The sequence below is a fragment of the Prunus persica genome, chromosome G2, assembly GCF_000346465.2.
Source record: "Prunus persica cultivar Lovell chromosome G2, Prunus_persica_NCBIv2, whole genome shotgun sequence".
Lineage (NCBI taxonomy): Eukaryota > Viridiplantae > Streptophyta > Magnoliopsida > Rosales > Rosaceae > Prunus > Prunus persica.
Genome location: NC_034010.1, coordinates 14058427 through 14119374, shown reverse-complemented (window position 1 = coordinate 14119374; position 60948 = coordinate 14058427). Strand labels below are relative to the sequence as shown.

Sequence of the window (60948 nt, the reverse complement as noted above, 5' to 3'; positions counted from 1 at the left end):
AAAACCAACAAAAGTTGAGAGGATGTTGCTTACCAACCTCTTGGAGCAATGAGCAAACTTCGTTTAAAATTTATATAAAATTTAAAATTTAAAGAAGTTTGGTTGCCCTGTCTACATACAAATTAATTATCTCAAGCTTTTATCTTTTCAGCATCCTTTAGTACTAACCACAAAACCTTTATGATTGCAGCAATTACTTTAAACAGCAGTGGAGCATAAATACATAAAAGGTATACAAAATATGATAGTATGGTATTATAAAATAAGATAAAAAAGAAAATCTTAATAAGCAAATAATACAAACAACCCTCTAAAAAATGTTCATGAAAATTTTAGCAATGCCCCTTGAACCATAGACCTTGTTCCATTTGGTTTGAGCCCCTCTAATATTTCAAAACGTGTCAACGTGCCCCCTTTCGTCAAATTTGTTAACTCCTCCGTCAAATTCAGGGGTATTCATGTCCATTTAGGTTAGGGTTTGGATTGACCCACTTCAACCATAATTTACTCAACTCATTCCTCCCTTCAAAACCTACTTTTAATGGACAGAAAAATGGTTAAGAATTTATTTATTCAAAGTTGAAACTTATGAGAGCCCTTCCACCCATTGTGTCATGGCAAAAGGGCAAGTAAGGGCAGACACTATTCATGTGAATAGTGACTGCCCTAGACTTTTAATTTTGCTTTCCTACCCATTGCCATGGAAAGTAAAGACAAACACTATTCATATGAGATATGAGAAGAGGAATTTGTATGAAGTTTTTGTGTGGGAAGTGAAGAATATGGCTAGATATTTATAAAAAAGAAAATTATGAGTTTGAGTATTTGTCTTTTTTTTTCTTCTTCTTCTTCCTGTATTTAAATTGATCGCCGATGTCACGCTAACATCAGCGCCCCTAGGCAGCAGCCCATGCAAGTCTTGCCTTTAGGCTAGCCTGGGTAAGTGGGCCCATTCTTGCCCACGCAAACCTTTGTTGTTGTGGGCCTTCTTCCAAGCCTAGGCTCCCTTTTACCCTCACAAAATAGCACCGGTGGAAGTGCTCTTAGTATATCAAAGTATGCCCCAAAAATATGGGGCCCCTTTGAATGAAATTTATCAACTTGTTTGGGACACTGCCACTCTTGGAAGCGACTACTATGTTGGTAGTAGTAAGACACAACAGGGGTTAAAGCTATGGCTATTTAACTTGTCTAAAATTATTACTAACTAATAAGATTTTCTTTTGTAAGTTGGAATCTTAAAAACTTAAAGAAAAATCCTGAAGAATAATTAGGAAGGTATTTCTCATGCAAATTGCAATTCATCGTACTTCCTAAAACCTATCAAAATAGATACGGGTATTTTTGGTAGTTCACCCTACTTTTTCTCCCACATCCTTATTTTTGTCACACTCTCCTATATCCTATAACTTCTAGAGGTTCTCTAAGGTTGTTCATGATCTCATACCCCATAAAGTTGAGAAAGAGTTTAGAGGTGGCATCCACATTGGCTAAATCTACCTCGTGCTTTTATTTCACAATTCTAATCACTTTGTTTCAAGGACAGCTCTTATTTCCCCAATATGGGCCACCTTATTATTTTTTGACAAACTAAATAAGTTGTTTCAGACTGTATTTGAACGTTTCTTTTGGACAATTGGATAAAATAGTTAGGAAAACAGATTTATTTTTCAGTTAAGGACCTCTGAGACTTCCAATTTTTCATGGAAGGACTTTTTATGTGAGTATATAAGAACCCAGTTTGGCATAATTTTCTGCCATAACCAATCAAATATTACCTAAGTATTTGCTCCTGTTTCTTTGTTTTCTTTGAATCCTACATACATTGCTTGAGTTTTAGGAGGCAAAAATGGCTATCTCCATTGAGCAGCCAGAGCTTGTGTCACAAGTTGAGGACTAGAAGCTTTCTTCTGAGACCAATGAAGAAGTTGTAGCATCAAGCGACGCATTCATTGCCCCTGAGATCAATTCGTATGGGAAATCATTTAGAGACTACAATGTAGAAAACGAAAGACAGCGAAGCGTGGAAGAATTCTACCGGCTGAACCACATAAATCAAATTTACGATTTCGTGAAGAGGATGAGGGAGGAGTACAAAAAATTGAACAGAGTTGAAATGAGCATATGGGAATGTTGTGAGCTCCTCAATGAGGTTGTGGATGATAGTGACCCTAAATTGGATGAGCCCCAAATTGAGCACTTGTTGCAAACAGCTGAAGCCATAAGAAAAGACTACCCTAATGAAGATTGGCTGCACTTGACTGCTCTTATTCATGACCTTGGAAAAGTGCTTATGCTTCCTAGCTTTGGAGGGCTTCCCCAATGGGTTGTGGTTGGAGACACACACCCTTTAGGGTGTGGTTTTGATGAATATATTGTGCACCACAAGTACTTCAAAGAAAATCTTGACTATAACAACCCTTCCTACAACACCAAATATGGAATTTACTCACAGGGATGTGGACTGGAAAATGTGGTCATGTCATGGGGTCATCATGAGTACATGTACTTAGTGGCCAAGGAAAATGGAACAACCTTGCCTCAGGCTGCCTTGTTCATCATCCGGTACCATTCATTTTACCCTCTGCACAAGGCAGGGGCATATGAACACCTCATGAACAAGGAGGATCAAGAGAATCTCAAGTGGCTTAAGATAATCAACAAGTATGACCTTTACAGCAAAAGCAAAGTTCGAGTTGATGTTGAAAAGGTCAAGACCTATTATTTGTCCCTCATTGACAAGTATTTCCCAACAAAGCTCAGATGGTGATCAGTCTTCCTTCAATAATGTACATTTACTATTGATTGTATTGAGGAGTTGTATATTCTATGTTTGAGGAATAATATCCAAATTGACAAACAAATAAAACTGTATTCAGTAATTCCATTTGTTCCTAAAGTTTTTGTTTTCTTGGTCATGAAGAAAAGCTTCATTAAACAAGCGGACAATGACATCAAAAAGTGTTAGGTTCATATTTAAATGGATATTCTTATATTACTGGCATGAATAAGCAAAAGTTGATTTATATTGGATTTGGATTCTCTATGTACATTACCCTTATTTAGTGTACATAAATAAAATACTTCAAATATATATAGCTTTCTTTTATTGTTGATTTTAATGTGAAAAAGAGTAACATGAAGAAGAGGAAACTGATGACGATGAGGATGAAAACAATGACCATACACATGGTAATAGTAAAATAATAATATTGTACAATCCAATAAAATAAAACAATAAAGATTTAGGAGTAAGTTTATTTTTCAGGAAAAAAAATAGTCACGAAACATACACACTTAAGACTATATTTTTAGTATGCGGATCCGCTGTTCCCAAATTGGTGTCCCCTCCATGTCCCCTCTCTAATTTGTTGACACGTATCAACTAACGTAAATGGGACTTAACTCTGTTAACTTTTTTATTTGACAATTTTAAAAGTTAAAAAAATTAAAAACTACCCAAATATCCCAGCAGCCAGCTAACTTCGTCTTCTCAGTGAGAGCTCTTCTCCAATTGCAGCATCAATTCCTTCCTTGCAAAACCTAGACATACCCACCATCCTCCCTCATAATCTCTGCATCTTCTCCACCATCAACTCTCAAAAGCTTGCAAAACCCAGTTCTCCTCCCTACTAATCTCTATTTGGAACTTTCAGCAGCCATTAAACTAATCGATTACACCTTTTGTTGAAGCCCCGTGGATGGAGGTGAGCAAACCCCTGTGTATTGGAAACTTATATAATATACACTAAATCAAAGTATTATTTGTTCAATTTTCTTTGTTAGGTTTTACCTTCATGATATGTTTGATTTCATATTCATAGTAATCAACCTTTTGAACAATCCCAGCCATAGGAATCAATACATATCTCGATTAAATTAATTGTTATAGTAATCAATCCCAACCATAGGAATCAAACCCCGCCATAGTAATCAATCCATGTCTCAATTAAATTAATTATTATTTTATGATTATTGTTTTATATATAGAAATTTAAATCTTATAAATTACGTGTTGCCAATTTTCTCAAGGACATGAACGGGGAACATAATTACAGAGATGATGATGGTGTTAGACAAAGCTTATCTGCATGTTCAAATTCAAAATCTGTAACAGGTGTGGAGAAGGAGTCCTAGTCTGCGTAGACTCCTTTAGTTGTAATCTGATATGGTTTTCTGTTTGTATTTCAAATGTATAGGTTTTGCTCCCACTTATATAGGGATATGATGTAATATTTGTAACTGATACTGTTGTTTTGCTAATATAAATTGTTGTTCCATCGTGTTCATGGATACAAGCTCATCAAACAATTCCTGAGCTCTCTATTGTTTTACATGGTATCAAGAGCCTTCAATCTCACAACTTGAATTTTTTTTTTCTCTCCACACTTATTTCACATTCATGTCCACCAACAATTCCCAAACCAGCAATGTTGTACCTCCTACCCTCCATTGTCAACATCAAACTGGATCATTCTAACTATCCAATATGGCTAACTCAGATCATTCCTCTTTTGAAAAGTCGGGATCTTTTGTCATTTGTTGATGGCACTAGTGAATGTCTTCTTAGACTGTTGCTGGGAGTACTATTGTGAATCCTGCCTACACCACATGGGTTCAACAAGATCAACTGATCCTTAGTTGGATCAATAGCTCTTTGACTCCATCTGTTCTCTCTACTATGTCGAGAAATCAGACTTCTCACACAACTTGGCAGGCTTTGGAGCACAGATATGCCTCTACCTTTCAGAACAAAATCTTGCACTTACGTAATGAGTTGCTTCGAACCATGAAAGGTGATTTGTCTGTGAGTGACTACCTTGATTGCATGAATGCTATTCATGACAACCTGAATGCTATTCATGACAACCTGGCTCTTTCTGGAAAGCTAGTGGATGATGATGAACTTGTCCAAATTATTATGAACAATCTCGGACTAGCCTATGAAATGATCGTGAGTGTTGTGAAACCTAGTGACACTCCAATCACACGTGACACCCTTGAAGCTCTTCTTCTGATTGCTGAGAGACAATTGACAGAGCAAACTGTTCCTATGCCAGAGAATGGACCTATGGCTTTTGTTGCTGCTCCTGGACGTGGTAGTGCTCGAGGACGAGGGAGTGGTGCTGTACGGCCCACTCATGGAGGTTTTCCCAATCAAAGAGGTGGTGTCTCCAGTGGTACTTCCTCTGCTCAACGTACCGCAGCCAATTTTGGGGAGTCCTTTGCATCAGCTACTCCAAGAATTGTCTGTCAGATATGTGGCAAAGCTGGCCACCCAGCTTTTGATTGTTTCTAGTGAATGAACATGGCATATGAAGGTAGAAGTCCAGCCAAACGTCTTACTGCCATGACCACATCTCCGACCACTCTCACTCGTCAATCCAATGGCAGCTGGCTATTTGATACTGGTGCAAATGCACATGTCACTCCAGACTTGCAAAATCTTGTGTATCCAAAGGAATATACGAGAATGATCAGGTTGAAGGTGTAGGTAATGCTTCTGAGTTACATATTTCTCACTTTAGCTTAAATACTGTTAACATTGATTCTTGCAAATTTCATCTCAATGACATATTACACTGTCCTTCCACCTCCACAAACTTAATTTCTGTTCATCTCTTTACCTTTTTATAACCATTGTTATATTCTCATGTTTCCTGATCGTTTTGTTGTGAATGACCTCAAGACTCGGAAGACGCTTTTCCAAGGGAGATGTGATAATGGATTATATCCATTATATGATGGCCGTGGACTATCCAATAAATCTTTTTCAGCATTCGTAGGCACAAGGGTAACCGTAAAGCAGTGGCATTTTTGGCTTGGTCATCCAGCTAGTGCAGTCGTTAGGTTTTTAATTTCAAATAAATAAGTGCCAGTTAATGGCACCTCTGCTGTAAGTTTCTGTCATACTTGTCCATTAGGCAAGAGTACTAAGTTGTCGTTTAGTCAGTCAAGTTCAGTTTCAAATTTTCCCTTAAAGCTTGTACACTATGATGTTTAGAGTTCTCCAATTATTTCAGTCCAAGGTTATCGTTATTACTTGCTATTCGTAGATGATTTTTCCAGATATTCTTGGATCTTCCCCCACGAAATATAAGCATGAAGTCTTTGATCTTTTCATTTGGTTTAAGAAATATGTTGAAAACATGTTAAATACCACCATTAAATCCTTAAAATGTGATGAAGGAGGAGAGTATACCAAGCAAACATTTCAAAAATACCTTGCTGATCATGGCATAGTCCAACGTTTCTCATGTCCTAAACATCCTGAGCAAAATGGGTTAGCAGAAAGAAAACATAGGCATCTTGTTGAAATTGGTATAGTCCTTCTCTCTCATCTGTATATCCCCACTTCCTATTGGTTTGATGCGTTCTGCCACATATATCATAAATCAATTGCCTACTGGGATGTTGTCTAATAAGTCTCCTTTCCAAACACTATTTCTTAAAACTCCTACTTATGATGTGTTTAAGGTCTTTGGCTGTACCTGTTTCCCATGGTTGACTCCGTATACTACAAATAAACTTCAAAATAAATCCAAATCATGTGTCTTTCTAGGATATTCATTGAATCATCAAGGTTATAAGTGCTTGGATTTTTCCACAAGACGAATTTATGTGTCTCGCCATGTGCTATTCAATGAGGACTCATTTCCATTCAAGGATCTCACATCTTCTAAAGGGGGCAGCTTCTCTTCAAGTAACTATAATCCTGATGCTTTATTTGTTTTCCATGAGTCTACTAATGAGGTTGTTGTTCCACGAGTGTGTCAACCATCTCCACCACTAAATATTTCACCCACCACCCAAATTTCACAAGACACCCAACCCCTTGCCTCTCCTCTTCCTCAGGTTTCTCCACCAAATCCCACTATCCATGTTCTAGTGCAAGAATCTGTCCCGCAAAATCCAAGTGAACCAGTGCCTGAAGGAGGTGTTTCTTCTATAGCTGATACGACATCATTACAGCATACATCCCCTATGCAGTCACATATGGTGACTCGGTCTCAGCTTGGTGTTTGCAAGCCTAATCCCAAGTATGCCCTAAATGCAACAATTGATGTTACATACCATGAGTCAAGAATTTAGCACCTTACAACGAAATGGAACCTAGTCTCTTGTGCCATATCAATCTCACGTGAACCTGTTGCCAAATAAATGGGTATTTATGATTAAAAGAAAATCGGATGGCTCGATTAAGAGGTACAAATGCCATAGTTGCAAATGGCTTTCATCAGAAGGAAGGAATTGATTATAATGAGACCTTTAGTCCAGTTGTGAAACATAGTACTATTCGTCTGGTTCTGAGTTTGGCAGTCTCAAATAAATGGCCGATATGACAACTAGACGTGCAGAATGCATTCTTGCATGGTTTCCCCACAAAAGATGTGCATATGCGACAACCTGCTGGTTTTATTGATTCACAGCTTCCTCAACATGTGTGCAAGCTGCAACACAGTCTCTTTGGGTTGAAACAAAAGCCCAGAGTTTGGTTTCAACGGTTTTCTGACTATTTACTTGAGCTTGGTTTCCAAGAATCAAAGTGTGATTATTCCTTATTGTCTACAAAAAACCGTTGTAGCATCACCTGTCACAAAAAACCATTGTAGCATCACCTTGAACATGATTAATACTCTTTAAAATCCTCCTTATCCAAATTGCTTGGCAAGTACACGAAGCTGCTAAGACGAATTCAGCTTTAGGGGTAGACAAAGTAACTATTGGTTGTTTCTTCGAAGACCAAGAAACAGCTTCTGAACTCAACAAAAAAACATAACTTGACGTACTCTTTCTGTCATATACATGTCCAGCATAGTCACTGTCTGTATAGGCAAGCAGCTCCTCTTTTCCTCTCATAATATAAAATATTCTAAAAATTGAAGTTCCTTTCAAATACCTTAACATTATTTCAGCTGCTTGCAGATGAAGCTCTGTGGGTCATTCCATATACCTGCTAAGAAGACCAACTACAAACATAATATCGGGTCGAGTAGTAGTCAGATACATTAGACTGCCAATTACTTGTTTGTAACGACTATTGTCCCCTTACTCCATGCTCATTTTTCATTAGTTTGCAACCTGGAACAATTGGATTATGAACAAGATTGCATTTATTCATATCAAATCTTTCCAACACTGTGTGTGTATAGTTCTTTTAACATAGAAAAATACCTTCAGTTTTTGGCATCACTTCTATACCAAGGAAATATCTCATTTTTCCAAGGTTTTTCATGTCAAACTCTTGCATCATTTAATTCTTAAATGCAACAAACATGTTCTCATCATTGCCCGTAAAGATCAAATCATCAACGCAGAGACAAACAATGAGAATTTTACCTCCTTCTCCTGCTTTGGTGAACAACGTATGCTCATGATGACACCGCTCGAAACCTTCCTTGGCAAAACAGGATTCTATCTGACTATAACAAGCTTGTGGAGCTTGTTTTAGTCTGTACAGTGCCTTCTTGAGCTTGTATACTTTATGTTCCTCACCCTTCTTCTGATAACCAAGAGGTTGCTCGACGAAGGCCTCTTCCTTGAGTTCTCCATGGAGGAAGGCTGACTTTACATCTAGTTGAAAGATCACCCATTTTTGCATAAACCCCAAGAGTTTCGTAAAAGAAAGAGGGACGAGTGACAAGGGACTTGAGTGACTCGCCCTAATAAAAAAGCGGGAGAGGGGTGAAGAAACTCGATCAGCTACTATAGAGATGGGCAAGGGCTAGGGACGCGCTCGACGATTGCTGAGTTGCAAGAGAAACCACCAGACGAACCGTCTCCGATCGTGCTACAGCTGCAAAAACTTCAGTGTATTCCACACCATGTTTTTGGGTGTACCCCTTTGCAACCAACCGAGCTTTGTACTTCTCCACCTCACCATTTTTATTGAGTTTTGTCTTATACACCCATTTCACGCCAACCTTCTTTGCTCCAATAAGCAAGTCTACTAATTCCCAAGTATCATTTTTCTTTATAGCTTCAATCACCACATCCATCGTTGTTCTTCACTTTGCATCTTTTACTGTCTCTTCGAATAGAACTGGATATCATTGGCTGCAAACATGGCCAAATATGCCATGTCTTTTTCCTCGGATAATCTTTCTCCACTTACATAATCCTCCATCTAGCTCAGTTGCTTTTTCTGCCTTTGCTCAAGAGATCTAAGTGAAGGAACTTCGCCTGAGTCACCTAAGTTAGACATATTTCCTTCATCTGTCCCATTTCAGCATCATCTCCATTTCGAGCATTTGCATATGGTTCTTTGTTATTGTTAGTCCAATCCAAATCAACCAAAATAACTTCCTCGTGACTTTTATCCCAGTCACATCTTACACTCTTGTCATCAAGCTTTGTCTTCTTGCAATCAAAAACATGAACATGAGATACATACCCAAACACCTTGAAATGATCCACTGTTGGTTTGAATACACTCCAAGCTTCTTCTGGAGTTTTGTTCTTCACTGCAAGAGTTGGGCTTCTGTTGAGGACATGAACTATCCAATTCACAGCTTTAGGCCAAAAAGTTTTGGGAATCTTCTTTCCTGAAAGCATACTTCGAACCATATTCATAATAGCTCGATTGTTCCTTTACGCAACTCCGTTTTATTGAGGAGTGTATGCGGCTGTTAATAGTCTTCAAATACCATTCTCACTGCAAAAATTAGTGAATTCAAGTGACATGAACTCACCCCCATGATCAATACGAAGACATTTTATAGTCGAACCCAACTCATTTTCAACACGACTCTTATATTTCTTGAAGGTAAGAAATGCTTCAGGCTTTTCAGCCAAAAAATAAACCCAAATTTTTTTACTATAGTCATCAATAAAACTTATCATATACCTTCTGTTGCTGTTGGACATAGGGCTAATTGGTCCACATGTATTAGCATGCACCAGATCAAGAATTTGAGAAGCTCTCCATGTGCTTTCTCTGGAAAATGGATCTCTCCGTTGCTTTCCCACCAAGCAATCCTCACATACCTTCGACGAGGTATCAAGACAAGGCAGTCCTCTCACCATCTCCTTTTGTTATAGAATTTTCGGACCACTAAAGCTTAGATGATCATATCTACAGTGCCAAAGTCGGGCTGGATCTTCCATGAAAGAATGAAAACAAGCTTCCTCCTTTGGTTGTGTAGGAGCAGACAGTTTGAACATTCAATTCGAGGACATTGTAACCTCCATTATTAAACCCTTCTCAAAATGATAAATTTTGCATGATCCTCTTTGTATGAGAATTTTAAGTCCCTTCTCAGCCAGCTGCCCAATGCTTATCAAACTATTTTGCAAACCAAGAACATAACATACGCCTATAATAATATGTACAAAACCATTCACCAGCATACACACATTACCTTTACCCATCACGTCCATGCTTGAATTATCTCCTAATTTCATTTTCTCTCTGAAATCTCCATCAAAATCTGAGAAAAACTCCCTCTTGCCACACATGTGATTGCTGTATCCAGGTTCTGGAAACCACAGTTCTTCTTTGATTGCTTCCTTTTCTCCCACGTACACCATCAACAATATTTCTTGATTACCTTCTGCATAGTTTGCTTTTGCTTCTATCTCCTTCTTTGGACATTCATATTGAAAATGTCCAAGTTGATGGCAGTTATAGCATTCGATGATGGATTTGTCAAAGTTACACCTGCCTCTTCCTCTTCCTCGTCCTAAAAAACAACCACGACCTCGTCCTCTTTCTCCAAAAGACTCTCCAAAAGTGACTTTCAAAGCGCATTCTTCCACAACATGAGCTTTCAAACATTGCTCATGTACTAGAAGGCTACTTTGTAACTCACCAATGGTAAGAGCATCCGAATCGTTTGACTCCTCAATAGAGCACACCACATAATCGTACTTGGCTATCATGGATCTCAGAATCTTCTCGATGACTGCAACATCATCCATCTTTCCCTTATTAATCCTCAGCTTGTTGACCACTGAAAGAGTACGAGCAAAATACTCATTCACAGACTCTCCTATCTTCATGTTCAGCATCTCAAACTCCTTTTGGAAGGCTTGTCGTTGGCTCTCTGCACTCGTGTTGTCCCTTGATATTTCTGTTAGTATGAAAATTGTGTTGGCATTTCCTAGACTCTAGCATAGGTTAGGAATTAGTGTGTGAATATCTTTTATTGGAAGTTTTAGCGTAGCACATTCATTCCTGGATTTTTGAAGTATGACTTGATCGATATGAGGAACTTGATTTCAGGTAAATCATGACATAATCATGCATTCATTATAGGATTCCTAGTTTGAGTTATTTTCACTCAAGCACTTTTTTGTAGTCCTATTTTTAATAGGATTAGATTTTATCTCTTGAGATTACTCTCCTAGCTGGACTCTATTTTGATTTAAGTTAAAATATTATCTTTTCCTATTATGACTTGCACGTTGAAATCATCTCCTACTTGATTGGTCTAATTAATTTGTTTAGGTAGATATTGTTTCTCCCTTAAAAGATTGGCCGTAGTGGAAGTCATTAGGTTTCCTCACATCTTGCATTAGTTGGCGTTATCACATAGCATCTAAGGTGAATCAAAACTAATGTTCATAATTGGATAGTATATTGGTCTCATGTTTTGACTTTTTTTCACTAGAGTCCATATTGGGTTTAATTTGATAGTCATAATTGATTTAGGCTTTTGAACTTCCGTCTAACTAGGGAGAGGCAGTTTTGAATAAAAGTAGAGTGCCTATCTTTTGAGAGGTACGGCGTTTAACATTTGTGTTGAGCATATAGAGTTCTTAAGAAAAAGCTGTTGTGCATATCTTCGAGACAGGTCATCAAGTGTTCTTGTTTTTACTTGGTGATCTATCAAATCTTTTCATTATTCATATTGCATTCATATGTGAAAGGACCCGCCCCGAAATTTCCAAAATCCGAGGCGAATCCTGTGGAAATTCCCAACATCACCCCGATGTCGGGCCCACTTCTAAAGTTATACCCTTTTTCCCAAAATGGAATAAGAGTACAAGACTTTCTGCCGAAATTTCGGCAGAGTCTCCCCTGTAAATTAAATATTTCCCAAAATTACAACCTGCATAAAAACACATTTAATATCCACAACTGGCAGCCTGCACAATATAATTTCATGCAATTCACATAAACGGCCTTTGGCCTTCCAATAATTCTCAACTACCAAGCATGCTAGAACATCAATTCATGCCTTAAATAAGGCAAACGATAAATTCAAATATAAATTATGACTACTAAATTTCAACACACATCATCTAACTTTTCCATTTTCAACATACGAGGTTTTAACCTCCTAACACAATCACATCTATGTCCGCGGTTGCACCTAATAACCTTAGGCTGCCTACGTACCCTCCCTAAGGGATCAAGCCACACGTAGTTCTTTCCTAAAACCCAATTCCACACATAGGCAATACCTTATTTCATTTCTTTGTATTTCACATAATCTCCCCATACGCCGGTACTACCAAAGCCACGTATGGGGCCTGTCAACACGCCGGATAACCTACGCCACGTGCGACCATACCATACTATCACAATATCTCCCTATACGCCGGTACAACCAACGCCACGTATGGGGCCTGTCTCAACGCCGGATAACCTACGCCACGCGAGACCTGCATATCATATCACAATATCTCCCTATACGCAGGTACAACCAACGCCACGTATGGAGTCTGTCGACACGCCGGATAACCTACGCCACGAGCGACCTCAACATATTATCACATATCTCCCCATACGCCGGTACAACTAACGCCAAGTATGGGGTCTGTCTCAACACGCGAGACCTCGACATCATATCACAAGATCTCCCCATACGCCGGTACAACCAACGCCACGTATGGAGCCTGCTCGCACGCCGGATAACCTACGCCACATGGGACCTAACTTTCACAGGGTGGTACGTGTAGTGTAACCAAAATCCGAGGATGTGCCTAAGGTAGTGCGTATAGCACTTCAAACTGACATTTTAGACTCTCTTTTATACCTTGACAAACATAAATAAATATACAGTTTACTTCTAATATTGTGTAAACCTCAACAATAGTTTAGCACCCGATAATCCCCCTAGGAAGGTGAGATTACTCCGGGAGACTCACGGTCAACCAAGGGTCAAACTACCCTATCCCTGGTCAAACGGGCCTACTGGGCCACGACCTCCAAATTCCGATCCGAAAGTTCCTATGGGTTCTACAAGGTATAGGACACTCGTCCTGTAAGTTTGGTTTAGATTGGACGGTCAGATTGCTCATGATCGCCAGATCTGACGGTTAATATAAAACACAAACTTTAAATTATTAAATCGAAACATCCGGGGCTCCAATTCACAATCCGTGAATTTCTACAAGATCCTAGAAATACCTAGATTAACATATATTAAATTTGAGACCATCCAACGGTCCCAACCTATCGAACCCGGATAACCCGCAATAGGCGATATCCGTTCGATAGTCAAACGACGTCCGAATTGAGATCTGTGAAATCCTACGCACTCGTGACAACCTAAGGATCTCATCAAGACAAAGTGCAACTTTTTATACAGTGCCCACGCGCCGCCGCACGTGCTGGCAGCGCGTGGGTGCCCAAAGCGATTACGCATCGCTGGAAAATCTCAAAACCAGGGCTCCAAACTCCTACCCTAGGTATAACACCATATTTGGAGCCACTTTTGTTCTTGGACCTACCCCAAAAACTGACCGGAAATGCCCGAAATGGCAATCCCAAAATCGGCCGAAATCTAATTCGAAAATCGAGTTACCTACGTTCAAAATCGATGTAATCCTACCCAACTATCAGCTATAGCATGGAAAATAGGTAGAAATCCATACCTTACTCGTCTGAATCGGTGGCCGGAGGAGAGAGATCGAGCTCCTTGAATTTTGGGTTAAAACCGATCGAATTTTTGCATTTTTCGGTGAGCACAGGTGGTTCCAGTGGTTGAGATTGGTTGGGATGGGAAGAGGAAGATGGCACAGTTCTTTTGGGACCGGTGCCACCCCAAGCAGTGGCCGGATGTGACGGTGGTGGCCCAAAAACCACCGCAGCGAACAGTAACAGGGGACTGTTCTGCGCGCAGGGAGAGAGAGAGAGAGGGAGAATCTGATTTTTATAAAAAATCTCATTTCAAAATATTTACGGTTTTACCACTGAACTTGTCTTGCTAGTAACTTCTTCGTTTCAACTCCGAATCGAGCCCACTACGTGTCTACGGACTCATGTCAGTACGACCTTCCCAAAACTACTAGTCACTGCCCCAAACTCCTTTTGGGTAAGAAAATGACCAAAATACCCCTACCCCAAGGGTAAATTTGTAATTTCACATAAATAATTTAAATAAGGGATTAAATTTGGAGTCGGAGTGTTACAATATGCATGTCGGTGACTCATACAGTTGAGGGCACCAAGATCGTTGTGGCGGTTTTCCTCCGGTGAGCTTGAAGCAATCGTGACTAGTATTGCATTCAACATAAGGAGTGTCGAAGATCATCCCGTGATAGAAGTTGAGTTACGAAGAAGTCGGTAAACACTATGTAGAATGTGTCTAGGATAAGTATGTGAATACTTCTTGTAATCATCGTTCTATAGTGGATTTGTGTTAGACTAAGGAGTCCCGTAGATTTTTCCTAGAGACGGGGTTTTACCACGTAAAATAATTCTCTGCGTGTTCATTTATTTTATGTTCAGCACGTTTCAGGATTGATAAGCCATATCAATCCTGCTACCGAAGTTTATTTTTTGTTTATTGATTATAATCTTAAATTGACCTATTCACCCCCTCTAGGCTTTTTTAGTCATCCTACAGGTAATTTCAATTTCTGCTTCAAGGAATCCCAAATACATTTGGCTGTATCCTTGTTCAAGATTGTCTCCAAAATCGATAGATCTATTGCTTGGAAGAGATAATTCTTCGTCTTCATATCCTTCAACTTTGCATCATCAATGACCTTCTTCTGTGCTTCAGTGAGTTGAACTCCTTCTACTTCTGCAAGAATTCCATCTTCCACCAGACTCCAATATTCTTTCGAACGCAAGAAATTCTCCATGAGAATACACCAATGATCATAATGCCCATCAAATTTCGGAATCGCTGGTTGCACAAATCCACTCTTAGTCGCCATAATCTTGTCATAAAGAACATAGAAGACTGCTGCTCTGAAAACCAATTAGGCCCCTGTGAAGGAGCTCTGATACCAATTGTTAGAAACTCTTTGTGTATGTTTAGGAAACATAAACAAACTTGGAGAATATCGTCTTATTCAACTAAACAACTTGGTTGGCTATATAGCCTTACAAAATAACAGAAAGAGATAAAATTGTAGCCCACGTTTTACAAACTTATTAACGTGGTAGGAGACTAAGTTAGTTGCTTAGTGGTTTGCACAATACTTCTGAGGTCAATTAATTGTGCTAATTAAATCTCATTTAATTAGGCACTTATCGTTAATTTAAGACAGAAATATCTCCCCAACTCAAGGATCCAATTTCCAGCAAATGCCCTTGATCTATCCTATCACCTATTTTTGGGTTAGAATAATCCTAATTAAATAGAGATTATTCTTCAAACCCTAGCCAAACAAGGGGGTTATAACTAGATGGCATCTCGTCACACTTGAGGTAATTCTAAAACCTTAGAGAACTCTCTCTTTCTCCCTCTCTCTCCCTCACGCCACTCTCTCTCTCTCTCTCTCTCTCTCTCTCTCTCTCTCTCTCTCTCTCTCTCTCTCCCCCACATGGCTTCGGCCACCCAGCTCTCCCCGTGAGAGAAAACTCAGTCTATTCAGTTTTTGCTGCATCTTCCGAAACCCCTTTTATTGACTTAGGCATCGGAGAGTTGTTGGCAAACACGGGTGTGCTCCATTGACCCGATTTATTAAGTGTCCGAGTTTATATGGAATATGAAAACCCCTTAGTACCTCATAAATGCATAACCAATTTAATTCATCTCAATATTAAAGACATGAGTTTCTTCGACTTGATTAAGTTACAATACGATGTCAATTCATAATTTTTTATTTATGGTGGAACGTACTAATTGTACAACACTAATAAAGTCCAATATGGTTTACATGTTAGGTTAGAAAGTTTGTTGTTATCAACAATGTTTTTGTACAATAATAGGAAACACTATTTAATTAAGTAGTTGTTGTATGTTTTTGTATTCTTAAACAGTATTCTATATTTCTAAAGATTTTATTTTAGAAAAAAAAAGAAAAGAAATCAATAAGTTATGAATTCTAACATATATGTCCCACAATTTTATAAGTTATGACAACAACATACAACTAATTGAATCAATAAGCATCATACTTGCCGAGCTAGTCATCGACTTGCAGGGGAAGTAAAGGGGGTCACTCTCTCGATAACGAGGAAAGCCGAGCGAAAAAATTAGGGTTGGGTTTCCTTCCACGTTGAGTCGATGTATTCTCTCATTGTTTTGATTCCAGGGTGCTGGCGGCGTTTCTATCTCACTCAGATTCTGGGCGTTTGTTTCCTCGAGTATCGTCTTTTTCCTTTTGGCTTCGCGCTGTTGCTCGTTCGCTTCAGCGATATGGGGTCCATGGTTAGGGTTTTGTTGCCCTACCATCCTCACTATTGTTGTTTTTTGCTGCTCCCTCTCCACCTTTTTGGCTACACTTGGTATGTTGATTTGGGTTATTGATGTCGTTCGCTTTCTTCCCCTTTTTGATATTCTGGGTAGGTTTCTCCTCTGTACGACAACTCTTCATGGTGGTTGTCTTTGATGTGGTAACCTTGACGGCTCTTTTTTGCCTTCGCGTCGGTAGGTTCCTCGTCCTTGGCGGTTACGACATCTGTTTTTTTATATTGGTAGTTTGAGAAGCCCCTCTACCACCGTCATGTTTGTGTTAAGATGGAAAGTATAGGGGTTTGACAACCTTCGTAAGTTCCGTAATCTCAAGAATCTTTTTCAGGAGATGAAGCCAGATATTACTTTTCTTGCTTAGACTCTAATGATTGTTGTCCAAATGGGAGGTTTGATTAGGAGACTTGGCATGGGTGGTGTGCTGTGTATTCCTCGTGAGGGTTTATCTAGTGATTTATGTAGAGTGGTGAGCCATTGATATGCATCCTTGGACAGTATTTTAAGTTCTTCCATGGCCCTTGTAAAGTGGGGGATAGTGGTTGCATATGATGCTTCCCAAAACTTGTCTCTCAAGCCTTTTGCTTCGAACTTCATGGAGTAGTTGGTAAAAAAGTGTCTTACACAGAAGCTGTGGTCACAATTAGGGACCACTTGTTCAAAAGCAGGCAGTAAACCTTTTTGTTTGTCAGATATAAAGGTGAAGCCAAATTGATTAACAATCTCACAATCCTTAACCAAAAGCTCCAGAAACCAAATCCAAGAATCCTGGCACTCTGATTCCACAACTGCATATGCAATCACCCAGATTTCATTGTTGGCATCTATACCCACTGCAATTAACAGTTGCCCTGCATAAACACTCTTCAAAAAGCACCCATCTAAACCTATAATGGGCCTGCATCCAGCTTTGAAGCCTTCTTTAGCAGCTCCTAAATAAACATATAACCTTTGAAACTCTGGTTGCCCCCAACTGTTCTTGGGAATCACACTTAACCATTGCTATGGTTCTTGGATTAGTGTTCCTTAATTCTTCACAATAATCCCAAATTCTTGAATATTGTTCATTGAAAGTGCCCTCAATAAGCTTTAGTTGACAGGACCCGCCCCGGAATTTCCCAAAGACCGAGGCGGACCCCGTCTTGATCCCGACATCCTCCCGATGCCGGGCCCACCTACTTAATAACCGAGACTTTCTACCAAAATTTTGGCAGAGTCTCCCCTGCAATTTAAGCAATCCCAACAAAATTCATTCAACCTGCAACACACAGTACTACTAATCCCAACCAGCAGCATGCTTTCAAACACACACAAGTCATACTAGAGTGGCCTCCGGCCTCACAAGTAAAAATCTACCGTGGCATACAGAGCATCTACTGAATTTAGATTACAAGAACAGTTGAGTATAAGAATTTACACAGTTCTTAATTATAAAGATGCACTGACTCCGCTGCAGACACCACTTGTACTTCCAGGAGCAACTACTGGCTGGGGGGCGCAAAATAGAAAACATGTGAGTGGACAAAAACAGGTTTGCAGTTAAAACAACATAGTAACCCCACCATGTAAAAATAATGCACAAGTCATGCAGTTTCACAATCCAATAATTAATCTACTCAAAACATGTTTCATTAAAACTCTTCTAAAACATCAGTCAACTCTTTCCAAAAAGAACCCCATTCCCTCAAACTCACCACTCCTGTCAACTAATAAACAACACCAAATCATTTCACACACTACTATACATATTCAATAAATGTACATATAAATACATATATAAATAACTATAAATATATACTATACGATATACTCATCACACCACCTAGGTACCGGGGAAAACAATCCAACTGGGGGATCGTTTGACTAGTCCGCAGGATTTCCAGGTACTATCCTGCGTCTAGGGATGAGCAGTCCAACCGGGGGACGAAACTCCAAAGCTCACACACCGGAACATCCAACGCCATGTGTAGCTCTCAAACTATGTCCTACGCGCGCAGACTGGATCATCACACACCGGAACATCCAACGCCATGGTGATGACCCTAAACTCTATACACAGTCTTTCCGTACGCCGGAACATCCAACGCCGCATACGGAAAGTGTCTCACCCGCCGGAACATCCAACGCCGCGAGTGAGACTAGTAACTGGGGAAGGTACTTACGTAGTGTAATCCCACAACTCCTCTCTAATCACATACTTCCATATCACTCTCCAACAACCCAAATATCTCCTCTAAAAGAATATATATCAAAATGTACTTCCCCACAATCTATACATGAAATACCCTCTCAAAACCCAAAAGGCCAAACTCATAATATATTGCCCATTGCTATACACCCATCAAAATTAATTCATGCATATAATACATAAAATCCAGGAGCCATTTAAAACATTATGCAAAATCTTTCATTAATTAAAACCAGGCATATGATTAAAACAAAGTCCACTCACAAGTATTCCCTCGCTGCCTGACCACGTGAAGGTCCTGCTTGCTGCGTGCGTGCAGTCGAGATACCTATTCCGAGATACGAACCGTTAATTAATATAAAAACCACGTCTAAGCGGAAATTACAAATTAAATGCTTAACTCCCCAAATTTCCCATACGTGCACGTCGAAGATGGTATCCTAAGGTCCCATTACAGGTTTAGGAAGCGTTCACGATTTTACGGTTATCGCTAACCCGCAAACTTTGCATTTTTGAATCGGAACATCCGGGGCTCCGATTCAGAATTCATGAAGTCCCATACGGTCCTAGGAATACCTAGAACAACACATTTTAAATTGGGAAAGATCTAACGGTCGGAACCTATCGAACCCGGATAACGCATAATATGCGAAAATCCGTTCGATAGCCAAACGACATCCGAATCGAGATCCGCGAATTCCTATGCGCTCGTGACAACCTAAGGATCTCATCGGGTCAATTTACATCCTCACCAGACTCGCCCACGCGCCGCCACACGGGCCGGCAGCGCGTGGGTGTGCAGAGTAATTCCGGTGACGGAAAAACTCCACACCCGAGCTCACCCTTCCTACCCTAGCTTCTACTCGAGGTCAGGATCACTTCATTCAACTACGAGAAGCTCCAATTCGGCCGGCAACTGGCCGGAATTTCATTTTGAAATTCGGCCCAAAACCTAGATTTCTAATCGGTTTTCTAGACTCAAAATCAATGAATACCTATACCATCATCAGCTAGAACTCGAAAATTGAATGAGAAACCATACCTCACCCGTCTGAAATAGTGCTCGGAGGAGAGAGAACGATCGACTGGAAGCTCAGACAAGGATCGGCCTGAAATCTGTATTTTCCGGCCACGAGGCGGCGGCTGACGGCTGGAGATGGATCGGGGGACGTCGGCGAGGTCTGGCCGGTCGTTTTGGGTCCGGTCTCGGGGCTGGCCGTGGTCTGTGGCGGCGGCTCCGCGTCTGCAAATCGGAGAAGGAGGAAGAGGGACGCGGGAGAGAGAGAGAGAATCGGGAGGAAGAGAGAGAAAGTGAGGTAAAACTGGAAAAATCTGATTTTTACCCTAACCCTTTTCGAAATATTTACAAGTTTGCCACTGACACTATTTTGCCCGTAACTTTCTCGTTACAACCCCGATTCAAGCCTACCGCATGTCTACGAAATCGTCTCGGTACCAACTACCCAAAAATACCACTCGTGGTCCAAAAATCCTTCCGAAGAAGAAAGTGACCATTTTACCCCTAACTCAAGGGTAAATTCGTAATTTTATTTAAATCGTTTAAAATAAATATTTAAATTGGAGTCGGGGTGTTACATTAGTGCCTTATCTTTTGCCCTATACACTTATTGTCTTGACACCCCTGTATTATAATCCTTCTCAACAGTCTTCTTGAATGAGCTGACTGGCCAATGAGGATTGGTCTTCAATGTCTCAATATATTTCTTGCTTATCCAAGTTGACTTGACAGTAGGGTTCTCCCATAACTATGTACATGTGTGCTCACCTACATATGTCTTCACTTGCAATGTGTTCTCATGTTACATTTTTGAATCATATATCATCCACTCACAATTTAGGTCCCCACAAACTACCTTCAAATTCAAAGCCTTATTCCTAATAAACACAACATCCCGTTTCTGCAAGATGGAGTGTTCTCTGACAGCTGCCCTAAAGACCTTATAATCAGTAAACAACATGCCAATCTCAAATTTTGGATCTGCCATGTCAGTTATAGCATTGAACTCTGTCCAATTCTTATCACCTTCATCGTCAGAATTACACTTGGCATAATCCTTGCACTCAGAATATTTAGAATCCAATTCAACATCTATAGGCCAATCAGGAGTAGCCCATTCCCAGTTTCTTTAACCCCTGTCCATCTAGTTTGGTCATCCACCCATTTTTTTTGTCAAAAAAAACATCATCTTCATCGTCACCAAAGTTCTTGGACTTCACATAATCTGAGTCCTCACTATTAGCAGAATCATCATCAAAATCTTCGAAGTCTGTAGCATTTGCATATCTTCTTCCAGTTCTCAACTTCATGGAATGACTTTTGGACTCGGTCCTAATGCCCTTAACAGCTCATTCCATAGCTTCTTTGTCTTTCTGTTGAACATTATTTTTCCTCCTCAAACCCCTACGTCTTTTTTTACCAAAAGCACGCTTGACCCTATGTGACATGTCATCTGTCACTTTATGTTTGCCTTTGCCTTTGTCAAAATAACCCTCATTATTCACAGTGGTATTGATGATAGCCTTTTCTTTGCCTTGTTTAGAAGCTTGATCAGTCAACCCTTCTTAATTCAACCCTTCTTCATTCAACTCTTTGCCTTGTCCACCTACTTGTTCATTAAACCCTTCTTGATTCAACTCTTCTATTACAACACTTGTTTTTTTACCTCTCCCACCTGGGATACTCCCCCACCAATTGGAACAATGGCACCATAATTGTCATCAAGCTCTTCAATCACTACCCCAGTGTTGGTCCCAAAATCATCATCCAAATTTATAAATATGTTTGAAGCCACTTGACTGCAAAACTGCTCTTGACTGCATGCTAACACATGTTCTAAGAATATATTTATCAACCTAGTGTCTGGCACAAATATTAGCATGTCTAAGACATATGCATCCTCACTCAGCTTACTTAGGCCACCATCAAAATAACCACCTGGAATACTGTACCAATAGTTAATGATATCTTTGTATCCTAACTCCTTTACCATGCCATCTATCTCAATCATTGACATTGTATTCTTATCACAATAATCAAACCAATCAACAGACCCATTCATATAATAGTTACCTCTTAGTTCACCATTGTGGTACATTTCAATAGAAAATCCATCCTCATCCCCTGTATGTCAAAAGCCACACATAACTTTTACCAAACAATACGTTCAAGGCTGTTTACAAATACAAAAAGACACAAATCATTTTCCAAATATATAAGACATAAATCATTTTACTAAACAAAAAGACACAAAAGCCAAACTTTCCATGCCAGTACACACATAATAGTAAGAAACACCTAACTCAAAACTCACAATCAACATCCATTATAAAATCCTTTTTTCCAACATGCAATACACAATTACTCAAGACTCACTGTTTGCAAGTTTCACTAAAAACACAAACTACCAAGAATCTTAGCACAGTAACCTATAAGTACCATAGAAAGGTTGTCCATTTCCTTTGGGACGAAGTGCCCAACTCATGTTCTTCAGATATTTCCGAAACCTCCGTTTGCAGTTTGATTTTTGCACTGGATGAAGATTATTTCAAGATTTCGAAGAAACCCTCTCTCAGTCTTTCTCAAAAACTCAGAAACAACCTATTTTTTCCTTTGTTTTGTTCGATTTCATTGTCCAAGCCTTGGATATTGGAATGATAGCCTTGGAAGGTGTGCCTAGTGTCACGGGATGACTTTTTCGGAGTCTTCCTTCCGTGCGGCCTTAGACTTGATCGCCTCTCGAACAAGCTAAGTCAGCCTCCTTCCTACAATACAAGATCGAAACAAGCAAAGAACAATCGCAAGAGCAAGAACACAATAAGAACGCTTAAGAACGTTTGGGAGAATATATGCTTGTATTGCTACTCAATGCTTTACAAGTTGTGAGGTGAGGATTCACAATGTGACATCCTCCTTATATACATTCCCTATCCCACCTACCATCATGGTAGGTGGCCAAGATACAATGTCACCTACCGGCATCTACCAACTACAGCCACCAACCGTAGTCTACCTACTACTGTACAACGAATCTGGACATGTGGGCCAAGAGGTCTAGCATGATCAATCCAACGGGTTGGGCCTTGAACATGCGGGCCGTGACATTCTCCCCCACCTAATCCGGTAACGTCCTCGTTGCCGTGGTAGATCCGTCTCGTTCGAATGCTTCGATGATGTCCTTATACTTCCACAAGGACTCTTCTTTCTCCCAATTGCCTTCGGACTCTGGCAGGCCCTTCCATTTGACAAAGTACTCAAAGTAACTCGGTATACCCTTGCGTCGTACCTCTCGCTTGGCCATGACGCACTCAACCTCCTTGTCAAATGAAGTCACCATCAAAGGTGGAGCTCGTTGAGACTCTCCACGACTTGGCTCCTCGGGGTCGGCATGGTAGGGCTTGAGATTGCTCACGTGGAACACCGGATGAATCTTCAATCGAGGTGGTAGTTCCACACGGTAAGCAGCTCTTCCCACTGATCGGATGATAGGAAATGGACCCTCATATCTTCTCAACAAAGCCTTGTGCAATCTTCTAGTGGACTTGTGTTGAGAAGGGTTGAGCTTCACAAAGACCAGATCACCTGGTTGGAACACAACGTCCCGCCGATGCTTGTCCGCCCATTTCTTCATCTTCCGAGTTGCCTTCTCCAATTGAACCCGAGCCAGCTCATTAGTCACCTGCCACTCCTTGGCTGTCTTGTATGCAGCAGGGCTACTCCCCGTGTAGCCTGACACCACTGTGTTCGGTGTTATAGGTTGTTGTCCTGTTGCCAACTCAAAAGGACTTGACCCTGTCGACTCCGACCGCTGCAAGTTGTATGAGAACTGAGCAATATCCAACAACTTTGCCCAATCTCGCTGGTTGGCACTCACATAGTGCCTCAAGTATAGCTCCAATAGTGCATTCACCCTCTCCGTCTGACCATCTGTCTGCGGGTGAAAGCTGGTAGAGAAGTTCAACTGTGAGCCAAGTAGCCTGAAGAGCTCCGTCCAAAGTTTACCAGTGAAGCGAGTGTCACGATCACTGATAATACTCTTGGGGATCCCCCAAAACTTCACCACATGCTTCAGAAACAAGCGTGCAGCTTCCTCCGCATTGCAATCTGTCGGTGCGGGGATGAAGGTAGCATACTTGGTGAACCTGTCGACCACCACCAAAATTGAGCCACACCCTTCCGACTTGGGTAGACTCACAATGAAGTCCATGGACAAACTCTCCCATGGTCTGGTTGGAACAAGAAGTGGCTCTAGCAACCCACCCGGCTGCTTCTGCAATGTCTTGTCTTGTTGACATACAAGACAAGTCCGCACGAACGAGTCTACATCTTCCCGCATCTGTGGCCAATAGTAAGCTTCACTCATCAAGGCTAATGTCCGATGAGTGCCCGGATGTCCTGCCCACTTCGAGTCATGACACTCCTTCAGTAGCTCTCGCCTCAGATTGTCCCACCTTGGAACATAGATCCTCTTCCCTGTTGCATAGAGAACCCCATCATCGGGCCAAAATCTTCTTGTCTTCCCATCTTTGACAAGCTCCAATAGACTTTTGGCTTGGGGATCATGCAACAAGCCCTCTCGTATCCTCTGCATGAGAGAACTCTGGGGTTGAGTGACAGCTGCTAGTATGGTCTTCCTGCTTAAGGCATCGGCAACGACATTCGTCTTCCCTTGCTTATACTCCAGTTTGTAGTCAAACTCCGCCAAGAAGTCTTGCCACCTAGCCTGCTTGGGTGACAACTTCTGTTGGGACTGAAAGTAGCTTGTGGCAATATTGTCAGTCTTGACCACGAACTGAGAACCAAGTAAGTAGTGCCTCCAAGTCCGCAAGCAGTGCACTACGGCTGTCATCTCCTTCTCTTGAACGGTATACCTCCGCTCCGTGTCATTGAGCTTCCGACTCTCGAAAGCCAATGGGTGTCCATCCTGCATGAGTACACCACCAATAGCAAAATCTGATGCATCAGTGTGTACCTCAAAAGGTTTGCTAAGATCCGGAAGTCTCAGCACTGGTTCCTCCATAAGAGCCCTCTTCAACTCATCGAAGGCATGCTGACATCGGGGTGTCCACTCCCACGTCTTATTCTTCTTTAGCAAGTCCGTCAAGGGGGCGGCTATGGCTGAATATCCCTTGATGAACCTGCGATAGTAGTTCACCAATCCAAGGAAAGACCGCAACTCAGGTACCTTGATTGGCGGTTCCCACTCTTGAATGGCTCGCACCTTGCCCTCCTCCATGAGCAATTGTCCTCCCCGTATCTTGTGACCAAGGAACTCAACCTCTTCTTGGACAAATGAGCACTTCTCCCTCTTCACATAGAGCTGGTTCTCCCTTAGAACTTGGAAGACCTTCTGTAAATGCTTAAGGTGTTCCTCCAGAGAATTGCTGTACACCACAATATCATCGATGTAAACCACAACAAACTTGTCCAAGAAAGGATGGAATACCTTGTTCATAAGAGTGCAAAATGTTGCAGGGGCATTAGTCAAGCCGAACGGCATGACCAGGAACTCGTAAGACCCATATCTTATCACACATGCGGTCTTCGATTCATCTCCCGGTGCGATCCTCACTTGATAGTATCCAGAGCGCAAGTCCAACTTGGTGAAGTACTTCGCTCCTCCCAACTGATCAAACAAATCTGCAATCAAAGGGATTGGATACTTGTTTTTGATGGTCACCTTGTTTAGCGCCCTGTAGTCGATACACAACCTCAGTGTTCCCTCCCTCTTCTTCTGGAAAAGAACTGGGGCACTATAGGGGGCCTTGGACGGTTGGATGTAACCCGCGTCCAACAACTGCTTCAACTGCTTCCTCAATTCCTCCAACTTAGGAGGTGCCATCTGGTACGGCGCTTTGGCAGGGGGTTTGGCACCCGATTCCAACTCAATGGCATGATCCACCTCTCTCCTAGGTGGTAAGGTTTTGGGCAACTCCTTGGGCATGACATCTGCAAACTCCTTAAGGATTGCCTCCACAGCTTTCGGGACTGGTTGGACTTCCTTCTCAACTATTTCCATCTTCATAGTTGCAAGGAACGTCGGTTCGCCCTTCTTCCAAGACTTGGAAAATTGCATGGCTGACAAAAGCTTCGTCTCGCTTTGTTGCCTCACTACCGGCACCATGCATGGCATTGCTCCACCCTGTGCAATGCACATAGTATTGTAAAATGGAATGGGAAATGCCTTTACCTTGTCCATGAACTCCATTCCTAGCACGACATCGTAGTCATCCATCGAGATCACGGAGAAGTCAGCTACTCCCTTCCAAGTGGCAATGTGTAGCTCCACACCACGAGCTACTCCATCAATGGGCTTGGCAGTTGAATTCACCGTCTTCATACTGCCTGCTTCCTTCGAGACTCGACACCCAAGTCTCTTTGCTTCCTGCACGGACATAAAGTTGTGCGAAGCACCGGTATCCACTAGGCAACGGGTTGTCTTGCCATTCACCATGGCATCGACGAACATCACTCCTTTCGCTTAAACCTGTGGTTGAGCTCCTTTGGCCTGCAAGGCATTGAAGCGGCGAATGGCCCCCATTCCTGCTTCCCTCTCGGCCTCCTCCCCCTTCTCTTAGTTCATAGCATTCAGAGCTTTCTTCTTCGGACAATCCCGCATCATGTGCGCTCCCTCGCACAAGTAGCAAGCTAGCTTCGACTTGTCTTTCCCTTTGTCACCTTTGTCATTCTTCTTCCAGGATGACTTGTGACTGTCAGACTTGTCTCCTGACTTGCTACCCTCTTTTGGCTTGTTGTCTCCCCCACCGGATCCACTGTTGCCTTTCTTTCCTTTGAACTTGGAGTCGCCTTGACTACTTCTCTTGAACTCAACAAGAGACTCAGCTGCAGCAATCGCCTCTGACAAGGTTTGGACGTGTCTCCTTTGTAACTCCAGCTTTGCCCAATTCTGTAGGCCACTCATGAAGTACATGAGCTTGTCTTTATCTGTCATGCTAGGCACCTTGAACAACAGGTTGGTGAACGTGGCTACATAGTCCTTCACGCTCCCAGTTTGCTTCAGCCATCTTAGCTTCTCCTTTGCCTCATACTTGGCATTCTCTGGATAGAAATGCGACATAATATCCTTCTTAAAATCGTCCCAAGTCTCAAGTGTAAACGTACCTTGTTCGATCTCCATAGATCGACGACGCCACCACATGAGAGCATTGTCGGTGAGAAACAACGTTGCCGCATTGATCTTGGGCTCATCATCCTCGAGCTTCAGATACTTGAAATACCTTTCGATATTCCACAAGAAAGTGTCCAGCTCCTTCGCCTCCCTCTTCCCATTATAGGATTTGGGCTTGAAAGAATCTAGCACCTTCGGTTCCTTCGGAGTTCGGGTCTTGTTCAAGACAGCTTCCTTGCACAAAGCCCAATCTCCCTTCACATCCTTCATCTCATCACGAAGCGAAGTAAGCTCCGCTAAGAAGTGATCCAGCTTGGCTTGAACATCTAGTTTGATGCCATCTAGCGCGGAGTTGAGGACTCCCTGGAATTGGCCTTGAAACTCATCCACTACAGCTTCGAAGCCCCCCTTCGTAAGGACATCCTCCTCTAGTCGTTGATCGAACTCGACCACGGCAATCTCCATCTTAGAAAGCCGCTTCTCCATCATGGCCACCACATCTCTAGATCGTTCCCTCTTTGATTTGCCCCCACGATCCATGTTGACCTTGGACAGGTCTGTCTCCACATCTGATCCGCTCTTCGACATGCTTCTTTGAATGATTTGAGCTTTTGCTCTGATACCAACTGTCACGGGATGACTTTTTCGGAGTCTTCCTTCCGTGCGGCCTTAGACTTGATCGCCTCTCGAACAAGCTAAGTCAGCCTCCTTCCTACAATACAAGATCGAAACAAGCAAAGAACAATCGCAAGAGCAAGAACACAATAAGAACGCTTAAGAACGTTTGGGAGAATATATGCTTGTATTGCTACTCAATGCTTTACAAGTTGTGAGGTGAGGATTCACAATGTGACATCCTCCTTATATACATTCCCTATCCCACCTACCATCATGGTAGGTGGCCAAGATACAATGTCACCTACTGGCATCTACCAACTACAGCCACCAACCGTAGTCTACCTACTACTGTACAACGAATCTGGACATGTGGGCCAAGAGGTCTAGCATGATCAATCCAACGGGTTGGGCCTTGAACATGCGGGCCGTGACACTAGCTATGGCTGCGATATCTCCTTAAATTTTTTTTTTCAAAAATGCCCTTCGTTTGGACTATTTCGACTGACTTGTTAGGTTATGTGGTGGGTCCCACGACTACCATGTCATCATTTAACGTCTGACTTGATGGTCAATGTAACGGCCAATGTAAATTGGTAAGTTTTTGAAATGTCAGGTATGAAATTTGATGAAATTGAAACCTCGGGGCCCATTTCGATATTGACCCTAAACCTATAGGTAAGGTTATTTTTGGAAGGTAGTAGGGAAAAACGGAATCGGATCAACTACTTCTCCTAGTTGATTCGATTCCTGATTTTGAAGGGATGTGATTACGGATTTTGAGGTAGGGCCTGCACATTTTTTCATTTCTGATTGCAAGTAAACGCAGAGGTAATCAGGAATGAAAATCATTCCCTTTCTTTTCATACCCATTATTGATACACAAACATGCCTTATAAGTTATGAAAATTAATAGCATACAAATTCTGGTAAAAACTGTACAATAAAATAACTTTATCTTTCCAGTGTTTAGTTCACACCAATGTTATCTCCCCTTCCCTTGCGATTTGGGCTCTCTAATTCTTTGGGTTTTTTCCCAGTTTAATGGAGTTACACATTTTAACCAAAAAAATAAATAAATTCCCTAGCCAAATGTTTTTGCATTAAATCGGGATGGGAGATGAAGGTGGCTGAAGGAGATGAGGTATTTTCTTTTTTTAATTTTTTGTTTTCTATTTAAGTTTAAAAATGTATGTACATTTAAAAAAAGTAAAATGCTAAGGAGACCAACCTTAAATACCAACTTGTGTACAATTTTTTTAATAGAGCGTGAAACCAATTGTATAGGTAGACTTAACTTCTATTAAAGAGATGATACATAAATTGGTCCATAAAGTTGGTTTTCCTAACATGACCTCTAAAATAAATTGACGACCAGTCCTAAATTACCTGTTTTCATATAATTTAAATTCTTAATTTACGGAAAAAATAATAAGGGGAGTAAATTGACAATTATGACGTAGTTGAGCAGGCAAAACAGCAGTTTAACAATTTCTTAAATTGAATTTGGTACCAAAATAACGTTGTTCTATTTAAATCCCCAGGACGATTTTTCGACTTTGTTCACCTCTTAATCAAAAAAGCTGGAACATCAATGGCTCTAGAGAAGACTAGATTCGAAACCATAACCCCATCTCGTTTCATCACCTTCACTTTCCCCAACCCCTCCAACTCAACCACCCTCCTCCGCGTCGCCGTCCTCGACACACCTTTTCAACTCACCGGCTCACCCCGAGTAGCCGCCATGCTCGTCCCCAAACAACGGGAGTCCGACTGGATCTTCTCCACCGAGTCCGGTCACCTCCAGCTCCTGCTCAGCTCTCCCGGGATCGCCCGCCTAATCCTCACCGGCAACCAGCCCAGCAACGGTCACCATTCACGGGCAATCTACCACCGTCTAGCTAGAAACGACTCGTCGTGTGATGGCGAACTCGGGGTGAGTTTGAAACCTCTTTTCCTTGCTTTATCTCCTAAGTCTTGCTTCAAACATGGCATTCCTGAGATACCCATTTTGAGTTATGAGGATAATGTGATTTGTGGTGTGGTTTTGGAGAGGTGTGTTGGGTCTTTGGTTGGTGAAATGGTGGTGGAAGATGTGGAGATTGAGAGTGGTGGTGAGGCTTCAAAGAGGGAGTTCAGGAGGCGTTTGAGGTTTAAAAGAATGCCCAATTTGGTTCAAACGGAGGTACGTATTGTTCCCAACATGGGTTTTGGTTTGGATTATGTGGAAATCGGAGAAGTAGAGTTTAGGCTGGATAATAGTATTTTAGTGCACCCTTATTTGGTTCCTATGGTGGCAAGTCTTCAGTTGATTGCTTCTTATATTGAGGGTCGGATTCGAAGTGGGTTTAGGCCGAAAGCTTTGTGTTTAGGAGTTGGGGGTGGAGCTTTGCTTGGATTTTTAAAAGCCGAACTGGGTTTTCAGGTTGTGGGTGTGGAGGCGGACAAGGAAGTTTTAAGAGTTGCTAGGAAGTATTTTGGACTGGAAGATGGTGGCGGTGAGCATATCAATGTTTGCGTTGGAGATGCAATAAAAGTTATAGAGAAACTTGCGGGTCGAGGTAATGGACAAAGTTCTGGTTCTGTTGGTGCTCATGAGATAGTGGATGATTGTGCTGTGCTCGATGGCAATGACGTTGATTCTAAATTTAATGTAGTGCTAGTTGATTTAGATTCAAGTGATGCTGGAGATGGTATAATTGCTCCACCATTCGAGTTTGTTAGGAACGATGTTCTTTTGGCTGCCAGATCAGTTCTTTGTGATAATGGGATCCTTGCTATAAATGTTATTCCTCCAAATAGATCATTTTACACAACATTGATACAGGAGTTCAGAGAAGTTTTCCACGAGTTGTATGAAATCGATGTTGGAAATGGGGAAAATTTTATTCTTATTGCTCTTGTGTCCCCTGTTACATCTTCTACCAGTGATTGCGAGGATTGCTTCCTTAACAAACTAAGAACGGTTATATCAGGAGCATACATGAATTCTATAAAGAAGATCTGAGATGGGGTGCAAAGAGAAGGTGGGATGATCAACCCCTTGGGACCCAACATATTTTTATCACTCCGCTTCTGGATGGATTGGGGGACGGAATATGAATGTAAGATAGCATTGTCTTCTCAATTTTATACCAATTTGTTTTATCACAAACCAATTATAATTATGGAAAGAATAATAAAATAACTTTTCTACGATAGCTTGCGTCTGAACTTTCCACTGTACCAAACAACTCAACTGATGAAGAATCCCCACCATACCTGCGTACTTTTCATCCTTCCACTTTCCATTCCCCTTACCTAGCATAGTGTAAAGGTCTATGGGTTGGGGAAGTTTAATTGTGGGCCCTCGTACTCAAATCGGAAACATGCCCCAGCAATGTTCTTGGGAACTCCTTAAGTGCTCCCTAGAGGAGAATTCCAGAATTTAGGTAAGCTTTAAAGGTAGTTTGGAAATTATGGTCCTCTTATGGGCACTAGACTGAAAGGGGAAAAAAAAATCTAATTACATGATTCAAGTAATACTTGTAATTTCAGTCATGGACTTTATTCTTTAAAAGAAAGACTGGCTTCTGAATCTGTAGATTTAAATTAACTTATCTAGTTAATGTAGAAGCATCTTCTGCTTGGTGTTGCTTTAAGAGGAATTATGATGATAATTATGTACCGTAAGAGTGATTCAGGTATTGGCAGAAATCTTATCTTGCAATCTTTTTAAGGTAAGAAGTTGATTGGGATAGCATGCTGGAGAGGCGTTTTTCGGAAATGGCAAAGCGTGTGGTGGTGGCATCGAATGTGGATGTGGCCCTGGCAAAGAGTTGGATTAATGAAAACAACGTCAACGGGATTTGTTTTCTCCTTGTCTAGTGATTACAAGGTAACTGAAGTGAACTGTTTCTCTATTTTATCTTTGTTATATTTTACTCCTGTGGCACTTAGTATCGTACTTTTTGGTGAGCCATTAGTTTGTACGTGCATGACTTGTGAAAATAGATAAATTTGATAGTGTGTGTATGTCACCTGTTTGTTGGGTCAATTCAAAACCATTTTGTAAAACGAATAAAATATGTAAAGTTGGTGATGAATTCCATGGTGATCTGAGGTCCTCTGACTTTGCAAGGCCATCAACTCCTTTCGTACGAATAATTGTGGTCGACGTGTTCGACGAACTTTATTTATGAGTATTTCTTTTGGGCACAATTTATACATATATTTTTTCTGAGTCATGAGTTCAAGTTTACATTTATTTTGGACCTGCGAACCACCATTTCTTTTACAAATTAGGATTATTTTACTGAGCTTGAAGGATAATGGACAAGGATGTTAATGTATATGTGTGATTAAATTGGAAACTTACATGACCTAAGAATATTTTTGAGACAAAAGCAGTTGGCTGGGTAATAATGTAGCAACAAGAAGAATATTTTGTTGAGTGAATTAGAACCTTGTCAACCATCAACGTGAAGGAAATGCACTGTAAATGTCCATGCATGCTGTATATATATATTCTATGAATTATTTTCATATAAGTCCTACCTTATCGGTCCACCATTTGTAGCGGGGAGGGAACTCTTTGAATTTAGTTTTCATCTAAAGCAATTGATTTACTGCAAGTTCCACCTTTCTACAGGAATGTATATGATCTTAACATCATTTCTGTGCAAGGCCTGATGGTTTGATAACTTGAAAATAATTGAAGGCTGTGTGCAACGGTCATAAAATAGTTTGGGTATTGTGTCTTAGGAGTTCTTGATACTTAAAGGTTTATTGGTGAATTTAAAGATTTCCATACATAACCAAAAGTTTCAATGTATGTACATTGAATTTGTGCTCTTTTTATTTTATTTTATTTCTTTTAAAAGGGAATTCTGGAAGTCTGGTACTCTGCATTGATAAGTGACTTCATCAATGTCATTACAATGTAGAAAGTAAGGCCAAATAAATTTTAAAGGTTGAATGACTTTGATTGATATCTCGTTTCTATTTAAGTTCGGAAATTTTGGTGGCCAGTCAACTCAGTTTTCCAATATTTGGCATAAGATTTTTTTGTTAATGGCAGATCCGAAGTTAGTAAAATTCCAACTTACATTGCTTATGCACTATATTTATAACAGTCTTAGAGATGGTTTTGTTCAGCTAATGTTGGTAGCCAATTAGACGAAGAAAGAATGGAAACTTAGGAGATATTTGGGTTTGTGTTTTGGCTACATGTCCGTATTAGAATAAACTGGTTTGGACATTTTCTCTATAATTTTTTATTTGTTACTACAGTTAAATAAAGACCTCCTTTTGTTAACTGTGACATTTCGGTTCCTTGATGTTGTACTTTCTCAGAGTTTTTCCCATGTGCGACTCAAGGTCTATGCCTTGATGTATACTCACCTTAATCCTTAAATAATAATTGTATATCACCAAATTAATCTTTCCTTACCTTTTCTTTCAGTGTTTTCGCCGAATCAGTAATTCGTAGTCTTGCTTTCTCCAGTCTCCCAGCGTGGAAGGGTAACCAGGGAAACCCTCTGTCATTCAATGAGAAAACTTGGATCGATAGTGATGGTACCACTTTGCAGGTTCACTAGTTGAACCCAGTTGGAGATCATAATTTGGTCAGAAGCCCCTGAACCATTGAACTTACATATTGAAGCAAAGGATAAGAGGCACACCTTCATGCAAGGTAGAGAACTGTGATATTAAGACTTGGAAGAAAATTCACTGGTTGCCTTTCTAGTTCGTTATTTATTTGCTCATATCAATTAGTGTAACCCGCATCTTAAAACTGATTTCTTGCTTTTTAGAAAGTTTCTGATGTTTCATCCTTCCAACCCCACTACCTTCCGACATTATTTCTGTCAACATGTAACAACTAATAACTAAATATCAAATACTGTAAGAAAAAGTTCACAAAACTGGTCTTATTTAAATGGGAAGCTCGGAACCTTGAAACTTTCAAGGATCATGATCATGATGAAGAAAACTTACATACCTCGATTAGGCAGTATGTAAGTTTAAATCATGTCGTGCCTCAGTTCGTTCTCTGTCATGATTTTAGGACAACTATTCCTTCTTTATCTGATCCGTTGCAATATTCAATGAGAGTATATGCTGGAGGCATATGGGATGCTGAGTATTGGGCTAGTGCCTGAGCACATGCTTCAGTCAGAAACACACTGAGCACTATGTACATGCTCAGGGCCATAATAGCATCCCTATCACTAAGTTTATGTTAGGCTCATAGGAGCACTCATTGTAGTGCTAGGGTTATAGGAACACCTCATTCACAAATCTGTTCTCGAACATGAAGACAATCAAATAGCACCACATGCCTTATTGTGATGGTTGTTTGTTTTTCGTTTCTAATTATCCCAAGACATTGCAGGCACGTGTTGTTGAGGAAGAATGGATACACTTTGAGTAGAAAATAGAACCAATAGAATTATGAATTTTACGTACATAAGTACATAGACATATATAAGTACGCATGTTACTTCAACTCAGGAATCGCTTCTAACTGAATGTTAAGATTTCTTGCAGGCCTACACGCATTTGTTTGTGCGCCACCTGTAGAGGCAAAAGGATTGGGAGGCGTGTTTAAGTTTTCTCCTCCCATCATCTGAACAACAACTTTCATTGAAGGATGATTGACTGGATACCATTGGATGCACCAGAATCCTAGAATTGCAAGTTTGTTTGGAATTTTACCATATCCTTCTTCACCTATATGGATTCGTAGGTCATCTTCCTCTTCTAGAAGATTATAAATCCATTTAGGGTACTAAATTTCATTGGTGTTCTCTGTGGGTGAACTAACATTCGTCCCTCCTCCTACCATCTCAAGCAGTAGCATTCCAAAACTATACACATCTGACTTATGGGACACATTTCTAAAGTTCCTGGAGAACACTTCAGGTGCAATTTAGCCCATGGTCCACCTATCTGTAGTCATTGACGCTGTTTTTATCCTTGGAACATAACTTTGCTAAACCAAAGTTCAAAATCTTTGGAGTGAAGTGGTGGTCTAGCAAAACATTACGAGGTTTGATATCAAAATGAGGATTCGCCAATCACATCCTTGGTGAAGTTATTCAATGCCTCTGGCTATGCCTATGGCAATATCTTGCAACTTATCCCAACTAGAGAACCCATTCTTTTTGCCCGTTGATGAAATGTAGTCTTGCAACCACTGGAGAAGAACTCATAAACAAGAGCTCTTCTAAATCCATCAGCACAGAAGCCAACCAAGCGAACAACGTTGACATGGTGGACATGACCCATTGTTCCCACTTCATTTATGAACTCTTCCCCGTTTCCATTAGAACTATTAGGACCTTCACAGTAACAAAGATTTCAGAAGAAAGCTTTCCTTTATAAACAGTTTCGTAGGCTCTCTCGCCTAACTTGTCTGCGAACTGATTTGTAATCCTCTTGTTGGAGTAAAATTTCTTTCATGAAGAAATACCTCCACAGGTTCTTGACATTCCGCGCACTTGGTTGAAAAAAACTCCGGATCGCGTTTCCGAGAATGAACGAGGAAATGGGGTCAGTACCCGCAAAAGCCACTCCGACGCTCAAGTCGGTGTTTGTGCAGTGAATTCTTAGTGCTCATTTGAATTTCTCGTACCTTTGTTGGAGGTATGGTTAGGATTTTAGATCGCTCCGAGCCCTTTGGGTTTAACTCCACTTCCCTAGCTTTGCGCATACCATTCTCCACTCCCCGATCATGGGATGATTGGGCTATGTCTTCCACGCTTTGCACTTCTTTGGTGGGAGGGAAGCTCGACCGCTCCACGTCTTTTAATCATGGCGTACGGGTTAGGTCATGCTACGTGGGATTTGGTCCCTACAGGGCTAAATCATGCTACGCAGGCTTTGGTTCCTGTAGTGCCCTTCTTTTTTTCTCTACAGACTTCACGGGTGGAGTGAAAAATAATTTGATTTTGATTTGAATTTTTTCGGATTGAGCCTATGATGTCGTGAGGGGTTCATGGCTAAACCCGAACGAACAATTAGTCTTCCTCTCTTGGACTGGCTAAGTTCGAATAAACGACTGTATTATTGCCAAACCCACTCAAATATCACTTGTTGAGCCTAATTCTTACCTTGGGTTTAACGTTGGGCCTAATACCCATGTTGAGCCCAAATGCACAAGAGATGGTTGAAATTTAATATTACGTGGGAACCCAATGCATGAACGTCGAACCCAACGGTGGGCCCTACGCACTGCAGAGTGCAAACCCACAGTCGATTCGCTTGTTGCAAGCCCAGCGCCAACTCACATGAATTAGACCATGGGGAGTTTTGCATTTCAGCCAATCTCGGGCCCCAAATGAGCTTTCTCCTTGCGCTTCAGATGATGTGGTGGACCCCATGCTCTTTGCTCTTCTCTTTGCTAGTCGATCCCAAATGGACCCCAACTTTTGGGTTTCTTATTCTTGCGCTTGAGCTGACCCATTGGACCCTAGTGCCTTTCGTTTTTCACTTTGCTCTTTCAGCTGATACCGAATGGCCAAAAAGTTTGGAGAATTTTTTTTTTGGGGTGTGCTTGTGCTTTAGCTGACTCCTTGGACCCTAGCGCCTTTGGTTTTTCAACTGATTCCAGGTGGTCCATGACTTGGGTTTGTTGTTTTTTTTTGGTCTGCTGGCCAAACCCAAGTAAATAATGCCTCTCATCTGTGCATGTTGCTTTTTCATGCACCCTTATTCTTGCCCCTATCTTCACATACAACGCTTTATATCATGCACTTTGGCTTATACCATGCAATCCGGTGGGCTCCTAGAGAAATCTTGAATTTTTCTCTTGGCTTTTTAACCAACCTGGTGGACCCAAGCGGCTTTAGATTTTTCCATTTCACTTCAGTCGATCCCAAGTGGTCGATAACTTAGTCTTTGCGTGAGAAAGAGAATAAGCCTAGCTCTGTAGATGGTACTCATTATCTGGCACCATTTATTGCTTATACTTGTTGCATTTCTTTGTCTTTTTCTCTGTCCAGAAGTTCATGCAGCTTTTTGTCAGAGGAACGCATGCGTTGGGTAGAATAGCTTTGATTGGTCGTATCAGACTAGGCCTTTGTTGCGAGAGCCTAAGGTGAATATCTAATTTGGTCGTATAAAGTCTTATCCTTACTTTTGAAAAGAACTTCTCCCCGTGACTTTTGCGATATATTTTTCTCTAATGCTCATGCCTTTTGCTATAAAAGGTCGGGTGATAGAAATACATTTCATTCACAAAACCATTCATATTTTCCTTTTGCTCCTCAGATAAGCTCTAGGCGTGAAGGGAAAGGAAAGTGTTATGTGCATTTGAAAATTCTGTCGGAGGGCTCTTGTTCTTATTACGACCTAGTAAGTATTATTTCCATATTTGCTATTTTCATGTCTAGACACGAGATTTGGCCCAAGTCTAACGGTGCCCCACTAAGCTACGGGATCCTTAAGGCTTGTACCAAAAGATGTGTTCCCGACAACGTGGGGATCGATCGTCTTCCTTTAGGGTCGGACTTGTACACTGGTACTGGTATCCCTAAGGGCTCGTTAATTCTTTCGCTGACCTATTTAGTGTACGTTAAGTTTCCACTTCATTCCTTTTTGCATATGCTTTTGTTCTTCTTAGGTTTTCACCTCATGCAACTGAACCCAAATTCTTATCTCCTCATATCCAATTTTTTGGCCGTCGGGTTGAAGTGGGGTGTGTCCCTTAGCTTTAAGGATTTCATCTACCTCAACGACTTAGCTTATTTTGGGGGTGAAAGTCACTATTTCTTTTTTACGCCTGGGTCTAGTAAAAAGATATTTTCTTGTAAATCCACTTCCACCAAGTATTGGAAAAATCAACCTCTCTTAATCATTGGGGAGTGGACGGCGCCTGAGATGTCTCACATGCCTATCCCATTGGTGTTTGGCTCGAAATCTGGTATAATGATTTATGACTTTTGAATATAATTTATTGTATTTTTGCAAGTCTAACTAACCTTTTCTCTTAGCAGTGCTTCCTTCGAACATAAGCTATGTCATTCCTGAGGACCGGTTTGCTTGGTTAGAGGAGAACTTGGCAGGTCAGGGGTGGGATGTCACTCGCTTCGTGTTCCCTGCGACTTTTCGTATGTCCATTGCTCGTCGCATAGCGATGTACTTCGCGTTCATTTTGGCTGATTTGAACCTGCACGGCATAGATCTGTTCAAGAGCATTTGTTCCGTCGACGTCAAGCTTTACTGCACTGAGGATTCTTCGTCCCTTATCAGCCCAGTTTTCAAGAAAAAGAGGCTGAATTAGCTTAGCACAACAGCTCCGCGGACTGCGCATCCAAATCTGAGTTTGGCTATTCAGATATGTCGGCGCCACATTCAATATCAGTCCTGGGTTGTAGGGAAAGGAAATTAGGAAAATAGACTAAGCCCTTTGGGTCTGCAAAGAAGTCCCGCCATGCTTCGCAGGTCGTTTTGGTTTGAGTTTGCCTAATGCTGCATCCGCCTCGAGTGCTCCTTGCCGACCTTTGCAAGTCCCTCGTGTTCCCATTCCTGCTAGCTCACTGGGTGAGAATGACTTCATGGTCATGACTGACGAACAGATGTAGCGCTACCAATCACACTACTTAAGTGCAGTACGATAGTTTAGGGTTTGTGCTTTATGTTATCCAGTTGTCATGTCCTATTATAGCTGCCTAATGCTCATTTTCTTATGTCTCGCAAATGGTTGGGATTTGCAACGCTCAAATGGCAAGGTTCGAGGCTATAAGCTATGAGATATACGAAAGGATGGCGTCCTTCGAGCTCAGCGGGAAGCACATCAAGGAATATGAAACTGAGCTTGAACAGCACCGGGGAGAGCTGCAAAGCCTGAGAAGCGGCCAAAGCACTACACTGATTGAGGTTGATCACCTAAAAACTGAATGACCCTTTATATAGAGACGTATCCATAGATGTAGCTCAATGAGGGAAGCCTGATAAGGCCGCAATAAAGGAATGATAAGATATCCAATCCCTTATTTTTGAATTTGAAAATGGCGATCCACCTTGGGTAATTATCTTCGGGGTAAAATTCAAACTAGAGGAATAACTCATAAAGACTAGTAAAGCGAGCCCGGAATTTTGAGAGCACACCTGAGATAATTAAGTACACAAAAGCAAAGATAAAGTTGAAAGAAAAAATACAAGTAGTGAACAATGATAAGCAACCTATGATGCATCATCGAACGGATCGGGAACAGCCTCCAAGATAGGCCCAGCACAGGTAGAAAATCCAACAGGTGATGTGAAGCCTGTAAATCCCAGGATGGGCCTAGGGCTAGCAATGGACGATGCAACATTAGGAGCGGCGCCAAGGACATCATTCCCAACTGACCCAAAAGGGGCTGTCATCGACCCATGAAAAGCTGTTGGCGGGGTCCTGTAATTGGGGAGGTAATCTGTCGGAGGATGATCATCAAGATGCATACCCTAAAATAGTTCATAGCCAACAGGATCAAATCCCAACTCATCGTCATAATCATCTGGATCCCCCACGAACTGGTACTCAAGGAGCTGCTGACCTTGGACCCAACTGTATCTAAATTGCCTGGCCATCTCGACCTTGATTTGCTTAGTGTTGGCCTGATACTCCTTGTCCTTATCGCGTTATACATCCACTAATTCATGCTTAAGGCGATCAACCTCAATCAGTGTAGTGCTTTGGCTGCTTCTCAAGCTCTGTAGCTATCCCCGTTGCTGTTAAAGCTCAGTTTCATATTCCTTGATGCGCTTCCCACTGAGCTCGAGGGTCGCCGCCTTTTCACATATCTCGTGACTCATAGCCTAGAACTTTTCCATTTGTGCGTTGTGAATCCCAACCATTTGCACAAACCCTAAACATTATCGTACTGCACTTAAGTAGTGTGATTGGTAGCCCTACATCTGTTCGTCAGTCATGGTCATGAAGTCATTCTCACCCAGTGAGCTAGTAGGAGTGGGAACACGAGGGACTTGCAGAGGTCGGGAAGGAGTACTCGAGGCGGATGCAGCATTGGGCGAACTCAAACCCAAAATGATATGCGGAGTACGACGAGACTTCTTTGCAGACCTGGAGTGCTCAGTCTTTTTTCCCGATCTCCTTTCCCTACGAGCCGAGACTGATAGTGAATTTGACGCCTACATATCTGAATGATCAGACTCAGACTCGGATGCGTAGTCTTTGGAGCTGCTGTGCTAAGCTAACTCAGCCTCCTTTTCTTGAACATTGGCCCGGATAAGGGACGCCGAATCCTGAATGCAACAAAGCTTGATGTCGACAGAGCAAATGTTCTTGAAAATATCTTTTCCGTGCAGGTTCAAATCAGCCAAAATGAATGGGAAGTAAATCGATGTGGGACGAGCAATGGAGATAGGGATAAGAGTCGCAGGGTCGACGAAGCGAGTGATATACCACCTCTGACTTGCCAAGTTCTCCTCCAATCAAGCAATCCGGTCCTCAGGAATGATGTTCCTTTTGTCCAAAGGAAGCGCTGCCAAGAGAAAAAGTTAGTTGGACTCGCAAAAACAAAATAAATTATATTCAAAAGGCATAAATCATTATACCAGGTTTTGAGCCAAACACCGATGGGATAAGCATGTGAGACATCTCAGGCGCCGCCTACTCCCCAGTAATTAAGAGAGGTTGGTTTTTCCAATACTTGGTGGAAGTGGGTTTATAAGAAAATATCTTTTTACCAGACCCATGCGTAAAAAAGAAATAGTGACTTTCACCCCTAACACAAGCTAAGTCGTGGAGGTAGATGAAATCCTTAAAGCTAAGGGACACATCCCACTTCAATCCAACGGCTAGAAAACTGGATATGAGGAGATAAGAATTTGGGTTCAGTTGCATGGAGTGAAGACCTAAGAAGAACAAAAGCATATGAAAAAATAGATGAAGTGGAAACCTAACGTACTCTAAATGGACAAGAGAAAGAATTAAGGAGCCCTCAGGGATGCAGTACCAGTGTACATGTCCGACCCCAAAGGAAGACGATCGATCCCCACATTGTCGGAAACACATCCTTCCGTGCGAGCCTTAAGGATCTCGTAGCCCGATGGGGCATCGTTAGACTTGGGCCAAATCTTGTGCCTCTACATGAAAATAGTAAATATGGAAATAATACTTACTGGGTTGTAGCAAGAACGAGAGCCCTCCGACTGAATTTTCAAATGCACAGAATGCTTTCTTTTCCCTTCACGCTTAAAGCCTATCTGAGGAACAAAAGGAAAATATGAACGGTTTTGTGAATAAAATGTATTTCTATCGCCCGACCTTTTATACCAGAAGGCGTGAGCATTAGAGAAAAATATATCACAAAAAGTCATGAGGAGAAGTTCTTTTCAAAAGTAAGACTTGATACGGCCAAATCATATATTCACCTTAGGCTGTCGCAACAAAGGTCTAGTCTAATATGACCAATCAAAGCTATTCTACCCAACGCATGCGTTCCCCTGACAAAAAGCTTAATGAACTTTTGGACAGACAAAAAGACAAAGAAATGCGATAGGTTTAAGCAATAAATGGTGCCAGATAATGAGTACCATCTACGGAGCTAGGCTTATTCTCTTCCTCACGCAAAGACTAAGTTATAGACCACCTGGGATCGGCTAAAGTGAGAGGGAAAAATCTAAAGGAGCTGGGGTCCACCAGGTTGGTTAAAAAGCCAAGAGAAAAATTCAAGATTTCTCTTGGGGCCCACCGGATTGCATAGTATAAGCCAAAGTGCATGATATAAAGCGTTGTATGTGAAGATAAGGGCAAGGACAAGGGTGCATGAAAAAGCAGCGTGCATGGATGAGAGGCATTATTTACTTGGGTTTGGCCAGCAGACCAAAAAAAAAAAAACACAAACGAACAAATAAACCCAAGTCATGGACCACCTGGAATCAACTGAAAAACCAAAGGCACTGGGGTCCAAGGGGTCAATTAAAGTGCAAGCACACCCAAAAAGAAAAATTCTAAACTTGTAGGTCATTCGGTGTCGGTTGAAAGAGCAAAGTGAAAGACCAAAGGCGCTGGGGTTCACGTGGTCAGCTCAAGCGCAAGAAGAAACCCAATTTGGGATCGGCTAGCAAAGAGAAGAGCAGAGAGCATGGCCCCCCCACATCATTTGAAGCACAAGGAGAAAGCTCATTTGGGGATCACGGGATCGGCTGAAATGCAAAACTCCCAAGGGTCCACTCCATGCGAGTTGGCGTTGGGCATGCAACAAGGGGATTGGCTGTGGGTTTGCACTCTGCAGCGTGTAGGCCCATATTTGAGTGGGTTTGGCAATAATATAGTTGTTTATTCGGACTTAGCAAGTCCAAGCGAGGAAGACGAATTGTTCGTTCGGTTTCAGCCATGAACCCCTCAAGACATTATAGGCTCAATCTGGAGGAATTCAAATCTAAACCAAATTATTTTTCCCTCTACCAATGAAGCGTGTAGAGAGAGAAAAAGGGGGGCATTGTGGGGACCAAAACCCACGTAGCATGACCTAGCCCTGTGGGGACTAAATCCCACGCAGCATGACCTAACCCGTATGCCATGATTAAAAGACGTGGAGCAGTCGAGCTTCCCTCCCACCAAAGAAGTGTGAAGCATGTAAGACATAGTCTGATCATCCCATGATCGGGGAGTGGAGGATGAGAAATTCAATTGAGCACTAAGAGTTCGCTACACAAACGCTGACTTGAGCGTTGGAGTGGCTTTTGCAGGTATTCACCCCATTTCCATCGTTCATTCTCGGAAACGCGATCCAGAGTTCTTTTCAACCAAGGAAGTGTTTGGACTTCAGTCAAGAACTTGTGGAGATATTTCTTCCTGAAAGAAATCCTGCTCTAACACCTCTTATTATCTGCATAGGAATATCTACTTGGTTTGAAGACTTTGTAATCCTCTAGAAATCTTTCAATTTTTAATCGATTATCGTTTTCCTTTATATCATAGCTCTAGACCTGATAGACTGCAACAACCAGTAGTAAGAGGATGAATGAACCCATGGTTGCACCTACAAAACAATCATTAAAAAGTAAATATGTATCCCCAGTCTTCTAGACATGACACAGCAAAATAATCAGTCAGGTGACTCACTGATAGCCGCTAATTTCGTTGCTGCACCTGTTAAAGCCTGTTAAAGATAATGACACAAATCGGATCGTCATGTTTGTGAAATTCATTTATGCATATTGCCTCCTGGGCAACATCCTCTGAATAATTTCCGGCACTTTACAAGATGTGTAAAAATTTGAGCAAGAAATATGTGAAGCAAAATATGTACTGTTGACTTTGCTTTCTTCAAGTCAACGCATTCAATTTCAACTCTGGTGCCATTGTTTTTCAGCATACACTTCTTGCCTCCTGCTTCACATTCTGTGCAATTTGGTGTAGACCATCTCAAAACACTAAGAGACCTGTCTAAATCAAAAATTGGAACTGATAAAACATTATGCATCTTGTGCAAGACTGGAGGTTATCAATTTCAGGGTAATCATAAACGGCATAGATTTTATTGCCAAGGTTGCCGAGGCAGGGGCCATTTAGAACTGGCCATCTTTCAAGAACAGAAGAAGAACAATTGAATAAGGTAATGTTCATGACTCTTTTGAAAAGTGGAATGGAAAGATTGACATGTTGAGGATTTCTGAAACTTTTACCAGCAGGCAATTATCTGGGTCGTACAGATAGATTTGCTGATGACAGAGAATTTGACTGGAATTGGCAGCTCAAGAACCGTCTGATGTCTCTCATTGCAAGACACAGCAAACCCAGGATAGCCACGGTGATCTGGTTGCCTATCTTTGAGGCTGAAAGGGAAATGGAAAGGCGGTCCTTTATCCCCACACTTCAATTCTTTGCAGGTATTTTGTGTTTCTCCCAGAACTTTGGAGAAAGCCATTAACAATATGCAACAGGAAGAGATGAGCATTTGCTGCATTTCTGAGGTGTTAATGCCCCATGGAAATCTTCTAAGCATAAAAAAAAGGTGGTCGCATCTGTATCTGATATGTTTGGATGGATTGTTTGGCCAATAAATCTGACCTTTTTTCAATAATATGACACTTCTGAATCTTATTGGAATGGCTTTGTTAATTATGATTCCCTATTTACTGCTATTCACACTTCCTCCCTGTTTGTTCAGAGAAATTATTATTTGGTACTGGAATACAGTTACATGATACTATAATCTGTTCACGTGTTATAATATGGGTGGTCGATATGGTTGATATTAATCAATAAATATGTACTTATATCATAACACGTGAACGAGGTATATCACGCGATTGTACTCTACTACCACACTATAATTACTTGTCCTGCATCCATATTTTGTTATTTAATAACACTAATAGATGGACTGCACTATGGCATTCTACGAATCGGTGTCCCATACTTTTTGGCATGTTGGAGAAAAAAAAAAGTTGAAAGAAAAAAATGTGGAATAAGTAGCATTTTCTTGTAGAAACAGTATGAACGCATTTAAACCATGAAGAAACAATTCATCACTTTGACCAAAACAAAACCAAGTTGAAGCAACTAATTCCACATTTTGACTTGGAAAGTAGAGGAGCACTTAACTTCAAAACGTTTTGATTACGGCGAAGTCCCCATTTAAGATCCAAATAATTGAACAAAGCTTCAGAGAAAATACCGTCTACTTTTAATGCCGGTCTTCATAGCTTGCTCTCTCAATGCTGTTTTGACTTGTTAATCCAGATATAAATTAGTTCTAGTTTGAATGGTAGCCTTAAAACTATTAGACTTGTCAAACAAAAACCTAGCTACCTAGCTCTAGCCTCTGAGATCTCCATGGAAGGTAGAAGAGCCTTGTGTTGGAGGTTTGCAATTGTAGGCTTTCTTGTTATTGGCTTAATATTTGGTGAAACTTGTAACGCCAAGGCGTGTTCTCCTTCTTCCTGCTGCAACATCCATAACATAAGCTAATACCCTTTTCGGCTGAAAGACGACCTCAAAAACTGCGGCAATTTAGCCTACAATCTGTCTTGTGAGAACAGCGTTAGTGTTGCAACTAGATTCTGCAAAATTCCACATAAATAGTCAATCAACTACAATAACAACACAATTTGAGTCGTAGATCATGGCTTTCAGAAGAACAATTGCTCCTCCATTCCTCTCTATTCTTTGTCATCTGATTCCATAAATGCTCGATATCCATATAGTGTTTATGGCTATGAATATAGTAGCATGGACAGAATATGGATTTCAAGAGCTGTAACTTTCATCAAGTGCGTTAATCCAGTGAATTCATCTCTCTATGTGGACACTGCTCCATGCATGAATAGCACTACTGGGGGCGCTACTTCTTTGTCCCAACAACGTATAGCTACGTCGTCATGGGCCCAACAGTTGCATGGGATTTGGAGGAGGGGTGCAGTGTAAGGTGGACGGCTATGGCTTCCTTGAATGAAAACCACCGAAACGCTTGTTATAGTAGCATACACAATGCTCTAGTCTACGTCTTTGAGCTTCAGTACAGCACGTACAGGTATGTGAATACACACACACCAAGTCTTTATCCAACTCACTCTCGCATAGAATGACCTCCACTTGGTTCTATAATCTTGAGGGTATTTAATTATGGATTTTAATAGGGGTGGGCATTGGAACCGCAAAACCGCAAAACCGAACCAAACCAATTCGAAAAAAACCGAAAAAAATCGTGTTGACCAAAAAAGTCAAAAACCGAGACAAATCCAAACCGAACCGGTTCAGACCGGTTTCGGTTCCGGTTTTTCACCCTAAGAAACCGGTCCAATCCGAACCGGTCCAATATAATTAATTTTTTATATTTTTATATTATATTAATATTTATATTTAAAATATCAAATTTTGTAGGCCCAAACCCAACTATTTCATTATACTAACAAAAAGCCCAAATTTCCCAAGTCCATTGCCCAAGTCCAACAAGCCATATTTTAATATCCTAAACCTAATCACATCAAATCTCACTTCACTCTCTCTGACGCACTCTCTCTTTTCCTCTTAGATTTTTTTAACTCTCTTTTTCTTTCTTTCTTTTCTCTTCCGCCTCTTTTCCTCTAGGTTCTTCAACTTCTTTTTACTTCTTTCTTTCTTCACTCTTCTGCCTCTTTTCCTCTCAGTTTTTTTTTTTCTTCTTTCTCTCTTATTCTTTCTCCTCTCAATTCGTCTCCATTTTTTCCCCTCTCTTTCTCTGATTTTTTGTTACTCTGATTTTTTTCTTCTTGGTTTTATGTTTCTCTCTCTCCCTCTATATCTCTTTCTTTGCAACTCTGTTATTCTATTTCTCTTTTTTTTCTCTCTTCATTTTTTGTTTCTCTGTACATATATGTGTTCATCTTGTAGATCTGGGTGAAGTTCTTGGAGATCTGGGTTAAGTTCTTGTAGATCTGGGTAAAGAGCCCGTTCAAAGCACGTCAGCGTCACTTATCTCCCCAATCCTTGTGAAGATATGTATTTTTTTTTTGTCAACAATCCATTTTGGTGCTTTTATATGGTATTGATATTTTCTATGATTTTGGGCTGATGATGTTATTGAGGTCTGATTCTCTTTTTTTTTCTTTTTTTTTTCTTTCAATTTTTTCCTGTTGTGTTTTGACAAACATGTTCTCTATTCCTGATATCATTCCTCAGTGGCAAAATTTTTGAACGTTGTTGTAAATTTTAGACGGGAGAAAAGCTCATTCATAACTCAGAAAAAGAAAATAAAGTTACAACAACTGACAATTTGTTGCTCTTTGAAACAGGTACTGAAGTAGCATGGATAAAAAGAAAGACTGAAGATGTTGCAGAACATTGAATATGTTCTATTTCTGTAATTTGTTTGTAATTAAATTTGTTTATTTTGTTTTGTTTTTAGGTTGTAAGTTTTATTTTAATGCTTGATATTTGTTGTTTTGTCAATTAGCAGTGCATGGATGTGAATTGGGCCAATCGGTAATAATTAGGCCCAAAAGGTTTTAAATATCAATTGGGCTGAAACTTAAAAAAAATTTAAGAACAAAAAAAAAAATCAATTAAGATGTGTGTCGGCCCAAACCGTAAAAACCGGAACCGAACCGGATCAAAATGGGTTCGGGTTGGTCCGGTTTTCTCAAGCATTTTAGTAAAAATCTGAACCGGACCGGATCGGTGAATAGTACCGGTTTCGGTTTTAAATTAATGTAGAAACCAGTCCAAACCGGACCGTGCCCACCCCTAGATTTTAACACGATCAATTTAATTACATAATTTTTTTATTGTTAATAAACGCAGTGGAAATTAGTAATGGGAATGATTCTAATTCCCATCTGCTAGTAAACAGACGGAAAAAAGGAACTTTAATGATCCAATACCCATTCCCGATAGTGAAGATGATGGTCCATCCCTCTTTAGTGAAGAAGACACATGGAGATGAATGTGGTGGGTGGCCCAAGATGGATTACTAAACGAGCATTGAAAATTACTTCAAAAAAAAAAAAACGAGTATTGAAATTATTATAATTCCTTAATTCGTAGTGTTTACAAACAAATATTAGAATTATTCAAATTTTTGACTTCCTGCATGGATAAGAAATAAATAATTATAAGTTGGCTCCATATTAAAATTCATAATCATGTGCCCATAAAACTAGAAATTGGATCGTCTGGGAAGCGTAATTGATCCAATTTCAATTTCTTTAGGATACATATTTTGAACAAATAATATATTGACATTATGATTTTAAAAGTATTTAAAAGTTTCATAGTATCCAGTTGTGACTATTAAAAAGTATTTAAAAGTTGGCGGTATCTAAAAAGTTCATGACTTTTAAAAAAAAACTTAGTCGATGAATGACTTTCGTATACTTTTAAGGCTAATTGTTAATTTACTAGTGACTTATATCAATTCTATGAAAGTATTTAAGAATTTGTCAACTCTATGAAAATCACTCAGCTAATTACCCAAAGTCTTTATAAATATGGATTGAAAACATCCCCCACAAAATTTAAACACTTAGGATATGTGACTTTGTACCTAAATGGATAGCAAATAATGTACCAAACTTCGAATAAAAAAACTTATTACTAGAAATTGGTACCTACCAAAAACTTATTTTAGAGTTAGTTTCAATTTGGTACCATGCAGTTGTATGTTTAGGACATGTTTGTCCTTGCATTTTTAATTTTAACAATGAGAAACCTCCATAGTGAAATTAGATGTTGACGTGTCATTTGTGGGTTTACTTTTTTAACTTGTCTAATGAAATATGAATAAATTTTTTTTCAAAATTAAGAAATAATATTAAAATATTAAAATAATAATAATTATTGATTATTGAAGCGACACTTCAAACATTCAACCCTCAAATGATATGCCCCCATCATTATAGAAACAGTTGTGTTTGTGCATCCAAACGACGCATTGTTTTTCCCCTCTCTACACTCAGCTAAACCACTAAAAGGTGCTCTTAGCTGAAAATCGGCCATTTTTCGAATCATGGTCGCCCCTGTGCAAGCAACCTCAGTGGAAGAGAATGTAGTTCCCCTGACCAAGGACTTGGGGCTCCTATGTGATGCTCAACCAAATAAGCTCTTTTTGGCATGACCGATTTTATCACGACCAAGTGAAGTCTTTGACCAGTGGGCTTCTGGTAATACCAAAGGAGGCCAAAAAAGTTGTGACTTTCCACGCCTAAGGAGGCCCTCAGGATATAAAAAGCCAACCAAGCCCATTTCAGTCATGATGTCAGTTCCAATAGGATGATCCATGGACCTTACGGCCCTCGGAGCGCCCAGCGCCTAGGTGCTTCGTCAAATACACTAAAAATCTGGACTCGCCTACTACTCTGCCACCATTTCCTTGACCACAGTACTCAATTCTCTCACCAACGGACGAGAAACAATAGTGGACCAACAATGGAAGACCAAGAAATAACTAGAAACACAAGACACAAGCAATAACACGCATGGAAAGTCGGGGCAAGTAACTCACTTAAAATACTGACGACGGAGAAATGACACGAATAACAAGAAGTAAGAATTGGTAGAGAAATTTAGAAGAGGTTCTCGCTTAGAAATTCATAAGGCGGAAATGAAGTTTCTGGGCCTAAGTGTTTCTATTTATACACAATAAGGTGGAACGATGTGCCCATTGACGACTTCTGCACCTAAGAAGGCCCTCAGGATATAAAAGGTCGACCATACCCATTTCACTCATGATGTCAGTTCCAAAAGGATGATGTGTGGACCTCACTGCCTTCGGAGCGCGCAACGCTTAGGTGCTTCGTCAGATACACTAAAAAGCTGGACTCGCCTACTACTCTACCACCATTTCTTTGACCACAATACTCAATTCCCTCACCAACGGACCAGAAACAATAGTGGAATATCAATAGAAGACCTAAAAGGAATCAGAAACACAAGACACAAGTAATAACACTCATGAAAAGTCACGATAAGTAGCTTACTTAAAATATTGACGACGAAGAAATGACACGAATGACAACAAGTAAGAATCGGTAGAGAAATTTAGAAGAGGTTCTCACTCAGAAAGTCAGAAGGCGGAAATGAAATTTCTTTGCCTAAGTGTTTCTAATTGTACACAAGAGCACAAGAAGGTGGAATAGTGTGCTCGTTGATGAAAGTCAGACAAATGGACACATGAGACTGAGGTGATTGTTGAATGCTTCAGACTTTGAACTTTCCGTGCCTAAGGAGGATCTCAGGATATAAAAGGCCGACCAAGCCCATTTCACTCATAATGTCGATTTCGAAAGGATGATGCGTGGACCTCACTGCCCTCGGAGCACCCAATGCCTAAGTGTTTCTATTTGTACACAAGAAGTTGGACAATGTGCCCGTTGATGAAAGTCGGACAAGTGGACACAGGAGATTGAGGTGATTGTTGAATGCTTCAGACATCAAACTTTCCACGCCTAAAGAGGCGCTCAGGATATAAAAGGCCAACCAAGCCCATTTCACTCATAATGTCGGTTTCGAAAGGATGATGCGTGGACCTCACCGCCCTTAGGACACCCAATGCCTAAGTGTTTCTATTTGTACACAAAAAGGTGGAATGGTGTGCCCATTGATGAAAGTTGGACAAGTGGACACAAGGAGACTAAGGTGATTGTTGAATGCTTCAGACATCGAACTCTCAAATGACGTGCCCTTATCATGATGAAAGCAGTCGTGCCTGCACAGCCAAACAACACATTGTTTCTCCCCCTCTCTATACGTGGCAAAAGTCCTCGATCAACGGGACTACATAAGGACTTGGGGGGCTTCTGTTGATACCAAATACGAAGAGGGCTTGCCAAAAAGAGTCCAATAACTACCCATAATGAGGCCCAAATAGGCCTTCATCCACGCCTCATAAGGTGCATGTGATAAAAAGGTTGACCATGCCCATTTCACTCATGCAGTCTATCCCTAAGGAATGATTCACGGAGCACACGCTTTGAATACTTGGGTGCTTCACCTAGAAATCCATATGCTGCTCACTTGAAAGGACCAATTATCCCAGAATATTTTGTTGAAAATTGATTCCCCCAAAAGAAGAGACACATGTCTGCCTGCTACTGACCAACCACCGAGAAGGTGTCACATCACTAACGAACCTTCACTCCAACGACGAAACAACGCAAGAATAGAAGCCATATTCTCAAGTATAAAATAGGTGTACTTTTCATAAAGGTAATATAAATTTCCTCCATTTTGAGTACACTACTTTTCATACCTTCTTGTAAGGAAGCACTAAGTTAGGCATTGGAGGGTGGATAATGGCTCTCTCACTACCATTTTGTAGTGACCATTCCTTGTCTTCTTGTAGTAATTGGCAGGTAGAATCTCACCCTTACTTGGCCACTCCAAGTAACACCAAAAATACATCTTCAAACACCCAAGTCAGCTGAAGAACGCTATCAAGAGAGAATTGACTGAGGTTGACTTCAACCTAATTGCTTGTGCGAAATTCACGCATCAGTAATGCACATTCTCATTCCTAAATTGTGAGGCTTATATTGATGATTTGGGAATCAATTTTGATACATTAAATCAAATGGCATTCTCAAACAAGTGGGTTTTGTCTTGAGCTGCAACTCTCAAGCAATCAGATTTTGATCTCTTTCTTACGCTTGGATGGGCCACTTGGACGCTTGGAATAGTAAAATAATTTAGCAAAAGGACATTACCCCAACTATTGTTTGTCATGAAGTTGCTGTGTAGTTAAAAGAATTTATGCGAATGAACTCAACAGATAGAGGTGCTGCTCTCCATCATTTGAACACATAGTTGTGGAACAAGACTGCATTTGGTAGTCTCAAAATCAATATGGATGGGGTTTGGAAGTCAGGTGGCATGGAAAGGGGGAGTGGAGATAGTGGTTCACAATTCAGATGGGCACTTTGTCACAGGTCAAACAATACACAATGATCATGTTTTTTCGACCCTCTAGGTGGAGGCAATGGCATCTAGGCCCAATGTAGCCTTGGCGGTGGAAAGAGGTTTAAGTAATGTAATTTTTTAGAGTGATTCTCTTATTGTCTTGGCTCTAAAGAGTCCCTTTGTTGATATGTCCTTTGTTAGTCCTGTGATGAAGGACCCAAGAGCTTGCTATCTGTAACGACCCGGTCCTAAATAAATTGGTAAATATTATTTTATTCAGATAAAAGACCATTTTGCCCCTAGAATATTTTATTAGGTTTAAAGTTGACTTTTTGGGAATTTCAACTATACCGTTGCATAGAGCATGGCGAGATGAGTTCATAGACACGTGGTGAGTTCGAATCAAAGTTGTAACGAGTGAGATACGATCAAAATACCCTCAGTGGCATAACCGTAATTTTGGCAAAAAGGGTTTGATAACATCTATTTCTCTCTCTCTCTCTCTCTCCCCCCCCCCCCCCGCATAGTCTCTCTTTCTCCTCTTTCTCGAGACGGCAGTGACAGCCGGCCACGTTTTGGCCGGCGTGTTCTCGTCCGACCACCAAAGCTGATGGGGCCGGTAAAAAATGACCGGGCCACCGTCCTCTTCCAACCCCAGCCAGATCCCACTGTTTGCCGTCGTGATCTCGCCGGAAAATGGAGAAGAAGCGGTTGGTTTTCGCTCGAACTTCTTCGACTTCGTTCTCCTTCCTTCGGCCACCAATTTCGATGAATGAGGTACGATTTCTCACCTATTCTTCATGCTATAGCTACCTGTTGTGTATGAATTGGACGATATTCGTGTTTAGAAACTTCAATTAGAATTTAAGTTTTGGCCGAATTTCAAAGTGAAATTTTGGCCACTTCCGCTAGTTTTTCGGGGTATGTCCAATGAACAAAAGTGACTCCAAATAGGGTGTTAAACTTAAGGTAGGAGCCTTGAGTCGTGATTTTGAGTTTTATGGGCGAAGCATTATCCCTTTGGGCACCCACGCCCTGCCAAAGCGTGTGGCGGCCCGTGGGCACTATAGAAAAGGGGCATTTTGTCCCGACGCGATCCCCTTGATGTCATGAGCACGTAGGTGTGCTCGGATTCCAATTTGGTTATCGTTTGATCGTCGATCAAATTTCACCTATTATGTGTTATCCGGGTTCGATAGATTTGAACCGTTGGATAGTCTTGAATTCTGTATATGTTAATTTAGACACTTCTAGGATCGTGTAGGAATTCACGGATCGTGAATCGGAGCTCCGGATATTCCGATTTAATAACTTAAAGTTTATGCTTTATAATAACCGTCCGATCGTGCGATCGTAAGCGATCCGACCGTCCGATCCGGACCAAACTTGTAGGAGGTGTATCCTAAACCTCGTAGAACCTATAGGAACTCTCGGATAGTAAAACGAAGGTCTTGGGCCCCGTGGGCCCGTTTGACCAAGTATGGGGTATTTTGACTCTTGGTTGACCGCGAGTCTTCAGGATAGTTTCACCTTCCCAAGAGGACTAAAATGACCGTAGAGACAGGTCTTGAGCGTTGTCGAGTTATGTTGATTAAGTGGGACTAGGATATTAATTTATTATTTTAAATTGGGGGAATATCAGATGCTATATTGTGGTTGAGATTTATACAATATTGGAAATTATTATATATATATATATATTATAAATATAAAGATGTTTGATTACACTGTGTAAGGACCATCCTATGATTGTTAGGTCCCACGTGGCGTATGATTTTTCGGCGTGAGAACAAACCTCATACGTGGCGTTGGATGTTCCGGCGTATAGGGAGATGATATGATTGTTAGGTCACACGTGGCGTAGGATTTTCCGACGGGCTGACAGACCCCATACGTGGCGTTAGATGTTCCGGTGTAGGGGGAGATTTTATGATTATTAGGTCTCACGTGGCGTTGAATTTTTCGGCATTGAGACAGACCTTATACGTGGCGTTGGATGTTCTGGCGTATAGGGAGATTATGTAATTGTTAGGTCCCACGTGCGTAGGATTTTTCGGCGTGAGGACAGACCCCATACGTGGCGTTGGATGTTCCGGCGTATGGGGAGATGATATGATTGTTAGTTCATACGTGGCGTAGGATTTTCCGATGTGTTGACAGACCCCATACATGACTTTGGATGTTCCGGCGTATGGGAAATTATGTAATTATTAGGTCTCACACGTGTCGTGGGATTCTTCCGGCGTGTGAGACAGGCCCCATATGTGATGTTGGATTTTCCGGCGTATAGAGAGATTATGTGATAATTAAGGAGATGAATGAAGGATTATGGTACTGTATTGGAAAGAACTACGTGTGGCTTGATCCCGCAGTAAGGGTACGTAGGCAGCCTAGGGTAGTACCTAGGTGCAGCCGCAGACTAAATGTTATTATGTTGTTCTATTGAGATTAGTTCTGACCTTGTCATTAGTCCTGATATTTTGAGTGAGAACGAGATGTGATTGTGTTAGAAGGTTAAAACCTCATACGTTGGATATTTAGGAAGTTATTTTATATTGATTATAGTGGGCATTCATAAATCATCTGAATTCATTATTGGCGTTGTTTAGAGTTTGTTAGTGGTTATGACTCTGAAGCCAGTGAGCTCCCAAAAGGCCTCGTGCTAGATGGAGGCAAAAATGTACATATAAGGCACATCACCCCATCTCCGTTGGTCGATGTGGGATGTTACAATATCATAGATCACTTGAGAAGGTTTTACCCGTATCCGCTCAACTGCGAACAGAGTGGGTCATGGTATTGCATGTTTTTCTCTTCTCTAGGTAGTGGTCGTAGGTTCATGTGTTGCTTTAGAGTTTTTGTTATTTTGGGTTTGTGAGCTTTATTTGAGATTATACTTAATTGTAGTGATGCAGGTTAGTAGTTGTTGTTGTGTTTGCTTTAGTTTGGCTTCTTCAGCATGTTAATTTTGTTGTGTTCTCTCACTTGTTGATTTGCATGTCTCCTTGATGCCTTAATTGTATTGTTGAAGTTATCTAATGAAGTTCTTATTTTTTGTCAAAAACAAAAATAAAAAGAAATTGAAGTTCTTATTTGATAAAAGTTTTTATAAAAAATATAAAAAAATGAAAAATTTGAATTTTAGTGACCAAGTGTGCTAATTTTATTTTATTTTATTTTTTCCTTTATCATTGTAGGTATCAATGTGTATCTGTATGCAAGGTTTTCACGTAAGTGATCTCTCGTCTAAAGTTTCTTCTTTTTATAATGTTTTAATGAATTACTAGTATCATGGCTCATGGTACACGCTCACGCGCGCCAAGCGTCTTTTTTATTTTTATTTTTTATACATAATTAACATATTTCTTTTAATCTTTAAGTGTTTTATATTTTTAGGTTTAATTATTAAAAACAAATGAAAAAAACAACAGAGGTTAAGAGATGGAGCTAAATGGCACATCCTGAGTGGGTTTTGTGTTTTATATTTTTAGTTTTACTTAAATGATAAGCATTTTACCATTTACCCTTATAATATTAAATTATGAACTTTTAGCACTTTATATTTACTTATATGGTATGTGTTTGATATATTTGTCATGGAGTTGGGCTACTCCCTCCATTGCCAATTGGTTTTGGGGTCGAACTTCAACTTCATTCATAAGAGATTTGATAAAAGGAATTTGAAACATTAGAGGGTGCCAATGTAATTTCCCAAACCTTAAGGAGTTTTTTGAAAACAACAAAACAGCTCATGAGTGAGTGTCATAACTCAATGCAAAATGTAACTGACCTATTATCATGAGTTGATATATAATTGACACATCGCTCACCACAAAAGATGGTTCACCATGTAGTTCCTATGAACTTCGATTGTTGATCTCATAAAAGAAGTAGGAAACTGAGAAAGAATGAGGAAAGTAAAATTGCGGATAAATTTCTAATTTCGGGCTCAAGTTCGTTCAGTGTAGCAGCCAAGTAATTAGTACTGCAAGTATGATTTTGCTATTCTGAGATAAACCACCTCAAATGGTCAAGCATTGTTCATTTTAGAGCAAGCTCACACACTAACAAAGTAAAAGCAAGGCCAACGGGTAATCTGTGTAAAGTTGATCATCTTACTATATTTAGGCTTTGCACTTCTGAAACGTCCTCAGGTCTCTTGATACTGTTCACTTTTATTGTATTTTTTGCAGAAGGTATATGGATACCCTCCGTTGGCATTATCGGCAAGGGCATATGTCCGGTGCCTTTTGAAATCTGTGGATGTAGAGCACCAAAAAAAGTTTATTTACTCATGGTTAATTAGTAATGTTACTGCGCAGGACTTGTTATTTTGAAATTTATGTTTGGGCTCCATTTGTGATTTGGCTCTTGATCTATAAATGGCGGAGGAGGAAGTTGTCAATGTATAGCACCATAGAAGATTTTCTGCAGGCTGATAACAACTTCATCCCAATAAGGTACTCTTACTCAGACATTAAGAAGATGACTGGTAGATTCAAGGACAAACTGGGTGAAAGTGGCTGTGGCACTATATTTAAAGGAAAATTGCGCAGTGGTCGTTTTGGAGCAATTAAGATTTTGGGCAAGTCTAAAGCTAACGGGCAAGATTGCATGAGCGAGGTGGCTACAATTGGGAGGACTCACCATGTTAATGTGGTGCAAATTGTTGGTTATTGTGTGGAGGGTGAAGCGCTCTCTAGTCTACGATTTCATGCCCAATGGATCGCTTGATAAATATATTTATTCAAAAGAAGGAAGTATACATTAAATGTATGCGATTTCTCTTGGAGTTGCTCGAGGGATTGAATATCTGCATGAAGGTTGTGACATGAAAATTCTGCAATTCGATATCAAGCCTCACAACATTCTTCTTGACGAGAATTTCAACCCAAAGATTTCTGACTTTGGGTTAGCAAAACTATATCCAACAGATAACAGCGTTGTCTCTATGACGGCAGCTAGGGGAACAATGGGATATATGGCTCCTGAGTTGTTCAACAATAATCTTGGAGGTGTTTCGTACAAAGCTGATGTGTACAGTTTTGGAATGTTGCTGATGGAGATGGCAAGCAGAAGGAAGAACTTGAATGCCTTGGCAGAGCATTCAAGCCAAATTTACTTCCCTTCTAAGGTGTTTGATCAATATATCGAGGGAAAGGACTTGGTGATGGGTGATGTCAATGAAGATGAAATGAAAATAATAAGAAAGATGGTCATTATAGCCTTATGGTGTATACAATTGAAAACCAAGTGATCGTCCATCAATGAAAAAAGTCATAGAGATGTTTGAAGGGCATGTTGAATACCTACAGACGCCTCCCAATCATTTTATGTGTCCACAACAGATGCCGATAAGCGATCATCAAAATATTCCAAATCCGGCATGTTCTAACTTGGAGCTAACATGGACCTTTTCAGCTAGGTCATGAGCAAATAGGCATGGACTCTGTTGTTTTTTTTTTTTTTGAAACCCAAGACTCTGTTAACTAGCTTGGTGATGATCAACTAGTATGGAATCTGCCGTTTTGAACAAAAAAGAAACAGAGCGTATCACATTTATAATAGACTTGTTTCGTACAAAGCCGAAAATGGTGTTCAGAGTGTCAGAGTAATGAGGTATAACTTTTTGTTTTCCAAGTTTGAAGAGACATGAATCAGTGTGTGCACGCCCAAACCACAATGATGCGATCTTAAATTGACCCCATTTTAAAATTTACCTTCACCAGTTGTTTCTGTTTTTCATCAAAGACTCTCCGACGGTCAGCTCAATTGAAATTGTGTCTAATAATTGACCTTCGTGATGAAATCTTTCTAATGGAAGAGGCCAAAGGTCATGGAAGCTAGAGAACTGCAAAACAAGGAATCAAAAAACAAAGTTCAATCTTTCCCCCTATTTCATTAAAAATAAAAAATACATAAAAAGGTTCAATGGTTGCCTTTGTAGGCATTTTAGAAAGTAGTTGCTGATGGTTCAACATCCCAACCCCACCAACCTCTCAAAATTAATCTCTCAATCAACTGGGGTTGCACGGGGAGGGCCGAGATTCTTTAAACTCTTGTATGTTAGGCTTCCATGATACTCTCTAAAATACTAGAAGAACAATATTTCTGCAAGATACATTATTGGGGAACTTTAAAACTTCAAGGATCACATGATGAAGCAAGCAGGACAACGGCAATTTTATGGAAGCTGGTGAAGGACTTGAAGCAAGATTGTTACACAATAGTTTATGCGCACAAGTGATGCATAATATTGGATTTGGCAGCCAGTGATTTGGGTGGTGCAATAGGTCCAGTGTTAGGGTCATTGAAACGCCCCTATTTCTAAATTCTATGTAGTGCTGGACCATGAGGCATGTGCTAGTCAAGTACAAACATCAAGAACTATGTATAAGAACACATGTTACTCCAACTCAGGAATTGCTTCTAACTGAATGTTTAGATTTCTTGCAGCCGCACTTGCATTGGTTCCTGCAGCACCTGTAGAGGCAAAGGGATTGGGAGGCATGGTTAAGCTTTCTCCTCCTTCCAACATCTGAATCACAGCTTTCATTGAAGGACGATCCCCTGGATGCCACCGGATGCACCAGAGCCCTACAATTGCAAGTTTCTTTGGAATTTTACCTTCTCCTTCTTCACCGATATGGATGCGTAGGTCATCTCCTTCTTCTAGAAGATTATAAATCCATTCGGGATAGTAGATTTCATTTGTGTTCTCCGTGGCTGAACCGACATTCTTCCTTCCTCCTACCATCTCAAGCAGTAACATTCCAAAACTATAGGACACATTTCCAAAGTTCCTGGAGAACACTTCAGGTGCAATGTAGCCCATGGTGCCCCTAGCTGTAGTCATTGACACTATGCTTTGATCCTTGGAACATAACTTGGCTAAACCAAAATCAGAAATCTTTGGAGTGAAATTGTTGTCTAGCAAAATGTTATAAGGTTTGATGTCAAAATGGAGGATTCGCTGATCGCATCCTTGCTGAAGATATTCAATTCCTTTGGCTATGGCTAGAGCAATATCTTGCATCTTATCCCAACCAGGGAAACTGTTCTTATTGTCTGGTGATGAAATGAAATCCTGCAGTGAACCATTTGGTAAGAACTCATAAACAAGAGCTCGTCTAAATCCATCAGCGCAAAAGCCAACCAAGCGAATGACATTGACATGGTGGATATGACCCAGTGTTACCACTTCAGTGATGAACTCTTCCCCATCTCCCTTAGAACTATTGAGGACTTTCACAGCAACAAAGAGTTCAGAAGAAAGAATTCCTTTATAAACAGTTCCGTAGGCTCCTTCCCCTAACTTGTCCTTGAAGTCATTTGTAATCCTCTTAATATCTGCATATGAATATCTGCTAGGTTTGAGAGCTCTGTAATCGTCTAAAAATCTTTCAATCTTTAACTGATCCTCCTTTTCTTTTCTATCAGAACTATAGACACGGTAGGCTGCAACGACTAGGAGTAACACAACAAATGAACCCAGAGATGCACCTGCAAGTTAACCTTTGTAAATATTACTACGATCTCGTATATACAGATGAAACAAACTGCAACTCCAATTAAACAACTCACCTGTAGCCACCCATTTCCTTTTCGTACCTGAAAAAAAAAAAAAAAAAACACTGTCAAATAAGTAATTAGAATGAGCTATTGCTTGGAAAATATCCTTTAAATAAACAGTGCTGCTACTTTGCTCTAAACTTCCAAATAAGTAAGCAAAACGTGGATTGCAGATGATAATATCTCATTACATGAATGCATTGTATTATTTGCATCTGCAGATAAGTGACCAGAATAGCAGAATATTAAGAATCTGTAGCAATTCAAATAAATGTGACCCAATTAAATATATGTTAGCCAAGTTAACCTCGAGGACCACAAACACAGAAAAAAAAACACAAGGATACAACTTGATAGGTTCATCAACCTCAGGACGTTTTGCAATAAAAAGCCAATAAATAATGCTGCTACTCTGCTCTCAACTTCCAAGTAAGCAAGCAAAAAGTGACTAGTATAGCAGAATATTAAGAATCTGTAATAAGTTAAATATATGTGAACCAAACTAAAATTTATGTTAGCCATACCTGCTTTACTGAAGTCCACACATTCAATTTCACTTTTGGTGCCATTGTTCTTCAATCTACACATCTTGCCCTTTGCCTCACACTGTGCACAATTTGGTTCAGACCACTCCAAATAAAGATTGTCAGGGTCGTTTGAATAATATGGAACTGATGAGAGATTATACATCTTTGTACAAGACAGTAGGGGCAAGACCTCAATGCTGTATGAAGAGAGAACAGAATAAACTTGGTAGCCAGGGCCACTGAAGCAGGGGACTTGTTCATCTAATTGCCTCTCAGCTAAAGAGCAATTGAATAAGGTAAGATCAGTCATGTAATTTTTTGAGAAGTGGAAGGGAGAGATTGACTTGTTGAAGACTTTCAAAAGCTTCACCAGAAGACAGCTTTCTGGGTCATATAATTGGATTGCCTGAGCCTTATAATCTATGCTTTTGACTGGAAATTTGAATGGAATTGGAAGCTCAAGAATTGTTTCATGCTTCTCATTGCATGACAGGACAAACCCAGGAAAGACACAGTGATCTGGGTGCCTGCCTTTGAGGCTGAAAGGGAAATGGACAGCTGGGCCTTTATCGCCACACTTCAAGTTTTTGCAGGTATCTTGGGGTTCTCCATGCACTGTGGAGAAAGCCAGAAAGATTAAGCACAAGGAAGAGGTGATAATTTTTACCATATCTAACCAAATCTTTCTGTGCTGCAGAAAAAGAAAATGGTATCTAAATCTTTCTGTGGCTCATATGTCCAATAAGATGTCCTCTCATTATTTAATTAACCCAATCGTGTTTGGGATCTTACCAGGAAAAGAAGAACCAAAAAAATACATTGTTTGCTTGCGATGAAAAGACTATAAAAGTCAACAGTGGACTTAGAGGTCCCACGACATGTGACATTCTTGACTCCCCTCAATCAAATGCTGCATTTCTTTAATCGTTTGGTTACTTTGGCTACTTTGACCATTATTATAATTATTTTATCATGGAATGAAGAATGCAGCGAAACTTCCAAGGCTGCTGTATGAAATGAGTCAGCAAGCACAAAACTAAAGATAACATAGTCACGACTCACAAGATAATCTCGCTTCACCCTTTGTTCTCACACGGCACCAACCTTACAGGGCATCATCAGGGCTTGAGATTTTGAGAGTCCTGTGTTAACCTTAAAATGGGATCTCACATAAAATAATATAAATTTACACCATTATGTAAGGTCATACAATAAATATTTTTTTTTCCTTAAAATGACCAAAGTACTCCTACTCCCAAGGGCAAAATTGAAATTTCACAAAAGAATTAAATTTAATTAAATCGATTAAATTGTACCAAAGATGTTACACCTTTTGAATAATCACCATTATTGAGACAATGAGTCTTTGTCATAATAGATCATATTCAAATATTAAATATTTTTTAACACCTAATTTATTTTGTATCAATATTCTAAGAACATCATTAATTGGATGCAACTTTTTTGGTTGAGTTAGTTGGATGCATTATTTTTGCAAAATTAAATATCTGAGCATATATAAAAACAATCGTGTACCACTTTACTAACTACATTTTTAATTGAGGTGAGCCCTATATATAGAAGTCTTATCCCTAATGCTCAGCTACCCTTTCGAAGCATTATTGGAGCTTGATTCTTGAACTCAGACCCAGGGGTAATTTTCACACACTTGGCCCTTGTTTATATTTCATCAATATTGTGGGAACCAAATTAAACCTGAACCCTAGGTCAAATAATTAGTACTGCAAGTATGGTTTTGCTATTCTGATATAAACCACCTCAAATGGTCAAACATTGTTCATTTTAGAGCAAGCTCACACACTAACAAAGTAAAAGCAAGGCCAACGGGTAATCTGTGTAAAGTTGATCTTCTTACTATATTTGGGCTTTGCACTTCTGAAACGTCCTCAGGTCTCTTGATACTGTTCACTTTTATTGTATTTTTTGCAGAAGGTATATGGATACCCTCCGTTGGCATTATCGGTATATGTCC

At 40.5% G+C, this 60948-nt stretch overlaps 2 protein-coding genes, 2 long non-coding RNA genes and 2 pseudogenes across 13 annotated transcripts; 4 read left to right on the top strand and 2 right to left on the bottom strand.

Annotated features, from left to right (window-relative positions):
- Positions 1850-2770, top strand: LOC18785718 (annotated as a pseudogene).
- LOC109947580 lies at positions 17753-20252 on the bottom strand. The gene is made up of 3 exons (XR_002270343.1): positions 19826-20252; positions 19048-19111; positions 17753-18083 (listed from the first exon to the last, which is right to left on the bottom strand). It is a non-coding gene; the product is annotated as an uncharacterized LOC109947580 (long non-coding RNA).
- Positions 29069-34609, top strand: LOC18785875 (methyltransferase-like protein 13). Of its 9 annotated transcripts, XM_020556688.1 has the most exons (5): positions 29069-30649; positions 30747-30976; positions 31265-31422; positions 32989-33219; positions 34077-34609. In XM_020556688.1, exon 1 carries the CDS (start codon positions 29140-29142, stop codon positions 30550-30552), a length of 1413 nt encoding a protein of 470 aa, XP_020412277.1. In that variant the 5' UTR covers positions 29069-29139; the 3' UTR covers positions 30553-30649; positions 30747-30976; positions 31265-31422; positions 32989-33219; positions 34077-34609. The 9 variants fall into 9 exon arrangements, with proteins under 9 accessions (XP_020412277.1, XP_020412282.1, XP_020412280.1 ...); XM_020556693.1 differs by lacking the exon at positions 30747-30976 and having other exon boundaries at positions 31273-31422; XM_020556691.1 differs by lacking the exon at positions 30747-30976 and having other exon boundaries at positions 31270-31422.
- On the top strand, positions 45631-46474 carry LOC109947159. The gene is made up of 2 exons (XR_002270116.1): positions 45631-45925; positions 46257-46474. It is a non-coding gene; the product is annotated as an uncharacterized LOC109947159 (long non-coding RNA).
- LOC109947158 lies at positions 55246-56323 on the top strand (annotated as a pseudogene).
- Positions 56391-59734, bottom strand: LOC18786450 (rust resistance kinase Lr10). Of its 2 annotated transcripts, XR_002270115.1 has the most exons (4): positions 58953-59734; positions 58441-58467; positions 56853-58359; positions 56391-56707 (listed from the first exon to the last, which is right to left on the bottom strand). XR_002270115.1 is itself a non-coding variant. In XM_020556685.1 (3 exons), the coding sequence occupies exons 1-3, from the start codon at positions 59623-59625 to the stop codon at positions 57263-57265; spliced, it is 1797 nt and encodes a 598-aa protein (XP_020412274.1). In that variant the 5' UTR covers positions 59626-59734; the 3' UTR covers positions 56726-57262. The 2 variants fall into 2 exon arrangements, 1 of the variants encoding a protein (XP_020412274.1); XM_020556685.1 differs by lacking the exon at positions 56391-56707 and having other exon boundaries at positions 56726-58359.

Bases quoted from the DNA above. Each gene is read 5' to 3' on its own strand.
- LOC18786450 (XM_020556685.1), bottom strand. From the start codon at position 59,625: ATGGTAAAAATTATCACCTCTTCCTTGTGCTTAATCTTTCTGGCTTTC. The intron at 58,468-58,952 runs GTATGGCTAACA...TTTTTTTTTCAG, and splicing joins TGTGGACTTCAGTAAAGCAG to GTACGAAAAGGAAATGGGTG. The intron at 58,360-58,440 runs GTGAGTTGTTTA...GTTAACTTGCAG, and splicing joins AAGGAAATGGGTGGCTACAG to GTGCATCTCTGGGTTCATTT.
- LOC18785875 (XM_020556693.1), top strand. From the start codon at position 29,140: ATGGCTCTAGAGAAGACTAGATTCGAAACCATAACCCCATCTCGTTTC.